Below are 60,948 nucleotides of genomic sequence, written 5' to 3'. Positions count from 1 at the left end.
GATTACCAACTGAAAAGGCTTGTCACCCACTCCTGGGTAGTGATGGCCTCCCGCTGCTGTAAACAGCTGCTGTAAACGATTCACAGGCCTGGCACCTCCCGAAGCTCCAACCCAGACGCTCCAAAAAAATTCCCAAATTCTAATAGACCTCAATGTCCCCATGCCTTTCACACCATTTAACCAAGCACAGATCGGCTTGGTTAGAGGTGTTTCCTGGCTGTGCTGGCCAGGAAAGGGTGCATCTGAAAGTGACATCACTTCCGGTTTCACTGTTTGCATGTGAGATCGAGGCATGGATTGGCCACAGTCTCACTGCAGTCTCTCTCCCTCAATTGGTGGATGTGTTCCAATAAATGCAGGACAGGAGGAGGGGAGCCGCTGGCGGGAGGGGGAGCAGGCACCGCGCTACCAGCTCTGTAAAAGGGATCGACAGCTATGAAGCTGCCGCATCACTTTTATTTTGAAACCAGGAGTGGGCTGAACAAAAACGCATGCAAGCTGATTGCTGCTACTGCAAGCATGAGCTTGTAATTAAAGGTTCACTCTTTGGACGTACATAGTACGCCCAAAGAGCTGAATTGGATATAGTTGTATAGAAAATGCACTATTTATCATTCAAAAAGTGTTTCCCAGTGCTAAACCTTTCATCCAATTTCTAAATTTCTGTATTTGTAAATGTCAACCGTCAGTATAAAGCAATAATAGTGGTAAAAAAAAAAACTTAAGGGGGGCATGGAAGGGGGCGTGTCCTATGCCTACATACTTTTGCTAATAGGTGTTCCTGGTTCCCATCTCAGAAAATTTGGAGGTATGGTATTGCTCTTTCTAAACAACCAGAATTGAGGGGGAAATAAGACGTTTAAGGGTTTACAGAGGATGTGACAAGGAGGCAGAAAAACAAAGTAAGAAACTATTTCATGAAAAATCAATTATAGGGCCATTAAGACTTTATTCACACTGGTGCAACTCCAAAGTCGTGAGTTTTTCATTGTGACTTTACATTGCAACCTTGATGCAACCTTGGATGGGTGCAACTTGGATGCGACTTTGGCTGTTGACTTTTGCATAACTGTCGTATTGATAACATTCGGATGTGACTTTCAAGCGACTTTTGAGAATTTACATTGCAGTCTATGGCACTCAAGTTGCATGAAAATCACATCAAAGTAGTGCAGAAGCCTTTTTAAAGTCACTGTGACTTTAAGCTGCTTAGATTTTAACGGCTTTAATTGAACTACATGGGCTGGGACTGGTCATGCGACTTTATATGTCCAAAGTCCCAAAAGAAGTGTGAATGGAGCCTTAGTAGTAAATGTGTATGGATTAAGTCAGATTTTTTCCAACGGATTTTGGCCCAAACTTGTCTTGCATACACACGGTCGCACAAAGTTGTCAGAAAACCCGATCATGCAGAACGAGGTAATGTACAGTACGTACAATGGGACTATAAAGAGGGCAGTAGCCAATAGCTTTCGTCTTGTAATTTATTCTGAGCATGCGTGGCACTTTGTCCATCGGAATTGTCTACACACGATCAGAGTTTAAACGTTTGGATTTTGTTGTCAGAAAATTTTAGATCCTGCTCTCAAACTTTGTGTGTCGGAAATTCCGACGGAATTAGTCCGATGGAGCCCACACATGATCGGATCTTCCGACAACACGTTCCGATCGCATTTTTTCCGTTGGAAAGTCCGACCGTGTGTACAGGGCATAAGTGTCACTTTAACCTACCAACATGCCTTTGGAGTGTAGGAGGATACAGGAGTACCTGAATGGTGAATATGCAGACTCCATGCAGATAGTGTACTTGCTCTAGTACTGCAAAGACACGCTAACTACTAAGCCACTGTGATAACCCACAAATCCATGTTTGCATCACTCATCAGGGGGTTATTTACTAAAACTACATGGTGCAAAATCGGATACAGCCCTGCATAGAAGCCAATCAGCTTCCAGGTATTATTGTCAGCTCTTAATTGAACAAGCTGAAGGTAGAAGCTGATTGGATACCATGCACAGCTGCACCATATTCTGAGTGCTCCAGTTTTAGTACATCTCCCCCACTATCCTCCCTGGATAGTGGGTGGTCTCCGAGTTGCAGAGATGGATGCTGATATGATTGTTAAGGCCCGTACACACGATCAAACTTTTTGACAACAAACATGCAAATTAGCTGTTTTGGAGCAACATCCAACCGTGTGTACGTTCCATTGGACAAACTTTTTCCGTTTTCATCAGACTTTTGTTGGCTGTGCAAACGGACAAACTTTTTGACAACATAAGTCCGATGGAGCAAAGTCTGATCGTGTGTACGCAAAACCATCGGACTTTTGTACAAGGTACAAACACGCATGCTCAGAACCAATGCAAAAGATCAGACAACAATACAGAAGTTGACCAAAGGTGGCGCTGGAGTAATTGAACGTCCTCTTTTGAAGTGTCGTCAGTACGTTGAAACGTCACTACGTTTATGTTTGTTGCCTAAAAAGTCAGATTGTGTGTATGCAATACAAACTTGTGGACTACGCCCTTTGTACAAAAGTCCACGGGAACGTTTGTACAAAGGCCGATCGTGTGTATGAGGCTTAAGAATGAATTGTGAAGGTCACTGTTTTGGGTAGGTCCAACACACTCTTATAGGAAAGGTTAGAAGGTTATATAGCTGAATCAAACTTTACCCTAAGTTGTGAGGCCCAAACAAGGTCCCCCCTTCCCAGCATGAAATGGATTGTGGTAAGCACACTTCATCTAACTGGGAGATACCTGGCTGCAGTTCATACTCTGGATATGAGACTGGTTCAAAAAGTCATAACAAGTCTGCGAAATGGTTCGGTAGAGAGATCAGTAAAGGAGTGGTGGCCATAGGCATAGGACTCAACCCAAGGAGACCAGCTTTGGAAAACGTTTGAAAGGGGGGCATTGCAGGATCCATGGTCTCACCAAGTGGTAATTGATATATAACATGGCTGTATGGGCTTCCGGAATTGCACATTGGTGACAGTTGACAGGTAAGAAACAAACAAGTGCAAGTAGAGCCAGATCAAAAGAGCATAGTTGAAGATAAGTTCGATATCAGGGGAGGCAACAAGAAGATTCACTTAGGAACAAGACCGAAGGTCAGTGTAAGCAGCAGACAAGTGATGTTAGAAATCAGGAATGAGGTCAAGACAGGCTGCGGCAGGTATCATGCAAAAAGACCACGCATAACCAAGGTGTCCAATGCAGTTATTTTTTTAAGGTAGCTACACAATAACATCAGAGCACATGTACTAGTTATTCATCAGAAGAGGGTGTAGGTATATTAGTAATAACGTGTCACAGAGAACTAGCGTGAAAAGGCTGCGGTCAGTTTTCTCCTAGAGGAGATATGACTCGGAGGCAGCTGAGATTTTTTTGGAGTATATTTGTGTACGATAAGGCCATTCTGGACTTGTTGAACTCTCATGCTTTACTCTGTTATACTTAGTATTATTCCATATAGGGAAATTGCCTTGGAAATGTGTGCTTTCAAATGTAATTTCTTGTCATATGGGGTAAATATATAATTACATTTTCTTATCTCATATGTTACTAGCAATCTATCTAAAATAGATAAAATGCCCCCACATCCTTTTTTAGTTGTGGGATTGTTTTTTCTTTTTATTTCGGGGATGGATACAGGTTAATGGCAGATTAGCAGTGCTTTTAAACAGCAAATCATTTTTATCTGCTATACATTCAAATGTTTATTATTTTTCCATCGATTAAAAGGAAAATAAGAGATTTTACATATATTATTTTTCTAATGCAAAATATAATTTGAGCATGCTTTGAAAACAATAACAATTTATAGGATATAATTAAAAAAGAACAATGTGACCACACCCCCCTTCTGCCCCCCGCCAAAAGAAAATTCCCTATTTGAGAATAAATCTTCTTGCTGTATAATCTTTTAGAATTGCTGTATGCAGTCTTTTTTGTCTTGCATCATCCATAACAAAGTATTACCTTTTTACCAGTTATAAACAAAGGAGGCCCATCAGTCAGATATCATGTTTTTCATTAATCTCTGTTAATCTGACTAGTTGCAAATGTTTTACACTGCTTTGAATGCTCTGTGCATTTTTCCAGGTCATCAAATCAGTTTATCTGAAAAAAGTAGCCTGTTGGAACTGTTATATAATAATATCTTGGCTCCCCAAAAACCTCCTTTTTATGGTTTGGGAACATTACATGATCCATGAGGTAGCATTCCATTTTCCTTGTATTGTTTTAAAACGAAGCTTGAAATGTATCTCACTCAGAAAATGTCATGTTTTTTTTTTCATCATCATACTGTCAATCACTTTGATCGGTTGTAAATAGTTTACTTTGCTCTACGTGCTCTTTACATTTTTCCAACTCAACAGATTCGGTGTGGCTTCTTTGGCGAAAGACCTGGGAGATTTTACGAAAACTGGAGGTCTCAGAATGAGTGCCTTCAAAGAGCTTGGCCATGAATCCCACCCCAGCACTCCTAATGAAATTTCCTCCAGCAAACACATACAAAATAGGATTCGCGCTACTACTGAGAAAGGCAAGGGCTGTGGCATTGGGCCTGGCAGCTTGAGCTGCTTTTCTTAGTTTTTCCGATGAGTTCAGCTCCCCTGAGACCTGTATCATATTCACTAACTGATAGGGAAGCCAGAAGAGTGCAAATGTCACTATAATCATGATTACCAGACGACTTGTCTTATTCTTGGTCTGAAATTTGGCACTGCGTAGCCTCAGTCCAATGAAAACATAGCAGGACAGAATGACTGTGAATGGGATGATGAAGCCTGTTACAGTTTCAAACGTATACTGAAAAATGATATGTTGGGAAGTGGAAGTGTCATTTTTTGAACCATGAAATGGTATGCAAAAAGAACGACCAAAGAGGGGTTTAACATCACGGTAAAATAACATGGGGATGGCCATCAAACCTGCAAGCACCCAGATTGTAGCTACAATGCCCCTGACAGCTGGTTTTGTTCTCACCTTCTGAGAAGTGAAAGGAAATGCTACAGCTAAAAAACGGTCCATGCTCATGAAGGTAATCAGAAAGATGCTGGCATACATACTCAAACAGCTAGCATAATGACACATCTTACAAATGATATGTCCAAATACCCATCTTCCATTGGCTAGTAGATGGAGAAAAAATGGCGCTGTGAGTAAGACCATGATATCTGCCATAGCCAAGTGCAAAATTAGTAGGCAGGTTACTGTGCGTTTTTTCATTCGACATAATATAGTCCAGATGATAAAAGCATTGCCTGGAAATCCAATAATAAATGCAATTGATAGGATGGCAATCCCAAGGCTGGCAGAAGATCCAGATGATGTTGGGATCTTAGAAGAGCTTGTCAAATTTGGTGTACTTATGGCCATCACAGCAATAATCGTACTCTGCAAAAAGAAAGTGAGAAATATAAAAGACATGAATAAAAGTTTCACTTAAAAATAAACTTTATATAGAGCAACTGACTTTTAAAGTGCTGGAGCAACTGACTTTAAAAAAAACCACACATACTTACCATCCCATCAGGGCCATAGGGGCTATTGGAGCTGCAGCTCCAGGCCCCTTACCTTAAGATAGGCCCATTTGCCAAAAAAATAAAACGATCGAGTTTGAGGGTCGTAGAGACCCCAAATTTGGGCAGACCTACACCACCACTGGTCAAAATTTGGGGCTCCTAGGACCTATGGCTCCGGAGATACGGGGCTCCTTCCGTAGCCTGTCAGAAGCTACATACAGAGCGGCCAGTTTAAATACAAGCTGGCACACTCTGCAGCAGACTGAGAGGATGAGCTCACAGTGCCTCTCCTCACTTCTTGTCAGAGGCATGGAGCTCAATGGACAGCTTGGAGCCTTGGACTAATGGTAAAGTACCATTAGCTCCAGCTGTCCAATAAAAGACACATGCTCCCTTCCAGCCCAGCCCCCCTAATGACAAGGAAAAAAACATGGGTTATGGGTATAAGTTTTACCCATAGTCCCATGTTTTTCTCACACAATTAAGGAGAATGAGAATCTTCTGCTGCTGAAAAGGTACAAGCTAAATGATATATTATTATGCTATATGTTATAACATAATCATTTATTATTTATCTATTTCCTGTGAAATTACTGGTTGGAAGTTATAACTTCAAACTTCACCTGCTTGAGTACAGTTTTTGAAAATATAGTAAATGACCTTAAAAACAACATGTAGTAATTATTTGTATATTACTTACAGTAATTAAATCGGAGTTCCACCCAAAAATGGAATTGCCGCTTTAAGTGAAGGTAACCCCCTGGCATGCCACATTTGGCATGTCATTTTTTGGGGGGAGGCGGACACCCTCTTTTTAGAGGCACCCAGCTCCCACTTCCTCCGGGGCTCTGCAGCGCCGGGAGAAAGTTCACCTCTCCCCCCTCCCTCCCTGCAATCTTCTGGTACATGTCACAGAAGATTGCCCAACAATTCACAGCGTGCAGTGCGGCTCACGCATGCGCAGTGTGTGCCCGGCTCTGAAGCCACAGCCGGGCGCCCACAGTTACAAGGCCAGCGCCACAGAGAGAAGGGGGAGAGGAGCTGAGCTTCGTTCACTCGCATCACTGGACTGTGGGACAGGTGAGCGTCTGATTATTACAAGTCAGCAGCTACACTTTTTGTAGCAGCTGACTTTTAAATGGGTGGAACTCCGCTTTAACCCCTTACCCCCCAGGCCAATTCTGACATTTCTCTCCCACATGTAAAAATCATAATTTATTTGCTATAAAATTACTCAGAACCCCCAAACATTATATATATATATATATATATATATATATATATATATATATATTGTTTTAGCAGACACCCTAGGTAATAAAATGACGGTCGTTGCAACTTTTTATGTTACACACTATTTGAGCAGCAATTTTTCAAACTTGTTTTTCTGGAAGGAAACTGTTTCATAAATAAATAAAAAAAAAAAAAAACTAAAGTTAGCCCAATTATTTTGTATACTATGAAAGATGATGTTACGCCGAGTAAATAGATACCTAACATGTCACACTTTACAATTGCACACACTTGTGGAAGGGCGCCAAACTTCAGTACTTAAAAATCTCCATAGGCGACGCTTTAAATTTTTTTACAGGTTACAGGCTTAGAGTATAAGAGGCGGTCTAGTGCTAGAATTATTGCTCTCGCTCTAACATTCACGGCATATTTAACCTGTGTGTATGTTACTAGCCAGTACCTCACCACGTCCCTGACCCAAATTGTAAAAATACATTTGGACAGGGCTGTACGAATGCTGTAGCTGTGATGCTTTACTTCACAGCTGGGACTTTTTTTGTAATTTCTTTAGCTGGGGCATCTTTAACTCAGCATGCAGAGTTTGATAGGGAGCACCGTCTGTCAAACTCACCTATTGATTTCAATGGGACCACTCTCCAACTGCAAGCCAAACTCGCTCACAGTAGCAGCATAGTCCAACAATGTAAAAATACCATTAAGCAATGTAAAGAAAAACAAAAAAAACAAGGAGGCTGCAGTAGCACCTCATGAATACCTGTCAGCTGCTGCTATACCACTCGTTGAAAAGCAATTCAACACAGATCACTTTTCAGAGGGCAGTAAGCATTACCGCAAATGTGAAAGAAACTTGAAACACATCAACCATTTTACACTCACCACCAACCAGGTCACTCCCCTGCCACTTCCCATGTTGGCCACCTCCCTTCAACTTATATCACAGGTGACCATTTCCCAACCTGCAGATGACAGACCCTACTCCAAAAGATATCACTCCCAGTTACTCCCCCCACCTGTTGATTGATATCCCTCCATGACCACCTCACACCCCCTGCTGAAAGACCTCTCTACCCAGCCTGTCCCCACACACCCTCTCACCTGCTGATCTGTGGATGGGGGAATCACTCCAGAAGTGTTCTTGTGTTCTGCCAGTGGGGAGCCTTCCCTACATACAGAATACAATGATCAGTGTTGCTAACTATAGCTGGCAGCACTGATTGTTTGGGGAAAAACCTGACAGGCTGGTTGTACTCAAGTCGATTAATTGATTGACTTGTGTATAACCAGCTAGCCCATACAGAGATTGACTATTTCAATCCATGTATGGCCCACTTAACCACTACACAGTTCCTAAACATCATTCCACAAGCCTTTACATTTTTCCTTCCCAGATTCCTTCATCCTCCTCACCTGTACATAGTGCCCGCTGTCATACCCTCCACACTCCTCTCCTGTACATACTGCCCTCTGTCATACCCTCCACACATCTCTCCTATACATAGTGCCCACTGTCATAGTCTGCACACTCATCTCCTGTACATAGTGCCCACTGCCATACCCTACACACTCCTTTCCTGTACATAGTGCCCACTGTTATACCCTCTACTTACTCTCTCTCACCCACACATACATCCCAGTTTTATACCATCCATACTTCTCCACTATGCCTCTTACCCAAAAAAAACTGTTCTTTAAAATTATATTGAATATCCTCAATGTTACCAGCTCTAGAATGGGCACACTTGTTAGTTCAACTAAAGGAAATCTTCTCAGTCCTCATATTTGTTCTGCCCATTATTAGTATTCATTTAATTTTGTGATTACTATTGTGATGTATAGAGGAACATAGGGGATGTCAGCTACTCTAAATATACCACTGGTAAAAAAGTGTCCCTGAAAATATTTTTGAAATCTTGGCAACTATGCACTTTGGCACCGCCCAAGGGCCCCATGAGAGGCTCCTGGGATCCTGTGATATTAAAGAGGTAGTAAACTTCACTAACATTACTACTTTTTAGAGGCCCTGAGGTAGGTTATGCCATAATGTACAAGTATGCGCAGCATATTAGCACATTAGGGTACACTTACCTGTCAGACTGAGCCCTCCAGTGCTGCGGGTCACGGACTCTTCCATCTTCTCTCTCTCTCATCCTCCCTCTCTCTATTTAATTTAATTCATTATAACAAAAAATTGTTTGCATTTTTATTTATTTTTTAGTTTTTTTATAAAAACCCCACCAAAATCCTCAGCACCAGGCCTATGGTGATCTTAATCCGGCCCTGCATCCTATGAAATCAAGCACTGTCTTCCTTGCATCCAAAATTGTTTCAGCATTTTTTCTTTCCTGTGATGTGTTATCATTGATTTGGTGGGATGGTTGTCATTCCCTGATCACCTACAGCCAGCTTTCCCCTGTACATGCGCCAGATCAAAGGATGAAAGTAGACTGTTCTGAAACCTCATTTGAGGTGTCATTTTTAACCTAGGAGGCTGTGGTTGGGCAGACAAAAGGCTCCATCATGCTTGCCAAGGCAAAGAATAAGGAAGTTTTCATGAGCAACCCCTTCCAAAAAAAAAACAAATGCAAATGTGTAACAGGGAATTGGAGGTGTAGAATGGCTAGTGTTTAGAGAAAGTGAAGGTCTGCTTTCATGTAGTATGGCCGAATGTAAATGTAATTACAAATTTCATGATCTTCCAGGCATAGGGGGAGTACTGAAGGTACCATAGCAAATATCTCCTTCTGCCATCATTCAAATTGCTAGGAGGGGTTTGAAAGGAGCTGGGGCATGGCATGTGGGGCACTGTGTGTGTCTATGGATGCACACAGCACAGAGCTTGAGTGCATAAGCACAGGTGACTCCTTATCAGCTAGCTAATGTGACACCCACAAACAGGCAGGGGGTGTCAGAGGATTGGGAACCAGCGGCAGGGGAGCAAAACAGGGAATTTTAAAGAGAATCAAAAGAATTGCCATATAATGTAAGTGTGGACCCCCTCTACCAAAACTCAAATAAATAAAAGTTTCATATCACTTTAACCATAAATATTTCTTAGATATGATTTGATTCATGTTTAATTTGAACAGAAATGTCATTATTACTGAAATCTGTTACATTTTCCTCCTATCTATCTATCTATCTTGGATTTCTACTTTATATTTTCATGCAGTAATGTATGTATGCGTTTTACTGTGGGAAAACAGGCAAAGAAAAAGATAAAAAGTCACCAGCACTTCAATAATTCAGTTCCAGCAATTTAAAAAACAAAATGTCAGGTCAAATAACCAATGCTTTGAGGCCATATAGGGTCCCTTTTCTCAAGGAGTCTTTTGAATATATGCAGGTAGCTCTGTCGGATCTGCAAAGATTGATGCAATTTAGGAATCTGAGCAATCATTATTTGAGTTGTAAGATTGGGTTTATCTGCATACATATATATTCTGGGGGTCAAAAAGTTGCAGGTTCATCCGTTTGCCTTTTTTATAAATATAAAAAAATCCTATTTCATTTATGAAAGACCCCCACAACCACTGGGCAAGGGTTGTGGGGATGAGGCCCTTCTCCCCATCAACATGGGGACAAGGTACTTTGAGGGGCATATACAGTTAGGGCCATAAATATTTGGACAGTGACACAATTTTCGCAAGTTGGGCTCTGCATGCCACCGCATTGGATTTGAAATGAAACCTCTACAACAGAATTCAAGTGCAGATTGTAACGTTTAATTTGAAGGGTTGAACAAAAATACCTGATAGAAAATGTAGGAATTGTACACATTTCTTTACAAATACTCCACATTTTAGGAGCTCAAAAGTAATTGGACAAATAAACATAACCCAAACAAAATATTTATTTATTCAATATTTTGTTGCAAATCCTTTGGAGGCAATCACTGCCTTAAGTCTGGAACCCATGGACATCACCAAACGCTGGGTTTCCTCCTTCTTAATGCTTTGCCAGGCCTTTCCAGCCGCAGCCCTCAGGTCTTGCTTGTTTGTGGGTCTTTCCGTCTTAAGTCTGGATTTGAGCAAGTGAAATGCATGCTCAATTGGGTTAAGATCTGGTGATTGACTTGGCCATTGCAGAATGTTCCACTTTTTTGCACTCATGAACTCCTGGGTAGCTTTGGCTGTATGCTTGGGGTCATTGTCCATCTGTACTATGAAGCGCCATCCGATCAACTTTGCACCATTTAGCTGAATCTGGGCTGAAAGTATATCCCGGTACACTTCAGAATTCATCCGGCTACTCTTGTCTGCTGTTATGTCATCAATAAACACAAGTGACCCAGTGCCATTGAAAGCCATGCATGCCCATGCCATCACGTTGCCTCCACCATGTTTTACAGAGGATGTGGTGTGCCTTGGATCATGTGCCATTCCCTTTCTTCTCCAAACTTTTTTCTTCCCATCATTCTGGTACAGGTTGATCTTTGTCTCATCTGTCCATAGAATACTTTTCCAGAACTGAGCTGGCTTCTTGAGGTGTTTTTGGGCAAATTTAACTCTGGCCTGTCTATTTTTGGAATTGATGAATGGTTTGCATCTACATGTGAACCCTTTGTATTTACTTTCATGGAGTCTTCTCTTTACTGTTGACTTAGAGACAGATACACCTACTTCCCTGAGAGTGTTCTGGACTTCAGTTGATGTTGTGAACGGGTTCTTCTTCACCAAAGAAAGTATGCGGCGATCATCCACCACTGTTGTCTTCCGTGGACGCCCAGCCCTTTTTGAGTTCCCAAGCTCACCAGTCAATTCCTTTTTTCTCAGAATGTACCCGACTGTTGATTTTGCTACTCCAAGCATGTCTGCTATCTCTCTGATGGATTTTTTCTTTTTTTTCAGCCTCAGGATGTTCTGCTTCACCTCAATTGAGAGTTCCTTTGACCGCATGTTGTCTGGTCACAGCAACAGCTTCCAAATGCAAAACCACACACCTGGAATCAACCTCAGACCTTTTAACTACTTCATTGATTACAGGTTAACGAGGGAGACGCCTTCAGAGTTAATTGCAGCCCTTAGAGTCCATTGTCCAATTACTTTTGGTCCCTTGAAAAAGAGGAGGCTATGCATTACAGAGCTATGATTCCTAAACCCTTTCTCCGATTTGGATGTGGAAACTCTCATATTGCAGCTGGGAGTGTGCACTTTCAGCCCATATTATATATATAATTGTATTTCTGAACATGTTTTTGTAAACAGCTAAAATAACAAAACTTGTGTCACTGTCCAAATATTTATGGCCCTAACTGTATTTTTCCTAGGAGCTAGATTCCTATCCTACACTAAACTAACAAAATATTATTTGTACAGTTTATTTACTGGAACCCCCAACCTGGACTGCTACCCTTTTGACATGCCAGAGTCATGGCAGGAGGGCTGTTCCTATCTCCATTCATTTGTATCAAGTTTGCACAGGGAAAAGCAACATCGGCTCTTCGGAGCAGCTCTATCACAATAAAAGAAGCATTAGAAACTGCCCATTTTCCATCATCTTTAAAACAAAGCAATTTGCCAACTAATAATTCTGTCATTTCCTAGTTTGGAGTGACCAAATAATCACAATTATATGAAAATCTAACAAAACTGCCTTTTAGCTGGCACCGTTAATTCATTTCCATCAAATGGTTTCTAGGAACAAGGAAAGCATTGCAGCTGGCAGGTCACTGTGGTCAAAACCTGTTCATACAACTGTCAAGATTATGGCTAGAACAGGTGCAGCATAGAAATGCAATATATATTTTTACCTCCATTAAAGTTGTCCTTGTAGTCTGGAACCTGTGCTCCTCTACCTAGCTCTTGCATGCAGTGTTGAAGTGATCAGTTGGCTGATCAGATGGCCTTATGACTTACAGATGGCAACCACCCCCAACACAGCTTCAACATGTCCCCCGATGTCTTTGATCTACACTTTCTGCAACTTGGACACTGATGATTAAAGCGACTCTGTTGAATTAAAATTTAATTTGTCTTTTGAAGCCACTTTCGCCTGGAATTTCTCAAGGCTGAGCACTCCTGGAAACACAGTGTCAGATTAGTATTGATGCCAGTAAAAAAAAAAAAAAAAATCACTTTTCACTTTGGGTCTCCTTTCAGCTGCTGTACCTTACTAACCACAGGGGTCTCAGGTCAGAATTAATACTGCTCAAAGAGACTGAGATAATACAGACAGCCAGCTCAGTGACTTTACTGACATTGGCATGTGGTCAAGAATATTAATGCTTGGCGTCCTAAAATTGAGACAGTTTATATTCCTACTTATAAGAATGAATCAACATAGCATATTTAATGCAATTTTAAATTGCATTTATCATTTAGGGCATATTAATGACTTAATGGGGTAGATTTACTATAGGCAAATAGATGGTGCGCACTTTGAAAGTACAGTTGCACTCAGAGCTTATTAAATGGGGAAAAGCTTCACTTTGTAAGGAATACCCAAGGAAAAAAAAACAAACAGCATTTTTGCAGAGCTTTACCCCATTTACTAAGCTCCGAGTGCAACTGCGTTTGCAAAGTGCATTTGCCTTTAGTAAATCAACCTCCATAAAATAGCTGTACAGTTGTGTGTGTTGTTTTTTTAAATGTTAAAGTTTGTTACTCTTTGCATTAAATCAGGAAAATAACATCTCTATAAAAACTCAAATGTAGTTTATTATTTTTTTTTTTTATTAGATTTATTATTTTTGTTTTTGAAGATGATCCAGAAAGAAAGAAGAAATTCCCCAAGAGACAACAGTGAGTAATCCTCTATCATTAAATCAAGATACAGATGAAAATACACAGCAATGTTTAACTAATAGGACTGCAAATTAAACACAGCCCATCCTTATCACCCACCATAAAAAAAAAAAAAAAAAAATAAAGTTTTGGATGGATCTCTATTTAGATAGAGATCTAATCACTTTGAGTAGTCAGTCATCTCTTCACAGTATAATTATACTATATATCTTTTGTTGAATGTTTGTTGAAAAAAAAACGAAGGTGCACTTGTACCCATGCATGCTATAGACAGATTTACATATTCTGAACAAGCAGTGCTAGGTTCAAAGTGGGCACCGTCGATTTGCCTTTAGTAAATCCACCCCATGAAGTCATTAATATGCCCTAAATAATAAATGCAATGAGTTCTAAAAAGCTATCCCTGGCCTCTCGTGTTGCATGTACTGTGAAATATTTCATTCTCAAAGATCACAACAAAGACTCTAATGTCAGGTTTCAGTTTAACAACTTAGGCTGGCCATACATTATACATTTTCTGTCCAATTTTCTTTAGATTTACTATATAGGGCAAGGGCCTGCCTAACTGAATACAATTTAAGTGTTGTTTCATTTTATATATCATTATTATATAATTTTATATGTTTTTTGGTAAATCTAAAGGAAAATTGTACAAGAAAGTTGGACATGTATGGCCAGCCTTAGAAACACCTGCTGTGTGTTTACATTACTGGCAGGGTGCCAAGATTCTGCTGCAATAAAAGTAATAAGAACAGAACTAAGGCTTCAGTGTTTCTGCAGTGAACTTTGAAAACCAATTTCTCCAAAAGGCCTAAAGCTACAGAGGTAAATGTACCCAGTTTCCTAATTTTGCCATCCCCTAGACCCCTAGTTCTTCATTCCATATAATGTCTGCTGTCCCTTGAATGTTATATATTACAAGATATTATTCATAGGTTTGGCTGTTAAGAGTGGTCCCCCTTTTTTCCCCTTAGCCTTGCACAACAAGTTGGACATATGAGGCTATTTATATTTCCACGTATAGTGCTGTACTACAGTCAATAAATGTTCAATGTTTGCTAACATGCTTTTGAAGGCTGCGTCCCAGTTAATTTGGTGCATTAGTGTGCATTTTGTTTTACCCCTTCCCCTTGGGGTTAATTTGCAAACGTTGCTATTTTCTGTACTAATAAAAGTATTTGAATAAGAACACTTATTTTAAAATGCTTTTACTGTTTCTTCAGAATGTAAAAAATACTTTAGTGTGTATAGTCTGGGAAAATCTTATAACAACATTAATAGAAACATTTAGCTGAAAGCAATTTCATGCCACATAATATATGCTTTGATTCATACTGCCGATCATTTATTCAGACTGCATATTATTTCTATAGCTACTAAGCTCAAATAAAAGAATACTATGCCATGCGTTGCTTGTTGTGGCATATCACACCGTTTACATTAAGTACAATATTTATGCAAGTAGACATTCATACAGTATTGTACAATTGTGTGCAATGCTACTACATTCTTTTTTGCCATAAATGTCATCCAGCATATTTGGGCAGGCAGGATTTCATTTCATTAGTATTCTGCAATGACATGTAAACTTTTACTTACTGCCTCTGTCATGATGCTGAAGTCCCAGATGAAAATATCCTAAAGTCAAGTGCAGGAGTATGAATCAGTCCATTTGAAAATATTTTAGTCCGACCTAAAAAAGCCTTAGAAAAGAGGCTGTGCAGGATGTTACAAAAGGATCTTCAGAGTATTGCAGGTTTCCTGCTGTCACAACACAAATGTTCTATTTCAGCTTGTTGCATAAACGAGAGTGCCCGTGAATTCTCTAATCTGTATCTAGACAACCTTATGCTTTAAAAAAAAATGAAAAAAAATCTTTCCTTGCGGTAAAAGCAGAAAATCTTAATGATTTAAATTGATATGTTTCTTGTGTATTTATGAGGCATCTAAGAAAAGGTACCTCTTCTAGGGAATAATACAACTCATATTGATAAGACACTGCATTAATGATTCAGCTTTACCCATTTCACTCTATCAGTTTACACTGCATAAGCCCCCTGTACATAGGCGTGTGCACAGGGTGTGTCGGGTGTGCTTGGGCACACCCTAATCACCCCATACAGTGCTGATTCCCCCTGCTTCCTGACGCCCCCTGTCTCCTCCCTGCAGTGCTGCCAGCTTCCCTGCTAACCTATTCCACCAGCTGCTGCAGGGGGGGGGGGGGTGTTTCAGGAAGGAGAGCAGAGGAAGGGGCTGGTAAATATTTCATTTACCCCTTCCTTTTCTGGATGAACACAGTGAGTGATCTGTACCAATCGCTCCTGTGTTCGTTTTTACCTGAAGCATAGTAAACTATGTTTGTTTATGGGACATCAGGGTTCTGTTTAGACCCTTGATATTTCACCAAGGACCCCCCAATGGGGCTCCTAAAAAAATTGTAAAAAAAAAAAATTTAAAAAAAAATTACAAAAATAAAATTGTGAAAAACAAAACTATTACAAAAATAAAATGGTAAAAAAGAATAAAATAAAAAACTTCTGACACTGTCCACTGCTCTACTGGCACAAATCTCTGCGCTACTCAAACTTTCCACTGCTCTGCTGATATACACATATGTGCTTTTATGCTCTGGGGTGCACATTCTAATACAATAGGCTGTGTACACCAAGTCCTGGGGCCCCTGAAGCCTAATGGTGACCTCCAAAGTTAAGGACAGCTGACATCCTTCAGTGTAGAGTGGGTTACACGGCATGGTGGATGTAATGCAAGATGTACATGTGGGCGCCAGACACTTTTTGAATGCAAGAGATTTATTGTCTCTTAAATAGAACTGTGTGAGAGAGGATTAGGGCCACGACACCCTTAGGTAGATGCAAACTGATGTAACTGGATGATCATCAATGTATTTTTCATCTGTCAACGGACTGCATGTTTGAAAGGGGAAAGGGGCCTTAAAACCAATTCAAATCTTCATATGTCCTGGCAGGAAATGTTAGCAATAGAAAGTGGGGTGGGGTCACGCTTTAACCTGTGGAGGACCAGTGGGGTATACCTTTCCTCTGAAGGTAAGCCCAGAAGGTATCAATGTTAAGTGAACAGTATTAGTTATTGAAGTGAACCTACGTTCAATACACTGTTGAACACAGGTGGTCTCTCCTCCTACTTCCTTCTGCATAATCATTTCGCATATACAGGGTCTCCTCAATTAACGGCCAGGTTCTGTTCCAAAGACCAGATCATTAAACGAATTGGTTGTTAAACGAGGAGCCACAAGTAATAAATATTTTAAGCATTCTTAACTACTGTATTGTGAAAAAAAAGGTCTAAACACAAAACTCCAACTCAATAACGGTTTTAATTTGTATAGGTACAGAATACAAATGAGAAATTCTGTACTGTACTGTAAAATACAATGATATATTGCATTGTTCAGGTGGGGAGAGCTGGTCGTAAGTCCAGGCAGTCGTTAAACCAGGAGTATCTGTATGGTAAATGACTTAGACATCATTCATTCTCTGTGCAAAACTCCACATCCCTGCATGTGTCTTCTTTTATAGTTCCACTGGATACAATGAACACACCACTGCTCTTTCTTGTTGTTTGAGGCTGGCTCCACACCTTCCTACTTGTGGTATACTGTATGTGTGTTGTGGTGTGTTGCCATTTAAAAAAATATATGTATGTATATATATATATATATATATATATATATATATTTATATTGTACAGTAATATATATATATATATATATATATATATATATATATATACGGGGTGTGCTTATATTATACACATATATATATATATATATATATATATATATATATATATATATATAGTGCAGCAGTGCAATTAGTTTCAGTCTGAATATAAATTTGGACACATTTTTGGTCATTCTGAGATTTAGATATATCCGAAACTCCGAATGAAATAATAACAAATTTAATTGAAATTCGTTGAGTTTTGTTTTGTATATCCATTTTCTAATTAATTCTAAAGTTTTGGAACAATTCAGATTCAGATCAGATCCGTTCCTTCAGAGTGCATGCATAATCTCACTGGCTGCATGCACTGGAAAAATCTCCTAAACTGTACATGTTTAGGAGATATTTTCATTACCTATAGATAAGCCTTATTATAGGCTCACCTATAGGTAAAAGTTTGCAGAGGAAGCTTACTTCCTCTTTAACCACTTCAATACCGGGCACTTCCTGCCCAAGCCAATTTTTAGCTTTAAGAGCTGTCACACTTTGAATGACAATTGCGCAGTCATGTTACACTGTACCCAAATACATTTTGTATCATTTTGTTCCCACAAGTAGAGCTTTCTTTTGATGGTATTTGATCACTGCTGGGGTTTTTATATTTCTGGCATGGTTGCTCTCAGGGGCGGACTGACCATTCGGGCACTGTCCGAGGGCCCCATTCCACTAAGGGGCCCCATCAGGGTTGCCAGCCTTAATAAAACCAGGAACAGTATGTAAAAATATATATATTTTTTTAAATCCCAAGATTATAGCTGCCTCACCTGCCTCACATTTTTTAGTGTGTTTATTTGTATTCTGTGTGCGTATACTATGTGTGTGTATACTGTGTGGCTCCATAATCTATTGCCTGGGAGCTCCATAATCTTCTCCTATTGCCCGGGGGCCCCATAATCTCCTATTGCCTGGGGGCCCCATGAGTTGTCAGTCCACCCCTGGCTGCTATGCATTCCAATAGGTTTCCTAATCTGACAGAACACGATAGTGACAGCGGAAATCTTGTTACACCCAGGCAAGTCTTGAATATCAGTTATTTTAGCAGTAAACTGAGCTTACATACAGTATACTGATGTACAGAATATCAATGCGATCTAGTGAGGGTGTTCAAAAATGTCATCGCCCCCTTATGACTATCAGTTTGGTGCTGAACAGTGCGGGGTGTACCGAGATGGCCGTTGCCACCTTCTGACTGCATGCTTGCAACTGGTTTTCAAATTTAACATGAAAACAGTATCACAGATTTACAATACTTTATTCCACTATATAAGCTGACTTTACTGCTAAAACAATTGTGAAATTCCAGACTTGCCTGGGCGTAACAAGATGTCCGCTGCCACCTTCGTGTTCTGTCAGATTAGGAAACCTATTGGAACACATATCGGCCATTCTGGATCGCGTTGCGCATGCGCAGTATGCAACTTTTGCTGGTAATGTCACTTCTGTTACCAAATCTGAGGGGTCGCTTAATCTAACGCAACACTGGCATTCTTTTGTGTACATTTAAATTGTCAGTGGGGAAGCCCGCTGACAGCTGATGAGTCTTCGGTTGTTAAAGACGTTGCAGCCAGCTTCCCGGGCCAACTCCATAACAACCAGCTATTCTTCACACATAATTTGAATCGGTCAATCTTTTTTCGACCGATTTCAATGCAAATCACTCTGAAAATCTGGAATTCATTAAAAAATAAGAAATATGTAGCGCTACCCCCTTTTTTTTTTAATAATTAGAACACCTATCAAAGTGTAAATAAGTAAACAAGCTATAGTCAGTACATAAATAAATGTGCAAAATTAGCAAAACACTGTGCTTTCATATACATGCAGAACACAATAAAGTGTACAAAAACGCCTAAATCTAGCGTGATATAAACAAATGTGCAAATATCGCAAAAACACTATGTGACATAAATCACAAAAAAATCCAAAAAAGAAATAAATAAAAATGAAAAAAAGTCCATCAAGAAAAGCAGAGATTCAAACGAATGTTCCAGTGACATGTGAAAAAGTCACGTGTCTGTGACGCAACGTGTCAGGGAGGAGCCAGGTGTCACGTTCGTTACTTCCAGTCGCGGCCGAGACCGGACGTTCTATCTGTACAAGCGCGAGATTCGAAATTCAATGTAAGTGGATATTTTATGTCGTTTTTTAATAAATTACGTTACTGCACATGAGAGTCCCCTTTCTTTTCCCGATGACCGGTGATATTGGAGCATATGTGTGAAGCTATATGAAGTACCAAAAGGAGCCATATCTGCATTTCCCCCACAAGTCTGTTTGACCCTGAGGGGTCTGTTATTGAGGTGAGAGGCTGGGGGAAACGGGGGGTGCACTGGAGTAGCACTGAAGGTGGATTGCTTTTTTCAATTTTGTGAAGCACGTTTGCATTGGTGTTTACACGGCATGATTGTTACACATACTATCACATCTGGATGCTGAGATACTGAATAGCACTGGAACATTCGTTTGGATCTCTGCTTTTCTTGATGGACTTTTTTTCATTTTTATTTATTTCTTTTTTGGATTTTTTTGTGATTTATGTCACATAGTGTTTTTGCGATATTTGCACATTTTACGTTATTTGTTTATATCACGCTAGATTTAGGCGTTTTTGCACTTTTGTACACTTTATTGTGTTCTGCATGTATATGAAAGCACAGTGTTTTGCAATATTTGCACATTTATTTATGTATTGACTATAGCTTGTTTACTTATTTACACTTTGATAGGTGTTCTAATTATTTAAAAAAAAAAGGGGGTAGCGCTACATATTTTTTTTTTATATACATTTTATGAGTGTGGAGAGCATTATTTTATGTTAGCAGCTTCCTCCAATATTTGATTTAATATTAGGGTAGGGAGTCGTAGATTTCGTTTTGGGGTTGTGCGCACTAGCACTTTATTTTGTAATATTAAAAAATAAGAAAAAACAAACAAAACAAAACTAAACGAATTCCGAAAGGAATAAACTAAACAAAATTAGTAACATAACTGTTCTGTTCTCACTACACATTTGCCCCTGGCGAGCATGTTGCTCAACATACAGTTTAAACCTTGAATCCTACAATAAACAGACTGTCTGTAACTTTAAATCTTTACTACAATGAACAGGTGGTGGTCATATAAGAATAGGATGTACACACGTGGTGAAACTAGGAATGAACATATATAAGAATACACGAACATAACAAATGTCTACTAGGTATATAAGCAAACAGTCTTTAGCATACTAGCGATGCTGCCTAGAAGGCTTGAGAATTCCTCTGAACATGCAGCGCAGGCTTAGCTGACTCCATTGCAGTCTGTCCTCATGGAATGGTTGAAAGAGTTGTAATAGAAAGTGGGCTAGTTCCTAGTGCTATGACAGGAAATGTCTATTAACCATAGAACACTACCCATCAATAGTCTTTTGTTAAGAGTGACATCTAGTGGGCAATGTTGATATTGCAAGTCCAGAAGATATTTTTTCTTTATAGGCTGAAGGCATGACAATAACGAATCTATCCGAAATGAAACACATTTTTCTTTTTATAGTTTACTGCTGCCGTGTGAGACGCTGTGTGTGTGTCTGGCGCTGAAGAGAGAAAGTTTGCTGCTACTACAGGGATGTTCACAGGCCAGTCATGGCTAGAGGTCGACCGATATATCGGCCAGCCGATACATCGGCCGATATTTGCAGTTTTTTAAATAATCGGCATCGGCCGATTGTACTGATAAAAAGCCGATTTAGAACTACAGCCGGGACTTTGAAATGACTTCTGTATAGAAGTCAGTGCAAGTTGACTGAGTCATCATAGAAACCCTTTCCTCCTCTCTGGGCAGCCTGCCAAGAAAAGAACAAAATGATACAATGTTTACACTTGAATGAATGAAGTCATCTCAGTGTGTAGAAGTTCTCAGTTTAACCATTTAAAGACTAAATATTTTCTGACACTTGTTGCTTACAAGTAAAAGTCCTGTATTTTCTGCCAGAAAATCACTTAGACCCCCCAAAAATGATATATATTTTTTTAGCAGAGATCCTAGGGAATAAAATAGCGGTTGTTGCAATATTTTATGTCACACGGCATTTGCACAGAGGTCTTTCAAATGAATTTTTTTGGGAAAAAAATACACCATTTAAAAAATAAAAATAAAATAAAAACAGTAAAGTTAGCCCATTTTTTTTTTTGTCCAAAAGTTTTGACTACCTGTTTTTATTTAATATATAGTTTTTTTTTTTTTTTATCTAAATCATACATACAAGTAAACTGATTGGAGGTTTGTTTTGTTTAATAAATGTTTAAATGTAAGATATTTTCTGTATCACTTATGAAGACTGCTTTCACACTGGAGCGGGCAGGCGTTGATGGTAAAACGCAAGTTTTAGCGGCTCTTTACCATCATTTTAGCGGTGCTATTTGGCTGCTAGTGGGGCACATATAACCCAGCTAGCAGCCAAGGAAGAGGTTAAATGCGCCCATGAAGCACTGCTGCCAAATCGCATTGCATGCGCTTCGGCAGTGGTGCCCATTCATATCAATGGGCAGGAGTGGTGGAGGAGCGGTATACACCACTCCAAACGTGCTGCTTGCAGGACTTTTTTTTTAAGATCCTGCCAGCGCATCGCCTCAGTGTGAAAGCACTCTGTCTTTCACGCAGACTGCAGGGGAGCCATTTTGCAGGCACTTTACAGGCGCTATTTTTAGCCCAAAAGCGCTTGAAAAATGCCCCAGTGGGAAAGGTGTGTTAGATCAAGGGGGATTAAAAATAAATAAATAAAATAAAATCGGCCTAACATATCGGCCCAAAAAAATCGGCATCATATATCGGCTATCGGCCGCCATGATTTCTAAATATCGGCATCGGCATCGGCCAGAGAAAAACCCATATCGGTCGACCTCTAGTCATGGCTGAATTTTCTCTTGTGCAAACTGCAGTGGAGTCCAAGATGTTTCCTTTCGGCACTGCTGCAGGTGCTATGCTGTCTGGAACCCTGCTAACAGAAACCAGCATCCGCCTGAAGCCGCATGGTTGGTTTGTGCTATATACTGTTTAGACCATGAAACGCTGGGTATGTAATGCCACAAGTGTGGAGGACTGGCTGTACATCTCCATCTGTTCGTTGCCTGCACTGTGGGGAGTACCTGTTTGCTGTGGAACACCCTACCATGCTGCCCCGTGACTACAGAGTTGATTGGGCCACAGGTGTTGCTACAGTGGAGTCTGCTGCTTTTGCTCCTGCTGGAAAACCTAAGCTCATCTCACCTGCTACTGTGAATGTTCCATTTGATGATGTCGCTGCTACTGTTCCTAAAGTGCCATCGGCGGACATTGCCACCGTTACTGCACCTGTCCAGAAGAAGGTGGGCTATGTAAAGGCATCCCTCGGCCCTGGTCGAGGCCTACCCCAGAGACCACTAGAACCGGAAACCGAGGAAGGCGTCACTCCTGGGAAATCCATGTCAAGAACTGGTGAGAAATCTGGGACTAGCATTTCAGTGGGGACAATGTGTAAATATAGGCAGCAGAATAATTAAGGCATTCTGAGCTGGATTCCTTGTCTGATTTATCTGGTGATGATGAACTGTTTGAATCTATGTCACAAGAACTATTGTGGGCTAATTAGAGAGTATGGAAGTAAGAGATATCAAGGAACACTTTGTGGCTGAATAGTGGATATCTTGAATATATCAATGTAGGGAGGTGCCATCATCCTTAATGAATAGAATTTGAAACAAGGATAGGTAGGGACTTTGGGATTTTAAAGGCACCGGATAAATAAAAAACTGTAAAAGGTAAGGTTTAATATTTTTTATATATAAATTTATTCAAAAATAGAAAAGACATACAAAATAGAATGATTAAAAAGATTTTTTAACACAGGGAATATATCCACTCATATAGGGATCTACTTCAGCATTCACATCACAGATCAAATAGTATAATTCAAAATCTATACAGGAGATCTTATCAACCAAAAACATATAGATTAAAGAGGGATTCCACCAAAAAAAAAAAAATATTAAAAGCCAGCAGCTATAAATACTACAGCTGCTGACTTTTAATAAATGGACACTCACCTGTCCCGGGTTCCAGCGATGCCGGCAGCCGAGGCCGATCGATCGCTCGGCTCTCGGCTGCTGCAGTCACCATTCTAGGTGAGGGAATCAGGAAGTGAAGCGAATCGGCTTCACTTCCCGGTTCCCTACTGCGCATGCGCGAGTCGCGCAACGCAATAGGAATTCTTCGCGCTGTCACTGGGACCCGTGTGTGTCCCAGCAGACAGCGCGGCAGGGCAGGAAATGACATAGACTCCCACGGGAGTCTATGCCCGGAAGTGGGTGTAAATACCTGTCTTTGACAGGTATCTCCACCCCCCTGCCCCCTGTAAGGTACCAATTGTGACACCGGAGGGGGGGAGGGTTCCGATCAGCGGAGGTTCCAATTTAGGGTGGAACCCCGCTTTAATGTATATAAATGCTATAGTGATGAGCTGATGTAGCGTCCACAAAACTTGCCCGACATGTTTCGCGTTGTTAGGAAAAAACGCTTCTTCTGGGGCGTGAATAAAAACACTCCCAAAACTTTCTGTAGATGGCGCTGATAGTACACAATAAAGATAGTGTTTCTATATAGTGTAGTAGCTTGTTTCATATGGATAAAGCACGCTGGAAAGGTATAGCCAGTACTAGCCAGAAAGATAGGAGATATGCTGATGTCCTTTTTTATTTGTGCAGTGGGTAAAGCTGCACAAGCCAAATCTGGTGTGTATATTGGCGTGAGGCATCCGCCATACACACGTGTAGCCTGCAAGGTACAGAGACATCTCTATTGTGGGCTAATAGTGAGGATGTTGTTTCTACCTTCACTTTCCCAGATTGGGCAGCTCTAGACTTTGGGGAGACATCAATTAGTATGGAAAAGCCAAGTGTTACTAGTGAGCCTCTGTCTAACGTTATCAGTCCAGCTGAAACTAAAAAGTTGTCTGTTAAAGCCATGGTGCAACCTTTCTGAATCCGTGTGTGCTTCCTGGATTGGGAAATACCAGAGCCTTGCCATAGCTTGCTCACTTACAAAGAGTGCTCAACAAAAGAGTTGCTACAGAATATGGCCTGGAATTTCCATTTGTTCCTTCAGAGATTATGCAAGAAATTGAATCAAAGTGAGAGGAGTGGTACAGTGAAGGTATCTGGGACTACCTGTCTGTACCAAAGCCTTTCAGAAAAGCTAGCTATTCATCTGTTATGGATGAGCACTATGACGGCTGCACACTTCAATGGATCTATGGCCGGCATAGTTATTCTGACAAAGTGGTCATCTGCAGATCTGGAAAATAAATTGTTGTTTACTATGTTACTACTGTGGATAAACAAGGGGAGCCAGTTACTTTGCTAGATCCTCATTTCTACTTGTAACCATTTAAAGGGACTGTCATAGTTCAGCTGGAAAATGTCCATCTCTGTTCTAAAGCAACAGTTTGTTCCTGTTTTAAACTCAGAGAAAAGTCTTTAGTCCTTTGAACAAACACTGAGAAAAGTTCTTTACTCTAAATGGACTATGGGGTACATAGCCAAATAGTTCTAGGTTTAGAGAGCTTCGTGGTCAAGATTTTCTACATGTGTACAGTAATTTCAATACTTTGCGACTAAGAACTTCTGCCATACTGATTCCTGCCGCTAGATGAGGGCTAAGTTACTTATAGAAAGGGATGGACTTTTGCGTTTAAAATGTGGAAGAAAGTTTCACTCTCCTGGGAGTGAGGCTTTGCTCCCAGTTGATCAGTGATACTGTTATGTGTTTGTGTGTGTGCAACCTTGTTCTTTTTCAGGTATCAAAGATCTCCTTTCAAGCTGCTAGAGTGGGGGCAGTTAGATAGATAGTGAGGTTCCTGTAACATTTTTAATGTGAATATACTGTTGATTAACCACTTTCACACCGCACCATTTTTCTGGCTTAAGACCAGACCACTTTTTGCAATTCAGCACTGCGTCACTTTAACTGACAATTGCGCGGTCATACGGCGTGGCTCCCAAACAAAACTGACGTCCTTTTTTCCCCCACAAATAGAGCTTTCTTTTGCTGGTATTGCTATATAAATGTAATGATTCCTGTGTAAATGACACTGGCAGTGAAGGGGTTTACTAGGGGGTGGCAGTGTAGGGGTTAAGTGTGTCCTAGGGGCATGTTACTAGCTGTGGGTGGCTGGGCTGTGTGTTAATGAACACTGATCTCTGCTCCAATCACAGGGAGCAGAGATCAGTGTCACTTGTTGCTAGGCAGAACAGGGAGATGCTGTTTACATCGGAATCTCCTCATTCAGCCTCCCCATGAGACAATCGCGGGTATCCCCTCTACGATCGAGTCCGCGGGACCCGCGACTGGACTCACGGGGGTCCCGCCCGGCATGCGTGCGATGGCAGGGCGGCAATTTCAACTGAAGGTACCTGTGCCATTCTGCCGACGTACATCGTTGTGCGCCGGTTGGGAACTGGTTAATGTTTGAAACTGTAACATTCTTCTTTTACTGCCTTACCCTTCCCTTTTCTCATCCAAGTTTTTTTTTTTTGGTTCAGATACCTACTCTCAGGCTTGAGAGTTATTTTTTTTCCTTACAGGCGCTGACGACATTGTCTCTCTTGGGGCGGAGTGTGTAGCCCCCTGTTCCTAATGGAGCTATAGTGTCAATTTAGTTTTTAGCTGAGCTGTAAACAGCTCAGATTTGATTGTATAGTTTATTTGGTTTGGTTCTAAACTTTAAGCGTAACTCCACCCTAAAGTGAAACTTCTGCTCATTGGTTTCCTCCTCCCCCTCCGGTGTCACAATTGACATCTTTCGGGGGGGGGGGAGAGGATACCTGTCTTTGACAGGTATCCTTCCCCACTTCCGGGTGTCCAGCCGTGGCCGTGATGCATCCGTAATGTCCCAGCTGGGCTCCCTCCTCCTCCACCTCCGGCCACCGGGCTAATAGGAGAGAGGAGCGGAGCCTTGCGCATGTGCAGTAGGGTTCCCGGCGTGAAGCTGAAAGGCTACACTGCCGGGTTCCCTTTCCCGCAATGGCGGCGACACCCAACAGCTGATGGAAACATCAGCTGCGGTGCCGACATCAAGGGACTGCAGGACAGGTAAGTGTACATTTATTAAAAGCCAGCAGCTGCAGTATGTGTAGCTGCTGGCTTTTAATTATTATTTTCTTTCCCGAAACACCACTTTAACTGAGTTGTGCATTTCTCACTGTTGCCAATAGGTGTCACTGGTAACTCAGGCCAGTATGAGAATTACAACTAGGTTGAGCTATGTAATGAATATTATTTCTCCAGAACAGCCCCGTAGGAGGTTTCTGGTTGCTGTGAATTCTGGGAAGGGGGTATTTTTTTGGGCAGAGCCATGTGCTCTTGTATCATTCATTACCTCAGGGCCCTCCTGGCCTGAGGATGTGTTGCTACAAGTTCTGCAAGTAGGCCCAGAAGCCTGTCTGGGGCTTACTAATCCTGTGGTGGTCCTTAGGCTGTCTTGCCTGTGTGGAAAAAGCCGAACCAAGCTGAGGAGATCCAGGGGAGGACCCTTGCTGGAGAGAGCCAGGATGAAGGTTGTTCTCTCAGGAGGGCCCAGTAACTCATTTGGAGGACGCACCTATATCTAAATTACTCTTGCTGTGTTGGCTTAAAGGTCCTGACACTGTCAAGCTCAATCCTATCCTACAATCTAAACGTGGTATCTAGCTCCAGGTTGGCAAGTCTGTGAGAAAGGCTTCTCCAGAAATTCTACTGGCTGCTAGGTCTGTGTGAGAGACCTATCCAGGTATTCAAGATCTGCTAAAAAATGAAGCTGCTTTACCTTTGGATTCAAAGAGTCTGTAAATGATCTGCAAATGGTGTCTGAAACCTCTTCTAACCCTCTCTCTTACTACTTCTTCCAAGTTCCTTATTAAAGCATTACACATATATAAAGTGACTGGCGCCCAAATTTTGCTCTAACCTCCCATTATAGCCATGGACTCAGCCCTGGGGTGAATATAAGCTTGCCCCCTGCCTCTGGAGGTACCCTTTTTTTCTCCCAGTAGATCCAGGGGGGCGCTACACATACATTCCAGGTGGATCAAAACAAAAGGTTTGCCAAGTTATACAGTTCATTTTAAAAGCCTGAATTGTCTAAGGTGTATCGTTACAATGCCCATTCCCACTAGAGTGAGTACAGTATATGTGTGAATATATAAACCTAAAACAAGATGAAAGAAACGCACGAAAAGTGAAATATAGCTTCTGGACTATAGCACAACTCCTCCACCAGAAATATCTAAATGTGCTTGTGATCAATACCATTCATTGGAAACCTCTAAAATATCCCGTAAAGTGCAAAATGAATTGTAAAATTCACTGAAATTGTGATGTACTATAAAAACACCTCCACTAAAAATGTTAAAGGATTAAGACTTGGAACATCTTTTATTTTGATTTCACAGAAATCTATTTAGCTGATTGAAATTGACACTTTAATTGGGCTTTAAAGCTGAGCTCCAGGATAAGCAAATATTGCCTATGCAGTAATCAGATTTTCTTATACAGTAAATTTTATTGAGTTTCAATAAACAAGTAGCAGTTTTGGAATATTAGAATGACAAATAACACGTCTGAACAGGAGTTTCACTGCCGCTTTCATTCCTTGTGTGGGGTGACTGGTCTTGACGCTGCCTCTCCTGTCGTTTTTTCTGCAGGCAGTCTGTAGAGGGTGGGAAATGCTGGGTTCCCCCACAGCTCTTCCCTCTGCATGGGCTATGCACAGCACAGTGAGGATGTCACTGCTACTTTTACAAGGCAATATTTGGATTTACAAAGGTGTTTGCTGCTCTTACAGTGTATTAAATATCCATTGTGGCTAGAGAGGAGTGTATAAAAGTTTTCATGCTGGGAGTTCCGCTTTAAGAATATATAGACTAAGGCACAAAGCTCTACACATTTATAGCATACAGACATATAAATGTAAACAAGTCTGGACTTAAAGTGGTACCCAAACCTGATCAAAAGATGTACACCAGAGCAGCGGCTCTCCTGGGTATCTCCGTTCTCATCGATTGGCTTAGACACAACAGCGGGAGCCATTGCCTCTCACTGCTGTCAATCACAGCCAGTGAGGAGGGGGCAGGGGCGCACTGCGCCCTGTGTGTGTTATAGACACACAGAGGCGGCTTGGGAGCGAGCACACATCAGTGCCCCCTCGTAGCACTCAGCAGTGGGGAGGAGCCAGGAGCGTTGGCGGGGGACCCAAGAAGAGGAGGATCCAGGCTGCTCTGTGGAAAACCACTACAACAGAGCAGGTAAGTATAACATGTTTATTTGTTTTAAAAAAAAAATCTTAACCTTGTATACGATTACGTATGTTGAGACGCTAGCTATTACAATTTACACCATTAATCTTAAAGGGGTTGTAAAGGTTTTTAAAAAAAAATAACAAACATGTTATACTTACCTCCTCTGTGCAGGGTTTTGCACAGAGTGGCCCTGATCCTCCTCTTCTGGGGTCCCTCAGTGGCGCACCTGGCTCCTCCTCTTCTTGTGTGCCCCCATGGAGAGCCTCTCTCCCGAGTCCGGCTGCTGCATCCATTGACAGAATGCATTAAGGTGAAAAACCTTGAGGGTTTACAACCCCTTTAACACAGATATCCAAACAAAAAAACGCATGTTAATGGGAATGAAAATAAAATAAAACAATTATGTGCTGTGGATAGCAGTGAGATAATGTCCTGTAATCTATTGAAGCAATGACAGTCCTTTTGGCAATTTCTTTATATCACTGGACCATGCTTTTCTTATTAAAAAGTGCTCCTTTTTACAATTGCGTAAAAGGACAACTTTGGGCCACTAAGACCCTCACAGCTTAAATGTAATTCCTTTGGATTGGCCTGGGCTCAGAATCCATCCAGTTTCACCAGCAAGGATACCCAGATAACTTTGGGCCACGAGGACCCTCACAGCTTAACCACCTCCTGCCCGCCCTATAGCAAAATGATGAATGGTCGGTGGTTCAGTTATCCTGACTGGGCGTCATATGACATCCAGCAGGATAACAGCCAACCGCGCGACCATGAGGGCACACATCACGGCTATCGGTGGTGTGGTGTGTCAGTCTGACATACCGCTACGCTGATCTCAGTAAAGAGCCTCCGATGGAGGCTCTTTACCACCTGATCAGCCATGTCCAATCACGGCTGATCACAATGTAAATAGGAAGAGCCATTGATCGGCTTTCCCTCGCTTGTGTCTAACAGACGCGAGTAGAGGAGAGCCGATTGGCAGCTCTCCTGATGGGGGGGGAGGTCTGCACTGATTGTTTATCAGCGCAGACCCCCCCCCAGCGGATGCCCACATTGGACCACCAGGGAAGCCGCCAGGACCACCAGGGAAGGGGGAAACATGTGGATGGCCAGGTATGTACCCCATGGCCATCCACATATGGAAAAATATGCACAGTAGATGCCAATCAGTGCCTACAAAAGGGCATTGGCTGGCAACATTATGGTCTAGATCAAACAAATGATGCCCAGCAATGCCACCCATCAGTGTCATCAATGCCATCCGTGTCCATCAGTGCCCATCCTTGCCCATCGGTGTCCACCTATCAGTGACCATCAGTGCCCATCTGTGCCACCCATCAGTGCCACCCATAATTACCCATCAGTGCCACCCATAAGTTCCCATCAGTGCCGCCTATGAGTGCCCACCAGTGCCACCTATCAGTGTCCATCAGTGCCACCTTATCATGCCCATCTGTGCCACTTTATCAGTACAGCCATATCCGTGCCCATCATTGAAAAAGAAAGCTTACTTATTTACAATAAAATTTAACAGAAACAAAAAAAAAAGCAAAAATCACAGAAGTAATTAAATACCACCAAAAGAAAGCTCTATTTGTGAGAGCAAAATGAAGAAAAATTGCTTGGGTACAGTGTAGCATTACCACACAATTGTCATTCAAATTGCAACAGCACTGAAAGCTGAAAATTGGCTTGGGCTGGAAGGTGCGTAAGTGCCTGGTACTGAAGTGGTTAAACTAAATTCCTTTCTATTGACATTAGGCTCAGCAAGCATCCAGTTTCACCAGCAGGAATACCCCCAAAATGAAAAAAAAAAACATATCAAATGATTGTGCAGTACGTTTATTAAAAATGTATCCCATAAAAACATAAGCCTGTAAACTCACATTTACATGTGCCATGTAGTGGCACCTACTGTAAATCGCCTGGCTTTTTAAAATCCCTCCCGCTCGTATCTATGAGCCGACGCACGTTCCCCCTGTGTACCCCCTAGATCGGACATGACGAAACCGGAAGTACCACTTTAATACTTAACACTTTTGTACATGTTAAGAAGAGCACGCGCTATGTGTTTTTTTCATTTAACTTTTCCCTTGAACCGCAGTTTGGTTTTGGTTTTAATTACATTCAATTTTGACCTCAGTACCAGTCTGGCTGGACGGCATGGTGTTCTGCCTGACCATAGGTAGGCGCTGTCATCCCTGGCAGGGTCAAGAACGCAGTCTAGTTGGGCGCATTAAGTGTTAACTTTATCTCGAACCGAGCACAGTGGGAGTGTCACTCTTGCTGTGCCTTCTGGGAGAGGGTACTTAAGGTGCAAATGTCACATGTTTTGGGGTTCCGGTCCAGAAGTGCTTTCGGACTTTTGGTCCTGGTCCTCCTGACCAGCCCCCAGGGTATATAATAACAAGAGTCCCCCTTTACATCAGAGTCCACAGAGTTCCCCTTTTACATCTGAATCCGCAGAGTTCCCTTTCACTGTAAGGGGAACTCTGCAGACTCTGATGTAAGGGAGAACTCTGGGGCCTTTAACATAAGGGATGCTCTGGGAATCATGATTTAAGGGGGGATACTGAGAACTCTGATGTAAGGGGAAACACTGTGGCCTCTGGGGTAAAGGGGAACTCTGATGTAAGGGGTGCTCTGTGAACCCTGATTTGCCTTAGTGTACTTACTCAGATGTGAAAGAGAGAAGGGGGATAATTCAGTCACAGACTGGGATGGATAGTGAGCTCACTCACCCCTTGGCACCTCTCATCCTGATGTATCTGAGACTGCTGGACTTCACATTTCCGACCCCAATTTTCCTTTTCTAAGGTACAGTGCTGGAGATTGGAGTGTGGGCAGACACAGAGGGGTAGGGGTGGGGGGAAGAGGTGCAGGTCGAGCCCTCTCTCCTCTCCCATGTGTGTGTGTGTTTGGGGGGGATTTTTAGCACTGGCTTTGGGCAGTATGAAAGAGTGTAATAGACAGTCTAAGCTTAGACAACTGCATCCAGCAACCCTGCTGGAAAGCCATAGTCCGGTCTAAATAAAGTGTCCGGGTTTCAGGCAGTCTGAAACCCGGACACCTGATTGCAAACCCGAACTGTCCGGGTTAATCCTGGACAGGTGGCAACCCTATTCTTTAGGCATGATACAAATGGCAGTGTCAGGAAACAGCTGATTCCTACTGCTGTTTTTGGCTCCTGTAAGTGGCTAGCTGTGATGCCTTTTGTGTATTCTGAAGGTGCAGGAATTGGGGTGATCTGAGATGTGAAGGGACAGGAATTGGTGTGATCTGCATTCTGGGCACTGGTGAGGATGCATTGCTGGGCACTGCTGAGCCCTGCATTCTTTATGTAGCACACTTCTGTACTCTGCACTCTGTTTTTTCTCTGTCTTATCTGCATAACATTTGGTAGTCATATCTCAAAAAATTCTAAGAAGTTTTCTTTCTTAATCTTTATGCATGGATGAAATGTGAGAAAGAACGTATATATCATACAGTCATTCCATAAACACATACCATGTATGCTGCATATATCATTTTAGAAAAAAATGCTTATAGTTTACCCTTTGTGTGACTGGTAGGTATAGTGAACTAGTGAACAGCAGGAAATGCACACAAGTCCCCTATATTAGGTAATCTTTAGCTCTTGAGCCTTCAGGAAGTGCTGTGGTGTGTTTTTTTTATTTCTCTTATGCAATAATATTGTAAGGATATCACAAAAAGTATATTAAGAAACTGCAGAAAGTGCAGAGAAGGGCAACCAAACTGTTAAGAGGCATGGAGGAGCTCAGTTTGAGGAACAATTACAGGAACTGAATTTATTCTCTTTTAAGAAGAGGAGATAAGGGGGGTATGATCAATATGTATAAATACATATGTGGTCCTTTTAGTGAAGTTGATGTTGAGTTATTCACTTTTAGGTCATCACAGTGGACAAGGCGGCACTCCTTACGTTTAGAGATTTAATCTCCTGCTGTCCTCTATTCAGGGTCACACATTGTTAAAAAGTAGAGCTGGGTGGGTCACTGATATTGAAGCCATTGATGGGGATCAGTGGAATATGGCCCTGGAGGCTCTCCCTGCTGTGTCAGTGTCAGCTGCACATAAACCCTCCCAACTATTTATCTTATATAGAGCCTATCGGACCCCTGATAAACTGTACGACTGGGGCTGAAGGGACTCCCCCTTATGCCCAAAATGCTTGATGGTTAGCGGAGACTTTGTACACATCATATGGAATTGCCCGAAACTTGCCCGATATTGGGCAGAGATTGTGCAGGTTATTTCTGATCTAGCCAAAACTCCTATCTCTTGATCCTCTGATGTGTTTGTTGGGCACAATTGATGCTGAAATATATCCAAAAGGCATAGGTTATAGGTTAAAAGGTTATATTAGGGTGTCCAGGTTATTATACCTAGCTAAAAACCTGATTGCTGATTTTGGTTGGCACCCAATGTACCTTCTAGGGCACAGTGGATCGCCTAATACTCTCCTACTTAGAGAGCAATTGGTTTATAGCCATAGAAAAGCGGTAAACAAATTTCACCTTATTTGGCAAAGTTGGCTTGATAACCCAAGTCTTACCCCACCACAATTAGTGATGGATAGGTTATTACAATTATAAGACCACTTAGAGCTATTATAGTTATAGCCGAGTTTGGGAATTTCCCCGCTACGCATCCGAGAGTAGACAAAGGAGACTTCTGAGCAAACATCCCACAATAAACTTTGGCTGTTTTGTTTAGTTTGTTGTTCCCTATGTTTTTCTTTTTTATTGTTTTTGTGTTTTAACCCTTTCATGACTAAGCCTATTTTTGGCATTTGGTGTTTACAAGTTAAAATCCAAATTTTTTGCTAGAAAATTACTTGGAACCCCCAAACATTATATATATATATTTTTTTTAGCAGACACTCTAGAGAATAAAACAGCAATTGTTGCAATACTTTATGCCACACCGTATTTGCGCAGTGGTGTTTTAACTTTTTGGGAAAAGGGACACTTTCATGAATTTAAAAAAAACGAAACAGTAAAATTAGCCAAATTTTTTTGCATAATGTGAAAGATAATGTTACACCAAGTAAATAGATACCAAACATGTCACACTTTATAATTTCACGTACTTGTGGAATGACGACAAAATACGGTACCTAAAAATCTCAATAGGCGACGCTTTAAATTTTTTTTACGGTTACCAGGTTAGCGTTACAGAGGAGGTCTAGTGCAAGAATTATTGTTCTCGCTCTGACAGTCGTAGCGATACCTCACATGTGTGATTTGAACACCGTTTACATATGCGGGCGCGACTTCTGTATGCGTTTTCCTTGCTTCTCGAGCTTGCGGGGATGGCAGGTGCTTTAAAAATTATTATTTTTTTTATTTTATTTATTTTAAAAATGAATAAATTGTTTTTTTTAAAAATAAAAAATTCTATCACTTTTATTGCTGTCACAAGGAATGTAAACATCCCTTTTGACAGTAATAGGTGGTGACAGGTACTCTTTATGGAGGGATCGGGGGTCTAAAAGATCCCCCACCCCTCCTTTACACTTCAAAGTATTCAGATCGCCGAAAATGGCGATTCTGAATACTGTATATTTTTTTAAAACCGGCGCCATTGGCAGCCGAGTAAACGGGAAGTGACGTCATGACGTCGCTTCTGTGTTTACTTTTAGGAGACTGGAACGAAGCCGATTACAGCTTCGTTCCAGTTCCTCCCCAGCAGCCGGAGGCATCGGATTGGGAATCGGTGCTCCCGATTGAGCGGGAGCACCGGTAACAGCGGCGGGAGGGGGGGACGTCCCCTCCCGCTCCTCCAGCATAACAGCCAAGTGGCTTGTTATGGCTGGATAGCCAATCGCCTGCTGTAAAAAACGGTACCGGGATGATGCCTGCAGGTGCGGGCATCATCCCGGTATACCCCCCGGAAGCTGAGTACACACATCTGCGTACGCTCGGGAAGGGGTTAAAAAAAAAGTTTTGGATATGCTTTACATATGATGTGATGCTTTGTACCTAAGCTTATATTTTATATTCAGTACAAATGTTGATGGTTGATGTCTGTGCTTTCCAAATATATATTGTACAAGCACTTTATTGCCTTCTTTGTCAATGAAAAAAAGTTTGGATAAAAAAAAAAATCTCCAAATATGGAAAGGTTTCTTCACAGTAAGAGCTATGAAAATGAGGACCCTCAAGAGCTGGTTCTGTCCAGCTCAGTAGATTGCTTTTAAAAAGGCCTGGATTATTTCTGGATTATTTCCTAAATGTACATAATATAACTGAATACTAACATGTATAGATAAAGTTGATCCAGGGAATATCTGATTGCCTCTTGGGGGATCAAGAAGGATTTTTTATGTTATAGAGAAGAGAAGAGGGGAAAGTGACTGTAGACCACATCAGGAGAGCGGCCTAGGGTACCTGCTATTACATCAAAAATACAGTACAGTGAGTGAGCATTTTAACCCTCAGACAGAATATGTATTGCTGGGGATCACCAGGTGAGAATAAACTGAAGAAACATGAAAAAATTGAACCAATATTAATTTTTAAGCTGACCATAGATCAAAATTTGTCTGGTTCCGCTGGGACTGGCCACATTTTGATCCATGTACACTTGTTTGCGCTCAACACGAGTCAACCTAATGGTAGACTTCTGTCTAATGGCAATGTTGGAAAACTTATGGCAAACAGTTTTCTGAGAGTAAAGTCCTGCAGTCAGAATACATTGACACAAAGTGGAGGATACCTTAATTTCTTTAATTTCTTTAGTCCGCCGTACTAGCATACTGACGAACGTCCGACGGGAAGATTGGAGTGCAAAAATTCTTTCTTAAGCCTCATACACACGATAGGACTTTGTACAAACTTTCCTCTGGATTTTTGTACAAAGGGCGTCGGCTGAGAACTTGTATTGCATACACACGGCAGGACTATTTCAGCCAACTTTCACCAAATCATGTGGTTTTTCTGCTCTTTACCGCCACCTTTGGTTAACTTCTGAATTGTTGTCTGATCTTTTGCATTGGTTCTGAGCATGCCTGTTTGCACTTTGTACAAAAGTCCTATGGTTTTCTGTACACACGTTCAGACTTTGCTCCATCGGACTTTTGTTGCCAGAAAGTTTGTCCGTTCGCACAGCCAACAAAAGTCCGATGAAAACCGAAAAAGTGTGTCCGATGGAGCGTACACACGGTCGGATGTTGCTCCAAAACAGCTAATTTGCATGTTTGTTGTCAAAAAGTCTGATCGTGTGTATGGGGCTTTAGAATGACGCATGCTCAGAAGCAAGTACGAAATAAGGAAGCTATTGGCTACTGGCTATTGAACTTCCTTTTTCTAGTCCCGTCGTACGTGCTGTACGTCATCGCGCAAGCGAACGTCGGACTTTCTGTGTGTCCGTGTGTGGCCAAGTCCGTTCGGTAGAAAGTCCGCTGGATTATCCACCAGATTGTATGTCGGACTAAGTACGCCAGACAATTCGATCGTGTGTACGTAGCATAATGAGAACCACAAAAAAGGGCGCTACCCTGAATGTTAATACCGGATATACTAAACAATAAATAAATGTCAATAAAGCCCACAAACTGCCTCTTTAAGGTGTATTAATACCACTCAGATTAACAAAAAACAAAAAAGCAGGCGCTTGGTTACTAATTAAGGATAAACGGCACTGGAGCTAATGACCAACATATACATATACGATATTGAACTTATTATGCACAGTAATGCTACCATTACTCATTAACTATACAGCCATATATAACAGCAGTCTATATGTGATAAAGCAAATAAACATAGCAAGTTACTAGGAGAAAGTCCCGATCACCACTATGGCCACCGTGCGTGACTAATTGCAGTAGCTACCTCTTTTTAAAACAATGGTAAGTGCTCTCTCCATACCCCGAGTGAAGTATGCACTTACCAGATACATACCCCCCAACATTTTGAGAGGGACACCTACTAACAAATGTGTGTAGGTATAGGGCATGCCCCCAGACACACCCCCTTAAAGGAGAATTACCAAAAAAAAAGGTTAATTAAATCTACAAGGATTTTTTTTTTTTTACCACTACTATTCCTTGGCTTTTAAAGTGTACAAATGCAGCAATTTAGAAATTGGATGAAAGGTTTAGCACTGGGAAACACTTTTTGAAAGATAAAAAGTGGACTTTATATACAACTATATAGATCAGACCAAAATGAGGGGCGAATGAGGAGGAAAGAGGGACATTGCTCCAAATCAGGGACAGTCCCTCGAAATCAGGGACAGTTGGGAGCTATGCAGATAGACATGACTGACAAAGGAGCCTACACGCTGGGCATCAGAAATCCTCGATGATGATCTGCTTCTCCCCACTATACGCCTTTGGTCGGCACCCACACAATGTGAGTAGTACATTTTTATTGTATATTTTAACCATTTAAAAAAAAAACATACTGCACAATGATCTATTCCTGGGATTCTCTTACTTAATGTACAATGGTTTAAGAAGTAACTCCAAAAAAGATCGACAGTGGGTCAGGATCAGAGGAGTAAACCCTGCCATAAAATATGATAGCACCTAAAATAAACGTAAACCACCAATCAAAGCTAACCCATGTTACATGCTGCCAACTTAAACATATGGTTTTAGGTCCCAAAGCAACATTTTCAGTCTTTCTTCTTTCTTAGGGTGTGGTGACATACTGAATACATATGATAACGGGAACCTTGGCATGAGTCATTTGATACATTTTGAGCAACACACCATAAATTACAACACAAAGATTAAGGCTGTGTTCACACTATTCCGGTACGAATTGCACCTCCGGTCTCCCTGTGAAGATAAAAATTATTCATTCGGCGGTTCCTCTCCATTGTAGCTGCTGACCAGGGAGAAGGGGAGGTGTAGTGAGGAAGGGGAGAGAATTCCTGTTCACAAGGGAACATATCTGAGAATCAGATGTGTTCCCATTGAAGATTATGTGCCTGCAATTCTCACCGCACTGCCTAGAAAACACACAAGTTTTTTTGTGCAATGCGGAGTGCGGGGGCAATGCACATATGTGAACCAGACCCACTGAAAAATAACATAATTTCAAATGTTATGCGAATTAGATGCAGTGTACGCCGCATTCAATTTGCATATGTGTGAACCCAAACTTAAAAAATAAATAACTAAAAATTTGGTTTCATCATTGGGAAGATTCTGGGTGACCTAACTCATGCACTTTTTTTTTATTTTTATTTTTTTTTATTTATGTTACCTTATACATAACTGGGTGGAAGGAACCTTTTGTAAGTGTTTATGGAAACCTACAGTATATGCAAAAAAAAGTGTGTCAACACAATACCTGTCTCAATTTAGCTGAATTCACTGTGCCATGGTCTGCACTCTGCAGCAGGCGATGTTAGTTTTTATAAAAAAAATATATATAATAGCAACAAAAAATAAATAAAAAAAACACAGATAAAAATGTAACATCTTCTGTGTAGAATTACTCTGTGTAGAATTATTCTTATGTTAACCTTCTTGGCATTGACAAAGCATTATTTGCCTTGACTCTTATGTGATTTGAGTTGTACATGCAATTTTATGTTCAATAAAATTTTGGAACTTAAAAAAAAAAAAAAAAAAAAAAAAAAAAAAAAAAATGTAACATCTGATAAAGGTGAGTTTCTATTAACCGCTTCTGGACCACCCCATGTACATTTACTGTACCAGGGTGGGCCAGCTGCGCAAAATCATGTACCTGTAAGTGATTTTGTGTACATGGTTTAGGGGACGCGTGCACTGCTCCCCCTGTGGTTGTATACAACAGGAGCCAATCAGAGAGTCTGGTGACCGCAATGGCCACCGCGACCCTTCGATCGTTCTGTGGAGAGACGGATCAGCTGCCTGCCTGTGTAAACAAGGCAAACGGTGGATCTGTAATGAAGGGAAAGAGAGATCTTGTGATTCAGCTAAGCTAAATCACGGCTCTCTTTTCCTTCAGTATGACACAGCCCCACACAGTTAGTAAGCACCTCCCTAGGGAACATTTAACCCTTTGATCACCCCTGGTGTTAACCGCTTCCCTGCCAGTGCCATTTATACAGTAATCAATGCATTTTTATAGCACTGATCACTGTATTGGTGGCCCCCAAAAAGTGTCACTCAGTGTCAGGTTTGTCTGTGGCAATGTCGCAGTCCAGCTAAAAATCACAGATCGCCGCCATTACCAGTAAAAAAAAAAGTCCTAAATCCATACCATAGTTTGTAGATGCTATAACTTTTGTGCAAACCAATATATGCCTATTGGGATTTTTTTTATCAAAAATATGTAGAAGAATGGTCTAAATTGATAAAGAAATTCATTTTTTTACATTTTTTTATTATTTTTTTTGGATATGTATTATAGCAGAAAGTAAAAAAAAATATATATTTTTTTTTTAAATTGTTGGTTTTTATATGTTTATATTTAAGCGCAGAGGTGGGTACAGCATTGCACGACCATGCAATTGTCAGTTAAAGCGAAGCAGTGCCATATCGCAAAAAATGGCCTGGTCAGGAAGTGGGTAAAACCTTCCAGAGCTGAAGGGGTTAATTCAGGTGGGTAAACTACAGCATTCCCTAACCCCTAAAGCCACAGTTTTCAATGTTCCTACAAAATCGAATGAAGTCGAATTTTCATAGATTCGGTTGGGTAAGCAGCAGTCTTTCCCCTAATCCCTTTGCTGCCATAGTCCAACTCAATTCTCCTACCCCTAATTGTCAGGTTTTTAACGTTTTTAATATGAACAACATTTATTCCAGAACAATAGGATCCATTTATAAATTATTATTAACCGCTTGCCTACTGGGGCAATATTTACATTTTTTTTGCATGCATGTTAAAATCGAATTATTTATTTTTTTTTGCTAGAAAATAACTTGGGACCCTCAAACATTATATATTTTCTGAAAGCAAAGGCCTTGGAAAAGAAAATTATACCTGTTGCTATTTTTTTATGTCACATGATATTTGTGCAGGTGTTTATCAAATGCAAATTTTCAGAAAAAAATATACTTAAATTAATTTTAGTGCACACAAACACAATATAATCAGGGCTTTTTTTCAGCCGGACGGCGGGAATGCAGTTTCGGCACCTCCAGCACTGAATGTATGTACTGGAAAGGGGTGCTGGAAGGTCTATTGTTGCTGGCTGCTGGGGATCTGTTTTTGTGTGGTGGGTCTATTGTTGTTGGGTAAGTCTACTGCTGGGGGGTCAATTGTTTCTGGGTGGGATCTATTGTTGAGGGAAAGGTCTATTGTTGCTGGCTGCTGGAGGGTCTATTGTTGCTGGGGTGGTATTTTGTTGTGGGGGGTCCATTGTTGCTGGGGGAAAGTCATTTATTGTGTGGGGAATCTGTTGTTGCTGGGGGGTCCTTTGTTGCTGGGTGGAGTTGATTGTTGCTGGGGTGGAGTCTATTGTTGCTGGGGTGGGGTCTATTGTTGCTCATTGCAAGGGATCTGTTTTACTACCTTTCTTGTTTTCATTAACAAATTTCATAGAAATTACTGAGCAGCACAAAATAATTGGTTCTGTATTCTCTGAAAGGTGCTGTACTGGGAGGTGGGTAGGTGGTGGAACCAAGGGATAGTGCTCAGAGATGGGTAGGGGGCGGAGATGAAGGGTAACTTGGAAGGGTGGCGTTCCTGTACCTATTCCCTGCGGAAAAAAAGCCCTGAATATAATACCTGATGTTTTGGTAAAATATAAAAGGTGATGTTGTGTTGATAGATATCAAACATGTCAAGATTTAAAATTGTGCACACCCGTGAAATGGTGACAAACGTCAGTACCTAAAAATGTCCATAGGTGACGCTTTAAAAGCCTTTATGAGTTTTCAGCTTATAGTGGTTCAAAGGCTCAAGGTTTTTTTACCTTTATGCATTCTATGTCAATCACAGCCAGTGAGCCAATGAGATAAGAGCAGGGGAGGGGCCAAGCTACGGCAGTGTCAGCCATATCACTGCGCAGGCCACTATAAATATATCCCCTAATGGAAAGGGAGGGACTGGGGAAATCCCCTCATGACAACAAGCTGAACAATCGGCTACACTGTCCCTTTCATGTAGGGCAGTGATGGTGAACCTTGGCACCCCAGATGTTTTGGAACTACATTTTCCCATGATGCTCATGCACTCTGCAGTGTAGTGGAGCATCATGGGAAATGTAGTTTCAATACATCTGGAGTGCCAAAGTTCACCATCACTGATGTAGGGGATATATTTATATCGGTCCACACGGTGGCATGGCTGACACTGCTCAGTCTCTGTTAGATGGAATTCGGTCATACCGCTGGATAGACTTGCTTATGTTTATATGTAAGATCAGTGCTTGTTTTTCAGTTAATTTCATTTTTTTTTCTTCTTGTTTTCCTTTTTTTTAATTTTCATTTTACTTAATTTTTTTTCTCTGTGTTATTTTAGATTTTTATGTTCGCCGTCTCTTGCCGCAGTCCTCTTGGGATCTCTGCGTGTTCTGAACGGTTTCACCTGCTCGCCCTGTAACCCATTCTGCCCAATTGAGCACTGTTACAGCCTGTTACTTACAAGTTGATATTAACATACAATCATGGGCCACATCTCCACATGGTACTCTGTCTACTACCCTGGGTGTTGTAAGTGACCAACCTTTGTCTCCTGCGTTATGCCAATATTTTTATTATGGGTTTGGGTTTATTTGCTTTTATGTTTCTGTCGAAGGGGCATGACCAGAAAAGGTCTGCCAACTAGCTCCCGATCAGCGCACTCAGCCAATGGCTGAGGCCGCTGACTGTACTGTCCTGCTTGGTACAGCAGGGGAGATCGCTGTACTAAAATTGCTCCGACCCGAGCTCTCAGTTTTTTCATTCAGCCCAAAAAAAAAAAAAAAAAAACTAACAGTGTGTACTAGGATTTAACCTTTAGTAAATTAACAGGGGTCGGGGGAAGTTGCGGCACATGTAGCGTGCGGTGGTGAAAAATGAGAGCTGTTTATCTAAAGTGACTCAGTAAGTGTGGTCAAACCAATGTGGGTTGGGCATAATGATATGTCAGCATGGTTAAATAGAGCCGGGTTTTCATTAAAGCAGAGCTCCAGCAAAAATAACTTGATAAAAATTAAAAGCCATTTACTGTACAGTGTCTTACAAAAAGTATTCATACCCCTTTTTCAATCCAAATTTAAATAAATATGTGAAAAGTGTGCCGTGCATTTGTATTCAGCTCCTTTACTCTGATACCCCTAACTAAAATCAAATTAGTAAATAGAGTCCACCTGTGTGTAATTTATTCTCAGTATGAATACAGCTGTTCTGTGAAGCCCTCCAAGGTTTTTTAGAGAACTTTAGTGAACAAACAGCATCAGGAAGGCTGAGAAACACACCAGGCAGGTCAGGGATATAGTTTTGGAGAAGTTTAAAGCAGGGTTAGGGTCTAAAAGAAATCCCAAGCTTTGAACATCTAAGCAAATAGTTCACTTTGCAAGGAAAGTTGAAGCTCTGCTAAGCTAACTTCCATCTTACAATCATTTGCAGGAAAAAAAATACTGTTATTTTATTTTTCTTGCATGCTATTGGGTATTCTTTGCAAGTAAAATTGTACCACATTCTCTAAGCTTTGGTAACTTCCCTTGCAAACAGCCTATTTGCCTTTAGTAAATCCCCTGTTTATGTATAGTCAAAGTTTTTTCTTTTTGTTTTAAATAGATTGGATATTAACCTCCCTAGCAGTATTCCCGATTCTGGCTCGGGTTGGGATTTTAGAAACATAAACGGTAACCCCGAGCCAGACTCGGGATCACATCGCTGGATACAGGGAGGACACAGGGAGACTTACTTACCTTGTCCCCTGGATCCAGCGATGTCCTCCGTGATGTGTGATCGAGCTGTCTTCCGCTCGATTCACACAGTGCCCGAGCGATTTTTATCATGACTGTGACATTATGGCGGACACATCGGACATTTTTTAAACATTTTTGGGACCATTATCATTTATACAGAAATCAGTGCTCCCGGCCACAGGGAGCAGAGATCAGTGACACTGTTACTAGGCAGAATGGGGAGATGCTTGTTTACTCCTCCCAATGAGGTGATCCCGGGAATCCCTACGCGATCGAGTCTGCGAGACCCGTGACCTGACTCACAGAGCTTCCCGCCTCTTAAAGGGTCATGTACAGGTAAGTTAGTTTGCCTGTACGAGCCCTTCTGCCGATGTATATCGGCGTGAGGCGGTCGGCAAGCGGTTAGCAATCGATGAGTCATCAGCTGCCAAATAGTAAAAAAAAAAATGGCATGGGGCCCCCCCCCAAAATTCATGCCAGACCCTTACCCGAGCATGCAGCCCCCCCTCCTGAACCATACCAGTCCACATGCCCTCAACATGGGGGGAGGGGGGTGCTTTGCCAAAACACCTTGTGCCCATGTTGATGGGGACAAGGGTGTCTTCCCCACAACCATGGGCTATGGTTGTTGGGGTCTGAGGGTGGGGGGCTTATCAGAATCTGGAAGCTCCTTTTTAGAAGAGGTCTGGTATGGACTGGGGAGGACCCCATGCCTTTTCTTTTTTTTTTTTTTAAACAGCCGGGTGCCGGGTGCCCGCAATTGCAACCACAAGTCAATTTAAATGCGCTTTGACTCATTTTTTATTCTTTAGAAATGTAATTTTTGCTGCAGCATGTTCTATATATGCTACAGATGCACCACTTTACAGCCAGACTAAGGGGACCCCCCCGTCTCTATATTTAAAGGAATTTTTTTTTTATTGTTACACTTTAAGCATCGTTAAAATCACTGTTCCTTTAAAAAAGATAGTTTAAAAAAAAAATTGCATTGAAACATGTCCCCCAGGGCTGTACCCGGACACCTATACACTTTTTACGGGCCTTCAAAATTGGAACTTTTGAAGTTCGGCTCCCATTGACTTCAGCGGGGTTCAGTTCAGAACTTTTCCTCTGTTTGGGAGTTCTGGTGCGAACCGAACAGGGTGGTTTTCAGCCCTATGGCCTCCCCCGAAGGGTATTCTGCTTCCCAAGCTACAGACTTATATGCTGTATATCATGCATAGCATTTTCCTATCACTCCTCTGCCTAGGACTCCTCCCACACTATGTTTTATAGTGACATCACAGCTAAAGGAGGGAGCTTACTGAAAGAGGTACTAACCCCTGCTTACATGCATACAAATTAATGTACCAGGCAGCCCTGTTAAATGCCGATTTTTTTCAGTTTAAAAACCGACAGGTTGCAATCCCGTTTGTTAGCCAGATTGATAAAGTAGAACTATAGGCAACAAAAAAAATAAACAAGATATGTTTTGCTCTTTTGCAATATGCAAATCTGTGTGTCAGTTTCTTTTAGATCTACCCTCCCTGTAAATCCCATGATTTACATAGTGATCATGCCAGACCTATATCCTTTGATGAGGAATAGTGTCACCGTTAAAAAACAAACCATTATCTTGTTGTAGTTCCTTTTTTTTTTGAAAAAGCCAGCAGCTACAAATACTGCAGCTGCTGACTTTTAAAATAATGACACTTACCCGCCCAGCGCGCCCGCGATGTCGGCACCCGAAGCCGATCTCCCGATCGTCTCTCAGGTGCTGCCGCCGCCATCTTGGGTATGGGAATCAGGAAGTGGAGCCTTTCTGCTTCATTTCCCGGTTCCCTACTGCGCATGCGCGAGTCGCGCTGCGCAATAAGGATGGTCCCCGCTGTCTCTGGGATCCGTGTGTTTCCCAGCAGGCAGCGGGGGACCTTCGGAAAGGGGCGTAGATTCTGCACAGGTACAGGTACCTGCACCCCCCTCCCCGCTGAAAGGTGCCAATTGTGGTGCCAGAGGGGGGGAGGGTTCCAATGAGCGGAAGGTCCACTTTAGGGTGGACCTCCGCTTTAAGCTGAAGCAGCACGACTGTACTTTGTAGGATAGGCTGTCTGCTCCTAGTAACTCTCTCCTAACTGAACTTTACTCACAGCTTCATACACAGATTCCCTTGGATGAGTTCTCTCTTGAAGTCCTCCCAGCCACTTCATAGCCTCCAGCTCATGAAGAGTCCCCTCTGGTGCTTCCTTACAACTCCATCCCTCTCAGAATCATTTCCGGATCTTTAGTAGGCTTTCCTCATCAGGATCTTTAACACCTGTATAGGCCTCAGACAGGCCTAGCAGGCGGCAGCCACCTGGATAGGCCTCAGGCTTCAGGTCTAGCATCCAGGAATGGTATACACATCCACCCAGGCCACAGCCCTGGGCGGGAAGACTAAGATCACCTGACTTCTTCCCAATAAATAGCTTCTCTCAGCATTCATAGCAGCGAATCTGATTGGCTGATAAAAGTATGTTTATCCATAACTCTAATGTACTGTAGCTTAATAGTCTAATGTCAATGGCAACAATGCCATCTACTTATATGCAAGTTATTGTTATAAAAAGTATTTGGGGACCTGGGTCCTGACCCAGGGAACATGTATCAATGCAAAAAAAAGTTTTAAAAACTGTAATTTTTTCAGGATCAGTGATTTTAATAATGCTTAAAGTGAAAATGAAATATTCCTTTAAATATTGTACCTGGGGGGTCCCCTTAGTCTGAAGAAATTGGATATAGGGGGCACTGTGATAAATAATAATCATTAACTGATACTTATTCTCAAAACTGAAGTAGTAATGTATGTCCTATAAAATAGTCACATATACAATTATTAATCAAAAACGTCCACCTTAGCAGAAAGTAATAGGTAGATATAGTCTCAACAAAGTGACCAATGTATTAAAAATAACAACATTGATAGAAATAAAAATAAGAATAAATCAGTGGGAAAATTCTTCATAAAAAAATCCACAAAGAAAAAGTTTATATGGATGTAACATCAATCTTCCAAACGATGTCTTCCAACAAAAATATGTGATCCTTCACCAAATTTAAGTAGACATGAACACCCAAACATGAAATGAGTAAATGATCTGCTTACCAGATCAGTCTGACTTCCTTTCTAAGAACGGAAGTCAAAAAGTCAAAAAGATAGTGATAGTGTCTGCTCACATAAGATGGAATATGGAGATTCTAGGGACCTTCCTCCTTAGTAGCAAAGGCGGCATATACAGAGAAAGCAAAGAACGTCCATAGCATAATACTGTTTTATTAATAAAATCAAATAATAAAAAGTGGTCAAATGGCTCCTTACGTTAAAATGTGCCTATCCCAGCACTGGAGCTGCTGGCTTATCAAATGGAATGCTGTATGGAGTCACCTTCGTTCGCCTCCGTTCCCCCCTCCGTATGATGGTGTGCGATCCACAACGGCAACCAGCCAGACCGGAAGTTGCGTAGGCAGGTAAAAAACTTGACTAGGTACCTCCTTGAAGTACGTTTCGTTTGCTTACGTCCTCAGGAAGCTTCCAGTGTGGATATTAAGGGGAACTCCACACAAAATTATTTTTTTTAAATGTATGGGGGTCCTCCCAAAATCCAATCCAGGCCCTTCAGGTCTGGTGTGGATTTTAAGGGGAACCCCGTGCCAATTTAAAAAGATAATAGCGTGGGTGTCCCCCCCAAAATCCATACCAGACCCTTATCCGAACAAGCAGCCTGGCAGGCCAGGAAGGGAAGGTGTGGGACAAATGCGCGACCCCCCCCTGAACCATACCAGGCCACATTCCCTAAAAATGGGGAGGATGCTTTGGGGCCCCCCAAAAGCACCTTGTCCCCATGTTGATGGAAAACAAGGGCCTCATCCCCACAACCCTTGCCCAGTGGTTGTGGGGGTCTGTGGGCGTGGGGCTTTTCGGAATCTGGATTAACAAGGGGGCCCCCAGGTCCCGGCCCCCCCATTTGAATGGGTATCTGGTACATTGTACCCCTACCCATTCACCAAATATGTGTAAAAAATGACAGGGGACAGTTTTTGACAATTCCTATATTAATTTTTTTTTTCCACTTCAGCCCCGAAAGATTTGACTGGACCAGGCCATTTTTTGCGATACGGCACTGTGTGGCTTTAACTGACAATTGCATGGTTGTGCGATGCTGTACACAAACAAAATTGACATCCCTTTTTCCCCACAAATAGAGCTTTCTTTTGGTGGTATTTGATCACCTCATATAAACAAAAGAAGAGCAATTTTGAAAAAAACACAGTGGGGATTATTTACTAAAGGCAAATCCACTTTACACTACAAGTGCAAAGTGCACTTGAAATTGCACTGAAAGTGTACTTGCAATTGCAGTCGCTGTAGATCCAAATGTTTTCCTGAGTTTAGGCTATGTATTCTTCTACATATTTTTGTTAAAAAAAATCGCAATAGGCGTATATTGATTGGTTTGCGCAAAAGTTATAGCATCTACAAAATAGGGGATAGATTTATGCCATTTTTATTATTATAATTTTTTTTACTAGTAATGGCGACGATCTGCAATTTTTATCGGGACTGCGATATTGCAGCGGACAAATTAGACACTTTTTGACACATTTTTGGGACCATCGACAATACAGCGATCAGTGCTATAAAAATGCACTGTTTACTGTATAAATGTCACTGCCAGGGAAGGGGTTAACACTGGGCGGCAATCAAGGGGTTACCTAGGGGGTAATCAAGGGGGCCCCTAGTGCCCAAAAGGAAAAGCGACGTAAGATAATGTTGATTAGACCAGCCGAGCCAACCTGCCGCAGAAAAACTGCGGCGGCTGGTCCTTAAGTGGTTAAAAAAGGTGTCCTGCGATGTCCATCCATCTTAAATCACAGAGCTGATGGACCCGAAAAATAGAAAAAAAAAGCTCCGCCTCAATAGGAGGTGTCCCGCCGACTGCTGTCTCTTGGCTGTGACTGCTATAACGCCTCCCATCGAGGCAGAGTTTTTGTTTTCTTCTATTTTTCGGGTTCGTTCATTGGCACTGTGATTGAAAATGGATGGACATAGCGGGACACTTTTTTTTAAAGCGATTGTCAAAAACGGTCTCCTGACGTTTTTACTTTTTTGGTGAATGGGTAGGGGTACAATGTACCCCTACCCATTCACATAGGGGAGGCGGAATCTAGGGGCCCCCTTGTTAAAGGGGGCTTTCAAATTCCGATAAAGCCCCCGCCCACAGACCCCCACAACCACCGGGCAAGGGTTGTTGCGATGAGGCCCTTGTCCCCATCAACATAGGGACAAGGAGATTTGGGGGGTACCCAAAAGCACCCTCCCCATGTTGAGGGCATGTGGCCTGGTATGGTTCAGGAGGAGGGGAGCGCTCTCTAGTCTACCTTCTTTTCCTGCAGCCTGCCAGGTTGCGTGCTCAGATAAGGGTCTGGTATGGATTTTTTGGGGGACCCTACGCCATTTTTAAAAAAAATTGCAGTGGAGTTCCCCTTAAAATCCATAGGATTTTGAGGGGGACCCCCACGCCATTTTTTTTTAAATTTTGGAGCGGGGTTCCCCTTAATATCGATACCAGGGCTGAAGGGCCTGGTATGGAATTTTGGGGAACCCCCACTCTTTTTTTTTTTTTTTCATTTTGGTTCGGGATTCTCCTGTGGGGGAATCCCATGAAGTTTTTTCAATGACTTTTATGTGTATTGCCGGGACCAACAATTCATTATAGCCGCTAGTACTTTTAAGTTACTTTTTTTCGTTTAGAAATTTCATTTTGCTCTTGGACTGTTCTAAACACGGGAAACTTTGCCGCTTCACAGGCATACTATAGACACCGCCAGGTACGAAATTTAAAGGAATATTTCACTTTTATTGTTTCACTTTAAAGAGGAAGTAAACTCTCCCACTCTAAAGCTTCTTTTCATTTAGTCCATTATAATAAGTAATTATCAAACTATAGCCACTGTAAGCCAGCCCATATTACTTACTGTTTAACCGCTTCCCACCCGCCCTATGGCCGAATGACGGCCTTAGAGCGGGCGGCTTCCTTCGCCTGGCCGTCCCTGGACGGCCTGGTGTTTACTTCCGCAATGCGCGCCGCCGGGGGCGCGCATCGCGGAAGTATTGTATTTGCCGTGTCTCCCGGAGACAGGCGAATACAGATCGCCGTGAACGGCCAATCAAAGCGGCCGTTCACAGCGCGATCGCACCTGCCAATGGGAGATGATCTCACATGTAAACATATGAGATCATCTCCCATTGCCGTGTCTCTCCCTCCTCACACAGAGACAGCGTGTGAGGAGGGAGAGCGATCTGTCAGCCCCAGTGCAGCCCCAGTGCAGTACCAGTGCCAGCCCCAGTGCCAGCCCCAGTGTCAGCCCCAGTGCCAGCCCCAGTGTCAGCCCCAGTGCCATCTGTCAGCCCCAGTGCCAGTGCCATCTGTCAGCCCAGTGCCATCTGTCAGCCCAGTGCCATCTGCCAATAGTACCAGTGCCGCCAGTGCCACCTGCCAGCGCCTGCCGTCAGCCCCAGTGCCGTCAGCCCCAGTGCCGCCAGCCCCAGTGCCGCCCGCCAGCCCCAGTGCCGCCCGCCAGCCCCAGTGCGGCCCGTCAGCCTTAGTGCCGCCCGTCCACCCCAGTGCCGTCCGTCAGCCCCAGTGCCGTCAGTGCCGTCAGCCCCAGTGCCGTCAGTGCCATCAGCCTCAGTGCCGCCAGTGCCGTCAGCCCCAGTGCCGCCAGTGCCATCAGCCCCAGTGCCACCTGCCAGTGCCACCTGCCAGTGCCACCTGCCAGCACCAGTGCCACCTGCCAGTGCCACCTGCCAGTGCCATCTGTCAGCCCCAGTGCCGTCAGCCCCAGTGCCGTCAGCCCCAGTGCCGTCAGTGCCGCCAGTGCCAGTGCCACCTGCCAGTGCCACCTGCCAGCGCCAGTGCCACCTGCCAGTGCCACCTGCCAGCGCCAGTGCCATCCGTCAGCCCAGTGCCACCTGCCAGTGCCACCTGCCACCACCAGTGCCGCCAGTGCCAGTGCCGCCAGTGCCACCTGCCAGCGCCAGTGCCACCTGCCAGCGCCAGTGCCATCCGTCAGCCCCAGTGCCATCCGTCAGCCCCAGTGCCGCCAGCCCCAGTGCCACATGCCAGTGCCACCTGCCAGTGCCACCTGCCAGTGCCACCTGCTAGCGCCAGTGCCACCTGCCAGTGCCACCTGCCAGTGCCACCTGCCAGCGCCAGTGCCATCCGTCAGCCCCAGTGCCGTCAGCCCCAGTGCCGCCAGCCCCAGTGCCACCTGCCAGTGCCACCTGCCAGTGCCACCTGCCAGCGCCACCTGCCAGTGCCACCTGCCAGCGCCAGTGCTATCTGCCAGCCGCAGTGCCATCTGCCAGCCCCATTTGCCAGAGCAATTAGCCAGAGCAAATAGCCAGCACCATCTGCCAGTGCCAGCCCCAGTGCCAACCCCAGCCCCATCTGCCAGCCCCATCTGTCAGCGACATCTGCCAGCCCCATCTGCCAGCCCCATCTGTCAGCCCCATCTGCCAGCCCCATCTGCCAGCCCCATCTGTCAGCCCCATCTGCCAGCCCCATCTGTCAGCCCCATCTGTCAGCCCCATCTGTCAGCCCCATCTGCCAGCCCCATCTGTCAGCCCCATCTGCCTCCAGTGCCATCTGCCTCCAGTGCCATCTGCCTCCAGTGCCATCTGTCAGTGCCACGTGTCGTCAGTGCCACGTGGGGTCACTTTGTGGGCATTTCAATTGTCCTGGTGCTCCAGGGCCTTCAAAACTGTAATAGGTGGTTGAGAAATAAGATGTGTAATTTATGCTCCTAGAACGCCTGATGGTGCTATTTCAATATTGGGCCTCTGTATGTGGTCAAGCTGTGTAAAAGTCTCACACATTTGGTATCATTATACTCAGGAGGAGTAGTAGAACGTATTTTGGGGTGTCATTTTTGCTATGTACATGCTATGTGTTGGAAATATCTTATAAATGGACAACTTTGCGTAAAAAAAATGCGTTTTCATTTTTTTTCCACATTTTCCCAAAACTTCTGGAAAAAAAATGAACCATTCAAACGACTCATTATGCCTCATAGATTATACGTTGGGGTGTTAGCTTTCCAAAATGGGGTCACTTTGTGGGCATTTCCATTGTTCTGGTCCTCCAGGGCCTTCAAAACTGTAATAGGTGGTTGAGAAATGAAATGTGTAATTTATGCTCCTAGAACGCCTGATGGTGCTATTTCAATATTGGGCCTCTGTATGTGGCCAGGCTGTGTAAAAGTCTCACACATTTGGTATCGTAATACTCAGAAGGAGTAGCAGAACGTATTTTGGGGTGTCATTTGTGGTATACACATGCTATGTGAGAAAAATAACCTATTACATTGAAAATTTTGTGAGAAAAAAAAAAAAAAAAAATCTTCATTTTGCAAAGAATTGTGGGAAAAAGATGACAACATCAAAAACCTCACCATGCATCTTAGTAAATACCTTGGAATGTCTACTTTCCAAAAAGGGGTCATTTGGGGGGTTTTTGTACTTTCCTGACTTGTTCGGGTCGCAAGAAGTGAGATAGGCCACCAGTACATCAGATGTGATCAATTTTGTGCGATTCGCACCACAGCTTGTAGACTCTCTAACTTTCACAAAGACCAAATAATATCCACTAATTTGGCTTATTTTTACCAAAGATATGTAGCAGTATAAATTGTGGCCAAAATTTATGAAATAAAAATTATAATTTGCAAAATTGTATCACAGAAACAAAGAAATATGCGTTTTTTTTCCAAATTTTCGGTCTTTTTTCATTTATAGCGCAAAAAATAAAAACCCCAGAGGTGATCAAATATCACCAAAAGAAAGCTCTATTTGTGGGAAAAAAAGGACACAAAATTCATTTGGGTACAGTGTTGCATGACTGAGTAATTGTCATTCAAAGTGTGAGAGCACCAAAAGCTGAAAATTGGTCTGGTCAGGAAGGGTGTTTAAGTGCCCAGTAAGCAAGTGGTTAAAGAAACTTTAAAAAACTTGTTTCCAGGGGTTAGGCAGCGCCATCTTAAGTATTGTTTTCTGAGTCCACAGTGGAGTGTATTTCCGCAATTACATTGAGCACTTCCTATACTGTTAACCAAGCCTCCTTCTCAATCCAACGTTTCTATGGCAACTCTGCTCCCCTGTTCATAGCTTACTTGTCTATTTCATAGTATTTACTTGTGCCGATGTCTAATGTTTCCCTTTGTCAGACTTATCAGCTTCAGCTGTTAAGACTGCAGTATTGCCCAAGTTTAGACTGTATGCCATGTCACATGGTCACATGGTGTGTAGGAGGAAGCTCTGAGTGATTTGCAGAGTTCAGTGTTGTGCAGTAGGAAGTCCTGATAACAGATAGATAAGACATAGAGAGTGTGCCTTAAATCAGGGGAGATCTGGGCATGCTCAGTGACTTCATTCTAAAGAACAACAAGGATTACAACAATACTAAGCAAGTAAGGAGATATCTACAAGCAGTGTTCATTTGGGTTTTTTATGCTGATTTACATGGGACAAAGTTGTGGGGGAGGGTTTACAACCACTTTAGGCATTATTAAAATCACTGCTCCCGAAAAAACTGCAGTTTTTAAAACTTTTTTTTGCATAGATACATGTTCCCTGGGGCAGGACCCGGGTCCCCAAATACTTTTTATAGCAATAACTTGCATATAAGCCTTTAAAATTAGCACTTTTGATTTTTCATGTTCGTGTCCCATAGACTTTAATAACATTTTTTGCCTGTTCGCATGTTCTGTTGCGAACCGAACTGGGGGGGGGGGGGGGGGGGGTGTTCAGCTCATCCCTACTGATACTGACCTGCCAGGTTGCATGCTTGGATAAGGGTCTGGTATGTATTTTGGGGGGACCCCCATGAAATATTTTTATTTTGGCACAGGGTTCCCCTTAAAACCCATACCAGGCATGAAGGGCTTAGTATGGATTGGGGGGACTCCCACACCATATTTTTATTTTTATTTTGTCGCAAGGTTCCCCTTAACCACTTCAATACACTACATTGTCATATATACTATACTGAAGTGACACTCTATTAGTGCTTAAAAACACAAAAGTCCATAGGTGAAAAGAAAACAAGTAGAGTTGTCAGGGAAAAGATCCGCTTGTGCAGTGTGCCTTCGATCAACAAAACAAGTGATGATGTGATTCATTCACCAATGAGCAAGATGGACTCTCACCTCAAAATATGGACCCCTGATTTAACAGACAGGTCAGAAAACGCATGTTTCCATCATGGGTAAATCACAGCATTCAGTAGGTATAGCGGAAGTACTCAAAGATTGAATCCTTTTCAGTATCCTCAAGTTTAATATGATTCCATATAAAAACATAAAGAACAAAATCTAGTGCTCTCCGTTTAAACAAATTTATTTAAAACAGAAACAGTAGTAAAAGAGATACACTCACATTCTGGTGCACTGATCTCCAGTGCTGAGTGCTGAGCATGAAAACAAATATAATACAGCATCCATGCGTGGATCAGTGTAGCAGCCACGGCTTAGGTCACGTGGTCCGTACGCGTTGCTTCCACGAAAGTAGGCGGGACTTCATCAGCGGCGACGGTGTGACGTCGGACAGCCGCTTTTAAGCTAGTACACTGATAGTGAGCCAATGAGAGAGAAGATAGTGCGCAAGACAGTTTCACAGAGACAACACGCATCAAGCGTGACTCCGGAAGCCTAATTTGAGCCTAATCAGTTACCGAAAGGAGAGGAAAAAAATTATAAAAACGAATAAAACTAATAACATAGAGGGGTGCGCATGAATTCTGCCACATCAGTAGCAACATACATACACTACACAACCCGTTGCCCTCAAATGGAGCGTATTAGATAACAAAAGAAATTCCTAACAAACATAGTAAAGCAGTATTTTAGCACTGATGTGGGGACACATAAGTGTCTCTCAACCTATCACTGCATCCCTGCAGAACATAAAATAAACCACAAAGCCGCCGACGCCATCAGCAAGCAACACTGATCCATGCATGGAAAAAACAGTCAATACAAAAAATTTAATTAATATAGAAAAAAATATAATAATACATAAATAAAAATAAATATCAAAAAAATATAAAAATAAAAATAAAAATAAATATAAATATGAAAATAAAAATAAAAATGAAAATAAAAATAAAATAAAGATGATACATACATATATAAAATTAACGAAATTATCTATCCGAAACGAAGCAATTTAAATCAAAATCAACATTCAAGCCACTCGGGGCAAGAACCCTTGTTTCATGAATCCAATGCGATTCACGTCTGCTCAATTGGCGTATGAAGTTGCCTCCACGCCAATGTTTCGTAACCTTCTCTATCCCCCAGAAGCTCAAACTTTTGGGATTCTGAGCATGTACCAATTTAAAATGTCGAGACACATTGTCCTAAGACCCTTCTTAATATTGTTCACATGTTCACCTAACCTCACATGGAGGGGCCTGGACGTCCTACCAATATATTGGAGGCCACATCCACATTGTAGCATATATACCACCCCAACCGTGGAGCAAGTGATCAATTGATCAATCTTGTACTCCCTGTTATTACTAGTAGCAACGAAGGATTTCCTCTTTTTTATGTTACATCTGGAGTGTTTGCAAGCAGTACACCTACCACACGCATAAAAACCAGACAAGAAAGAAAAAAGCCTGCTTTCAGTTACTACAGGAGGGTCAATAACACTAGGGGCTATCTGATCATGTAACGAAGGAGCCTTTTTATATATGAAAGAGGGACGTACGGGTAGGAGAGGTCCTAATACCTGATCCTGTTTCAATATAAAACATTTTTTTGCGACTAATTTTTCGAATTTCTTGTGCTGGACGTTATAATCCAAAACCATTCTGAAGTTGACACCTTCACCTACTGGTTCTTTTATTCTATCTCCTAATAAAAGAGATCTATCTAACTGTTGGACACGAGCTACTTCATGATCTAGACCAGATCTATCATAGCCTTTTTCCTGGAATTTGGAGGATAAAATTTGAGCCTGAAGTGCAAAATCATCCACTTTAGAACAATTACGCCTTAATCTTACATACTGTCCTCTGGGGATGTTGCACAACCAGGACTTATGGTGGCAGCTCCCCAGAGGAATGTATGAATTGCGATCAGTTGGTTTGAAATAATTTTTCAAAGACAACCCATCCTTGTCTTTACTAATCTCCAAATCCAGGAACACCATACATTCCTGACTAATATTCCAGGACAGCTGGATGCTCTTATCATTCGTATTCATGGTCCCAATAAATTTATCCAGACCAGCCCGATCACCCTCCCATATCATGATCAGGTCGTCAATAAATCTCTTGTAGCAGATTAATTCATGGGGGCGGTTGCGAAAGACAACGTCCTCCTCCCAGTGGGCCATAAATAGATTGGCCACACTGGGAGCGAACTTAGACCCCATGGCAACCCACCACCCTTATCGGCGGGGCGTATAATGATGTCATCCCTACTTTTTAAGGACTCCACACCTAGTTAAATATACTGGGGATCTTTCACTTTACGTATTTTTTATGTGTCTAGATCATTTATTACGACATTTTTAAAAACCTCCAAAAACTTGTTATCAGTATTAAGACTGTTAATACTGATAACAAGTTTTTGGAGGTTTTTAAAAATGTCATAATAAATGATCTAGACACATTAAAAATACGTAAAGTGAAAGATCCCCAGTATATTAAACTAGATGTGGAGTCCTTAAAAAGTAGGGATGACATCATTATACGCCCCGCCGATAAGGGTGGTTGGTTGGTTATTCTAGATAAGAACTATTATATGTCCGAAATGAATAGACTTGTGAGTGATACAGACACATATCAAGTTTTAAATAAAGACCCTATGTTACAATATAAGGACGAATTACATTGGCTAATAGAGGAAGGAAAAAATAAGAATGTTTTAAATAAAAAAGAGGGACTCTATCTTGATCCGTTGTTCTGTAGAACCCCCATTATATATAGCCTGCCGAAGATACATAAGGATTGTGTTAATCCTCCCGGCAGGCCTATAGTTAATGGCATTGATTCTATCTCATCTAGGGTGGGCCAATATATAGATACCTTCTTGCAGCCCTTGGTGTTGAAAACAAAGGCATTTCTCAAAGACACCAAACATATCATTCAAATCCTTGAATCATTAGAATGTTCGGCATCTTGCTTCCTTGTGACTGCTGATGTTGGCTCCCTTTATACAATTATTAGGCACAATGACGCGCAGGCTTCAGTCCAGTGGGCTATATCCACATTTTCCGATCTTTCTGAGTGCCATAAAAAATTCCTCCGTAAATGTTTAAATTTTTGTTTGACCAGAAATTATTTTTGGTTTAATCATCAGTTTTATTTACAGACCAGGGGGGTTGCCATGGGGGCTAAGTTCGCTCCCAGTGTGGCCAATCTATTTATGGCCCACTGGGAGGAGGACGTTGTCTTTCGCAACCGCCCCCATGAATTAATCTGCTACAAGAGATTTATTGACGACCTGATCATGATATGGGAGGGTGATCGGGCTGGCCTGGATACATTTATTGGGACCATGAATACGAATGATAAGAGCATCCAGCTGTCCTGGAATATTAGTCAGGAACGTATGGTGTTCCTGGATTTGGAGATTAGTAAAGACAAGGATGGGTTGTCTTTGAAAAATTATTTCAAACCAACTGATCACAATTCATACATTCCTCTGGGGAGCTGCCACCATAAGTCCTGGTTGTGCAACATCCCCAGAGGACAGTATGTAAGATTAAGGCGTAATTGTTTTAAAGTGGATGATTTTGCACTTCAGGCTCAAATTTTATCCTCCAAATTCCAGGAAAAGGGCTATGATAGATCTGGCCTAGATCATGAAGTAGCTCGTGTCCAACAGTTAGATAGATCTCTTTTATTAGGAGATAGAATAAAAGAACCAGTAGGTGGAGGTGTCAACTTCAGAATGGTTTTGGATTATAACGTCCAGCACAAGAAATTCGAAAAATTAGTCGCAAAAAACTGGTTTATATTGAAACAGGATCGGGTATTAGGACCTCTCCTACCCGTACGTCCCTCTTTCATATATAAAAAGGCTCCTTCGTTACGTGATCAGATAGCCCCTAGTGTTATTGACCCTCCTGTACAAACTGAAAGCAGGCTTTTTTCTTTCTTGTCTGGTTTTTATGCGTGTGGTAGGTGTACTGCTTGCAAACACTCCAGATGTAACATAAAAAAGAGGAAATCCTTCGTTGCTACTAGTAATAACAGGGAGTACAAGATTGATCAATTGATCACTTGCTCCACGGTTGGGGTGGTATATATGCTACAATGTGGATGTGGCCTCCAATATATTGGTAGGACGTCCAGGCCCCTCCATGTGAGGTTAGGTGAGCATGTGAACAATATTAAGAAGGGTCTTAGGACACACAATGTGTCTCGACATTTTAAATTGGTACATGCTCAGAATCCCAAAAGTTTGAGCTTCTGGGGGATAGAGAAGGTTACGAAACATTGGCGTGGAGGCAACTTCATACGCCAATTGAGCAGACGTGAATCGCATTGGATTCATGAAACAAGGGTTCCTGCCCTGAGTGGCTTGAATGTTGATTTTGATTTAAATTGCTTCATTTCGGATAGATAATTTCGTTAATTTTATATATGTATGTATCATCTTTATTTTATTTTCATTTTTATTTTTATTTTTATTTTCATATTTATATTTATTTATTTTTTATTTATTTTTTTATATTTTTTTGATATTTATTTTTTTGATATTTATTTTTATTTATGTATTATTATATTTTTTCTATATTAATTTAATTTTTTGTATTGACTGTTTTTTCCATGCATGGATCAGTGTTGCTTGCTGATGGCGTCGGCGGCTTTGTGGTTTATTTTATTTTATGTTCTGCAGGGATGCAGTGATAGGTTGAGAGACACTTATGTGTCCCCACATCAGTGCTAAAATACTGCTTTACTATGTTTGTTAGGAATTTCTTTTGTTATCTAATACGCTCCATTTGAGGGCAACGGGTTGTGTAGTGTATGTATGTTGCTACTGATGTGGCAGAATTCATGCGCACCCCTCTATGTTATTAGTTTTATTCGTTTTTATATTTTTTTCCTCTCCTTTCGGTAACTGATTAGGCTCAAATTCCGGAGTCACGCTTGATGCGTGTTGTCTCTGTGAAACTGTCTTGCGCACTATCTTCTCTCTCATTGGCTCACTATCAGTGTACTAGCTTAAAAGCGGCTGTCCGACGTCACGCCGGCGCCGCTGATGAAGTCCCGCCTACTTTCGGGGACGCAACGCGTACGGACCACGTGACCTAAGCCGTGGCGTCATCCGCAAGCTGCTACACTGATCCACGCATGGACGCTGTATTATATTTGTTTTCATGCTCAGCACTCAGCACTGGAGATCAGTGCACCAGAATGTGAGTGTATCTCTTTTACTACTGTTTCTGTTTTAAATAAATTCGTTTAAACGGAGAGCACTAGATTTTGTTCTTTATGTTCTTATATGGAATCATATTAAACTTGAGGATACTGAAAAGGATTCAATCTTTGAGTACTTCCGCTATATCTACTGAATGTGATTTACCCATGATGGGAACATGCGTTTTCTGACCTGTCTGTTAAATCAGGGGTCCATATTTTGAGGTGAGAGTCCATCTTGCTCATTGGTGAAGGAATCACATCATCACTTGTTTTGTTGATCGAAGGCACACTGCACAAGCGGATCTTTTCCCTGACAACTCTACTTGTTTTCTTTTCACCTATGGACTTTTGTGTTTTTATGCACTAATAGAGTGTCACTTTATTATTTATTTACATCATTTATCTATGCGCTGTACGGTTACTTTTTTACTTTGTTATGTGGGATTTGGTATTTTGACCTATAGTATTCTAGCTGCATGTTTTTTAGTATTTCACTTATTTGTTGTGTTCAGCGCTGATTGATTTTTCTTTTATATATACTATACTGCCTGCAATAACTGACTAGAGACTACACTGAATATCTAGTCTACACTAAATGCAGAATATATATATATATATATATATATATATATATATATATATATATATATATATATATATATATATATATATATATATATTAGACTGTGTGTGTGTATATTTATGTATATATATATATATGTATATATATATTAAATACACTGCCTGCAAGCCACTAACTAACCTGCCTGGCTAATGTAGCTCAATCTATCTCCATCCACACACTATACACGGTCGCTATGTAAGCAACCTTATAGTGTGGGGCGAGCCCCTTGAGCCATGATTGGCCAAAGGCATCCCGCCTTTGCCCAATTATGGCTCTCAAAGCAGAGCGCGCTGTGATTGGCCAAAGCATGCAGGTCAGGTGCATGCTTTGGCCAATCATCAGACGTCAATGCACTGTGATCTCGCAGTGCATTATGGGGCGTTCCGCGGCGCTTGAATTTCCCACAAACACCCCATATGTTTGGTTTGTTTTAGAACAAAGGAATACCCCATGTTCGAGTCGAACTTATGTTCGACTTGAACTGCGGGCTCAACCCTACTAAACACTACAAATTAGCCAGGCTGGCTACCACCCAGCATAACCAAATTTACCTGTAGCCCTATTCTAGGACGAGGGTGCTACACTGTCTATCAGTCATTCCCCCCATTTCCTACACCTGTCCTATCTCATCCTCCCAAGCACCACTCATCTCCTCCCAGATACAAGACATTTATATAAATCAAGACTCTATTACAGCATAGAAAATATAGTTCCAGCACCGCTACGCCCACTGTGTTGGGGGTGGCAGCACAGCACTGAAAGGATACTCCAATGGACCCATTTAGAAGTAGCTTAGAGATGGTCATCTGACCACAACTTGGAACTTACAAAAACATCAGGAAATTAACTTGCCTAGAGTTATAATTTTGCTGCATTTGGTGATGATAACATTAAAAGAGAAGTATGGGAATGTTTTTTTTAATCATACTTACCTAGGTGGATGCAGAATCTGTCCTGCGCTGGCTCTAAGACTGAGAACTGAGTGATTAACACCTCTGATTGCTTAGTTCTCAGAGCTCCCTGAGTTCTGCTCTGCACCCCCCCATGCTCACTAGAGCACTGAGCTTTGGAGGGGGTGTAAGTGGATGGCTCAAGCTCTCAGCGGCTCCCTGAGAGGCTGAGCCGGTTGTCAGTCCAGGCACGTGGGCAGATACCAGCCACATAGTCTCGATCTTTCCTGAGCCTGGAACATCTCTATGTCGTCAGCCGACAGTGGGCTTCAGTTCCGAGTCACTGGAGTACAGAACGGACTACCCTCCTGTGATTCATAGGAGAAGTTGCTTTGGCTGTCTTTTTTCTGAAGGAAATATGGATCGTGTCATTGTTGTTTTTATGATTCTAGTTTACTGCCTGTCCTTTTTTGTTTCAATCAAAACCAAGAGCTAGTATGCAGGGGGCTTCTGACTTTCCTGCTATGCATATTTATTTTGAATCAGAGACATAAAAAGTGGGAGGGTGCATGTGATCAGCACAGAGCCAATCAGAACTGTCCAGACAGAGGGTCAGGGGTCCTGCAGCCTCATAGGAAAACCAGGGGAGAATGAAAACTTCTCCTACAAGCTTTAACCAGACACTAATAAAAGTCACAAGACTGCTCTAACTGCTAATGAGAAAAGGTATTTAGCAGTTTATAATTACTGAAATAATTGCATGTCCATGTTCTGTGTACTGAGAGACCAGATATAGTGAATGCAAGGTCCTGGGTTTAGTGACACTTGAATTCCTCAGCAGGTTATTTATAAATAAAATATTACCTTAGACTGCACCCAGTATAGTTATTGCCTGTAAAAAAATGTGTAATTATGTAGATTACCCAGAACTAATGCTTACACTCTTAAAATGACTTTAATTTCTTTGAGATTGTTTAATGAGGCATGATACCTATTTAAAATGAAATGCAGAATTAATTTTAGAATTGAACTCCAGGAATTCAGACACTTTATAAAATGTGCTGGATTACTATGTCCAACGAGGTGCATGCCACTTATCTCTTTACAATATAGTTTACATTTTTACTAAGCGCAAGGAACAAAGCTAATGTAGGAATTGGCCAAATGTCCTTAGAGCAGCACATCAAGTCAAAACCCGGTGTATAAAGGTAAGTGGAGTAAGCTCCGGTGGGCGGAGTAAAACACGTTGAGGGCCTAGCTTGGCGGGGGTCCAGGCTAAGACTTACCTTCATACAGTGGATCTTGACTTGTTGTGCGGCTCATGGGACATTCAGCCACTTCCTGCCATTGCTTGGAGCATAGACAAGCTCCCTTCTGGGCCACCACTTACAGCAGCAGGCACAGGAATTATAACCATGTAGCCTGAGTGGCTCACACACATCCTTGGTTCACAGAACATAGCTATTGCTATACTCCTGGTGTTCTGATGCTGAACTTTCTGGTACCAGCTTCTGTGACTGCAGAGCCCCATGCTGCCAGTGTTTGACCCCAGACGAAGTCTACTG

At 42.0% G+C, this 60,948-nt stretch overlaps 1 protein-coding gene across 1 annotated transcript; it reads right to left on the bottom strand.

Annotated features, from left to right (window-relative positions):
- Positions 1 to 3,712: 3,712 nt before the first annotated feature.
- Positions 3,713 to 15,271, bottom strand: LOC143956696 (leukotriene B4 receptor 1-like). The gene is made up of 2 exons (XM_077466894.1): positions 15,134 to 15,271; positions 3,713 to 5,409 (listed from the first exon to the last, which is right to left on the bottom strand). The coding sequence occupies exons 1-2, from the start codon at positions 15,143 to 15,145 to the stop codon at positions 4,318 to 4,320; spliced, it is 1,104 nt and encodes a 367-aa protein (XP_077323020.1). The 5' UTR covers positions 15,146 to 15,271; the 3' UTR covers positions 3,713 to 4,317.
- Positions 15,272 to 60,948: the final 45,677 nt, after the last annotated feature.

This window comes from Lithobates pipiens, unplaced genomic scaffold, assembly GCF_037356315.1.
Source record: "Lithobates pipiens isolate NorthernLeopardFrog02 unplaced genomic scaffold, aLitPip1_a1.2 Scaffold_4, whole genome shotgun sequence".
Lineage (NCBI taxonomy): Eukaryota > Metazoa > Chordata > Amphibia > Anura > Ranidae > Lithobates > Lithobates pipiens.
Note: the sequence above shows the minus strand (reverse complement) of the source record. Positions and strands in the feature narration are given on the sequence as shown.